We start from the raw sequence: 72,089 nt of genomic DNA on the forward strand, positions 1-72,089 counted from the left end.
CTTTACCTTATCCCACTGGGAGGGGAGGGAGCAAGTGGCTGTTTGATGCTCTCCTGGGTTCAGCAGTAGCAGTCATTTTTCTCTTTCTTAGTAACTGGTGCAATGGTGTGGTTTTGGCTTTCAGCCTGGGAACAGCGCTGATAACACCAATGGTCTTAGTTGTTGCTTAGTAACGTTTACTCCTACCAAGGGTTTTCTGAGTCTTATGCTGTGCAAGGGAGAAGGGGAAGCCAGGAGGAAGCAGAGACAGGACACCTGACCCAAACTAGCCAAAGGGGTATTCCATGCCGCAGCACGTCATGCCCAGTATATAAACTGGGGGCAGTTACCCAGAAGGGCTAGATCACTGCTTGGGTTGTGCTGGGTATCAGTCAGCAGGTGGTGAGAGGTTGTATTCTCTTCCCTTGTTATTTCCCTTATCATTATTATTATTATTAGTGGTAACTGTAGTGGTTTGTGTTATACCTTAGTTACTGGACTGTTCCTATCTCAACCCCTGGGAGTTATATTCTTTCAATTCTCCTCCCCATCCGTCTGGGAGAGGAAGGAAGAAGAATGGGGGTAGGGGGGAGTGAGCAAGCATCTGCGTGATTCTGCATTACTGTCAGGGCTTAAACCACAACAGATACTTAAATGCCAGCTATGTGAAAACTTAGTTGCTACTTAGTTGTCACCTGAGTTTAAAACATGTGTCATGGTTTAAAACCAGTCAGGCAGGCCGTTCACTCACTCCCCCCCCCCCTCTTTTTGCCCTCCCCCTGCTCCTGGAGGGATGGGAAGGAGAATCAAAAGAGTGCAGCTCCCACAGGTTGAGATAAGAACAGTTTAGTAACTAAAAGATAACACAAATCACTACTGCTACCACCAATAATAATAATGATAAAGGAAATAACAAGAGAATAGAATACAACACTTCAGCACCAGATGACCGGTAACTCGCCCCACTCCATCCAACCAAGCACCGACCAATACCTCGTTCAACCCCGCAGTCCCTAGCCCATCCGGGTAACTCTCAGTTACATCCTGGGCATGATGTGCTGTGGTATGGAATACCTCTTTGGCTAGCTTGGGTCAGGTGTCCTGTCTCTGCTTCCTCCTGGCCTCCCCTCCTCCCGGGCAGAGCATGAGACTTGGAAAGTCCTTGGCCAGACTAAAACATTTGAGCGGTAACTAAAACATCGGTGCTCTCAGCACCATTCCCAGGCTGAAAGTCAAAACCACAGCACAGCACCAGCTACTAAGAAGGAGAAAAAATGACTGCTGCGGCTGAACCCAGGACACCATTACAGCTCCTTATGGTGTAATATAGCCTTTCATGCAAAATAAGTCTCATTCTGATGCCTTAACTGTTTTACAATGACTATAAAAGCCTTATATATCATATGACCAAGTTTACTTTTAGCAGGAATTATGGATTTAACTCTGCACTCAGTTTCATTGAAGTAAATCAGAAAAAATATAATTCAAGTTACATCAACTTCACTAGTTAGCTAAAACTGTGCATTCTGGCTTAGTTGAAAAAGAAGCTTCTGTTTTACTAATCTGACAGATAATAAAAGGCACAGTAAGTGAATGGCCAATCGAGCTATCACCTTGTACATGAAAAATTCCCACAAAGTTAATTAGTATTAGCATGAAAGGCAGGTTCTAAATGTGAATTTTGGCTGCAAGAAACAATGGAGGGATTTTCAGAGAGCTTTACTAATCTACTGTTTCCATAAATATAAAGTACATTATTGTTGTTAGTAATGTATTAGTGGTGGTAAACTTAACATTTGCTCAATTCTTTCTTCCTCCATTCTTTAGCTTTCTCACTACATTAAATAGCATTTGAATATCTCTCTTTTAGCAGTTTCTTTTGCAAATAGCATGAGACAATGTAGAATTTTCTTGGCAGTCTAATCAATGAGAGGCAGAGTATTTTACCAGCACAAAGAAAACATATTTTAAATTGAGAATTATTGTTAACCTCTTCATCCTTACTGTTGAACTGTGCAGGCCCTTATCATATTAGAACTGCACAGCCTAGAAGAAGGGTAATTGCATCATCAGTCTCTCTTGGTCTCTGCCTCAGCCCTTTTAACACACTCATCCTTTCCATTACTTCATGATTTCATTTAATATTCTCCTGGGTTAGAAGCATATCAGCAGCAAGAACATCCTGAAGTAACAGTTGCTGTATGCTTTATTCCAGAATGCCTTTCCTGTAGATTAAAATGCAATTAACATTTTTTTCATAAAGAGTGTCCTTTTGAACATTTATGTCCAAATAGATGAATACTGAATTTTTATTTTAGAGTTCGAATTTGAAATACAAACAGGTAACATAATCCTGTCTTTAATAAAATTACAAAGCATGACTTTCGATATAAAATAATCCTTTAGGTACCAAGTGCCCTTGCATTCCCTTCAGAGTTAAAGTTATTTAAAGGCCTTAACATAGTGGCAGTTGCATGCCTGTGTATATCTTTTTTATTTTCTTCTCTTGCATTTTTTTGAGTGGACAGATAATGTACTTGCTGAAGATGAGAAATGCTGATTTTTGCTTGAAATTTACATTGGCAACAGGTGGGATCCCTGCTTTTCATGATTTCAAAGGACAGAGTATATGGAAATGTAGAGAACCTTATTATTAATTGATGCAAATCTTCCTTTTTAAAATATATTATATATTTTCAGGTGTCTATACCTGTAATAATAAAAAATAGATACCAAAATAAAACAGATGAAATTGATTAGGAAAAAAAAAAAAAAGAGCTGACAGAGATAGCAAGTGATCTGCTATTTTTATCTCAAATATCTCTTGCTCCCTAATGGTGCATATGTGTCTCTGTATAGACAGACACAGATATTATATAAATTCTATAAGTTCTGTGTCTGTAGGTACAAAGTCTTACACCGGCAGAGCCCCCTTGATAATTACAGGCAAGAAAATTAACATCCAGAACTTACCGATAAAAATAATACTTCCATTAAAGTCCCCTCAAAGGTCAAGATTCTGTCACTGGTATTCATAAAAAGTGTTTGAATAGTCTTATTTCAATAATAGCACTGCTTACAGAGCTGAATATTGTCTGCAAGAGAGGAAGAAAAAATCTAACTTAAAGACCTTTAAAAATGTTTGCTGTTGGGATAGTACAGTTCTCTAATGACATTTGTCTGAACTTGGTATTTAGATGAGGTTCTGCCCAAACAATGCCTTAGGAACCAGTTTGGGTTCCTGTTTTGCTTGCAATGCTATATATTTCCTTCACTACTCTGATGCTGTCCTTCTATGTTATAACTTGCAGTAGCAGCATTATTTCTTCAGAGAGTGACAGAGGGAGCAGGATGGAGGTAGGAACCAGACACTGCTGCAACAATCTTAAGGGAACATGTTACTTCAGGGAGGAATCCCCGAAGACCTAATGCTTCTGTAGTCAGCCTGACTTTTTTTCTTTAGCTTCACAATTTGTCTTTTGGGAGAAAGAGGATGTATGTAGCAGGAGGTAGCAAGATAATACTCTAAAGAGACATGCCACCAAAACCAAATACAAGCAAAGTATGTTGTGAGTTGAGACTGGTGGCAACTGATACCAATGATTTCCAGATCCATTTACTGACAAGCTGAATTTCTTTAAAGAGGAATCATAGAATCATAGAATAGTTAGGGTTAGAAAGGACCTTAAGATCATCTAGTTCCAATCTCCCTGCCATGGACAGGGACACCTCACACTAAACCATGTCACTCAAGGATCTGTTCAACCTGGACTTGAACACCACCAGGGATGGAACATTCACAAGTTCCTTGGGCAACTCATTCCAGTGCTTTACCACCCTCACAGTAAAGAACTTCTTTCTTATATCTAATCTAAACTTTCCCTCTTTTAAGTTTTAACCTGTTACCCCTTGTCCTATCACTACAGTCCCTAATGAAGAGTCCTTCCCCATCATCCTTATAGGCTTCCTTCAGATACTGGATTGTTCATTGCAGTGGGAAGAAAAGATGCATACAAGAAAACTTCATATACACAAAATAGTAAAATAGTAATTTTTGTATTCAGTTAATGCACAGTATCATTGGAACTACTTTATGTTCACTTGAAAACAGCAATGAATACAAAAGATCGAGAATTTTTAAAACACATTTCCACTGCTTTCCTTAGTCATATCTTTCATTTTACTCTGATATAGGACTTTTAACTTCATTTCTTATTAATTGTGTAATTTTAAAACATCTTGAAGATTAAACAAAGGTCTCTCCCAATACTTAAACTTATATGATGTTTTGATCATATAAATTTGAGATTAAACTAGACCATTTTAGTTTAATACTAAATCAAATCAACTTAGATTTTACAAAACTTCCTTCCAACTATTTTCCTGAGGAACATAGTAAATCAATTAATTTTGTATTGAAGAGCTATAAGGGTAAATAATGCAAGAACCTTTATTAACCAGAAGTTCATATTGTCATTTCAGATGATAACTTCCCCTGTTTAAGTTTTAACCCGTTACCCCTTGTCCTGGCACTACAGTCTCTAATGAGGAGCCCCTCTCCAGCATCCCTATAGGCCCCCTCAGATACTGGAAGGCTGCTGTGAGGTCTCCACGCAGCCTTCTCTTCTCCAGGCTGAACAGCTCCAACTTCCTCAGCCTGTCCTCATACGGTAGGTGCTCCAGTCCCCTGATCACCCTCCTGGTCCTTCTCTGGACTTGTTCCAACAGTTCCATGTCCTTTTTATGTTGAGGACACCAGAACTGCACACAATACTCGAGGTGAGGTCTCACAAGAGCAGAGTAGAAGGGCAGGATCACCTCCTTTGACCTGCTGGTCACGCTCCTTTTAATGCAGCCCAGGATACAGTTGGCTTTCTGGGCTGCAAGCACACACTGCTGTCTCATGTTCATTTTCTCATCAACCAGCACCCCCAAGTCCTTCTCCGCAGGGCTGCTTTGAATCTCTTGTCTGCCCAACCTGTAGCTGTGCCTGGGATTGCTCCGACCCAGGTGGAGGACCTTGCACTTGTCATGGTTAAACCTCATGAGGTTGTCATCAGCCCACCTCACAAGCGTGTCAAGGTCCCTCTGGACGGCATTCCTTCCCTCCAGTGTATCGACCGAACCACACAGCTTGGTGTCATCGGCAAAACTGCTGAGGACACACTCAATGCCACTGTCCATGTCAGCGACGAAGATGTTGAATAAGACCGGTCCCAACACCGATCCCTGAGGGACACCACTCATTACTGGTCTCCAGCTGGACATTGAGCCATTGACCACAACTTCTTGTGTGCTGCCATCCAGCCAGTTCTTTATCCACCAAGTGGTCCATCCATCAAATTGATGTCTCTCCAATTTAGAGACAAGGATGTCATGTGGGACAGTGTCGAATGCTTTGCACAAGTCCAGGTAGATGACATCAACTGCTCTACCCCTGTCCATCAGTTCTGTAGCCCCATCAGAGAAGGCCACCAAATTGGGCAGGCAGGATTTCCCCTTAGTGAAGCCATGCTGGCTGTCACCAAGCACCTTGTTGATTTTCATGTGCCTTAGCATGCCTTCCAGGAGAATCTGCTCCAAGATTTTGCCAGGCACAGAGGTGAGACTGAGTGGTCTGTAATTCCCCGGGTCATCCATTTTCCACTTCCAGAAAATGGGGGTTATATTTCCCTTTTTCCAGTCATCGGGAACTTCACCTGACTGCCATGACTTTTCAAATATGATTGCCAGCAGCTTCGCAACTTCATTTGCCAGCTCCTTCAGGACCTGCGGATGGATCTCATCAGGACCCGTGGACTTGTGCACGTTCAGATTTTTAAGATGGTCTCGAACCAGATCCTCTCCTACAGTGGGCCTAGGGTCTTCATTCTCACAGTCCGTGCATCTGCCTTCCAAGACCTGGGTGGTGCAGTCAGAGCCTTTGGCAATGAAGACTGAAGCAAAGAAGTCATTCAGAACCTCAGCCTTCTCCAAATCCTGTGTAGCCAGTTTTCCTGCGAGCTTCCTGAGGGGGCCTACATTCTCCCTAGTCTGTTTTTTATTTGCTATGTACCTGTAGAATCCCTTCCTGTTATCTTTAATACCTCTAGCTAAGTTTAATTCTAACTGAGCCTTAGCTTTCCTAACCTGGTTCCTAGCTTCTTGGACAACATCCCTGTACTCTTCCCATGCCACCTGTCCTTGCTTCCACTTACTATAAGCCTCTTTTTTCAATTGAATTTTCCTCAGGAGCTCCTTATCCATCCAAGGAGGTCTCCTGGCCCTCCTGCTGCACTTCCTTCTGGTTGGGATGCAACACTCCTGAGCTTTTATCAGGTGATCCTGAAATATCAACCAACAGTCTTGGGCTCCTCTGCCCTCTAGGGCTGTATCCCATGGAACCTTCCTAAGCAGGTTCCTGAAGAGGCCAAAGTCTGTTCTTTTGAAGTCCAGGGCAGTTAGCTTGCTGCATGCTCTTCTCACTGTCCTGAGGATCTCAAATTTGACCATCTCATGATCGCTGCATCCAAGGCTGCCCTGGAGTGTCACATTTCCAACGAGCCCTTCCCTGTTGGTGAGCACGAGGTCAAGCACGGCACCTCTCCTTGTCAGCTCCTCTATAACTTGTAGAAGGAAGTTGTCTTCTACACAGTCAAGGAACCTCCTGGATTGCTTGTGCCGGGCCGTACCGTCCTTCCAACAGATGTCAGGGTGGTTGAAGTCCCCCATGAAAACAAGGGCCTGCGAGCGTGAGGCTTTTCCTATCTGTCCATAGATTGCTTCATCCACAGGTTCTCCTTGATCAGGTGGTCTGTAACAGATCCCCACAGTAATGTCTCCCATAGCTATATTCCCTTTAAACCTGCCCCACAGACTCTCTGTTAACTGCTCACCTGTCCCCAGACAGAGTTCCGTACTCTCCAGCCTATCCCTAACATAAAGGGCAACTCCCCCTCCCCGCCTGCCAGGCCTGTCCTTCCTAAAGAGCCTGTAACCTTCCGTTCCAACACTCCAGTCATAGGAGCCATCCCACCATGTTTCTGTGATGCCTACTATATCATACCCCCGTAGATGTGCACACATCTCTAATTCCTCTTGTTTGTTCCCCATGCTACGGGCATTTGTATAGAGGCATCTGAGCTGAGCTCCAACTGAAGGTGGCTCATCGGCTGGAGCAGCTGGGATATCTCTGCATTGCTCTGAGCATTTATTATAGGTTCTGGCAACTGACTGGGTGTGTTGGAATGGAATGATGTCCCCCTCCCCCAACACATCTAGTTTAAAGCCTCCTTGACCAGTCTGGCAAGCCTCCTACCAAAACTGCTCTTTCCCTTCTTTAGCAGCAGCTCCACCAGCCCCCACTAGACCTGGCCTACAAGCTTGGGTCCCATGTTCAAGACACCCAAACCCCTGACTATGACGCCACCCTTTTAACCAGTTATTAACCTGGCTAATCCTCCTAGCTTTTTTTAGGTCCTCCCCTGTACCCTGGAGAATTGATGAAAAGACCACCTGAGCTCCAGAGCCCCTAACCACCTCCCCCAGGGCTCTGTAGTCCTTCTTTATGTTCCCCAGGCTACTTCTATCTATATCCCTAGCACCCACATGTATCACCAAGAGTGGGTAATAATCCGCGGGACTTACTAGAGCAGGCAGCCTCTCTGCCACACCCCTGATCTGTGCCCCCGGTAAGCAACACACCTCCCTTGAGACAGGGTCTGGCCGGCAGACAAGTGCTTCTGTCCCTTTCAGTGTAGAGTCCCTGCTCCTAGGACCTGCTGCTTTTTCCTAGCAGCACCAGTAGAGATCTTCTTTACCAGGGCATCAGCTGGCTGTTTCTGGCGCTTCCTCATTAGCCCCCTGCAGGACAGCAAAGCGGCTCTGCGTGGAGACAACAGATTAGGGGGAAGCCCCTTGCTTTTGGTTGTCCTTTTCCTTCTTTTTTGTTGTTGTTTTTTTTTTGTCACTAATTCCCAGTTTCCCAAGTTAACGGCCTCCTTCTTTCCTTCATGAGGTAGAGGTGAAGGTCGAGGCTTCTGCACAGTTTGGGCCTGGAGCAAGCATCCCTGCTTCCTCTCAGCTTCCCTGACATCTTGCAGTCTATTAACAGCATCCCGCAGCTCAGCCCCTGCTGCAGGAGCACCTCCACCAGGGAGCTCCGAGTGCAGCCCTGCCCATTGTGCACCATTCCCTCACAAGACCAGTGCAGGCGCCCTCTACACTCAGAGCTCTGCACTGCAGCCTCCCCTCTCATCGGCTCTGTCTGGGTGCCTACGCTGGCCACCGCCGGGGCAGCCAGAGCAGAGCTCCCGGACCGGGCCCTGATCATACGACGAGTGCTCACCATCCCGCTCGCCCGCCCACGCAAACTGCCTCACTGCGCTCCCTGGCGCAGGTTTTTACCCACTGAGGGCTGGTGCCGCTGCTTCAGGCTCCGCCCCCTGTGAGTCAGCTGCTGGCGTCAGCTGAGCTGCCGGCTCCTGGGCAGGTCCTGTCGAGGACTTGAGGCTCCCTCGGTGGATCTTGTTGCTCTGAGTTGAGGCTCCTGGACGCTGATCTCCCCCCAGCTCCGGTGTTGAAGGCGTCCTCTCTCGAGGTACTCACCTCAGCAATTGACATTAATCTAAATTATTGTTATTTTGACAACTATTGATTCTCAGAGACTTTAACAAATACCTGCCACACTTGTAAAAGTGTAGGATCCTATTTCTCATTTCTTATGCAAGAAAATACTATTTAGCACAGTTTATAGGAAAATAGTGAAAAACTAAGGGAATATTAAAACCTCACTGAGAAGTTAAGCTTTTTTTCAGCAATCTGTTGGTTTGCCAAAGGCATAGGGCTACCAGTAGAAATCTGTACCTTGAAATAAATTGCTCGTATTCAGACATTTAAACATTAGATAACCAGCTTCAGAATATGGGGGTAAGATCTCTTCAGTCAAGTAATAAATGCATTTCAGGACTTGAGGTGCAGATAAGCAGATCTAGGTGAATCACATTTAGCTGAAATTACAATGTAAATGGGGATTAAAAAAATAAAAAAAAAAAAAAAAAATCATTTTTGCCCAGCAGAAAGTACATCTAAGGAACAAATTTCAAGGCATTAGACCTGAGCTAACAGTTCAGATAGGCAGAAAAGTCCTAATGATATCACTGGGACTAACAAAATACACATTTTATAAGTACATAGTTGAGCACATCTTATGTGGGAAAATCTGTGTCGATCACGGTGGAATAGCACCAAGACCGCCAGTATGTTGTACTGAAATGTGCCATTGGGACTCTGAGTTAAGATGAGGATACTGCAACAAAAGTAGTGTCCTACATATGTGCTTTCAGATTTATGTTTACTCTTTCTTCTTGAAGACTTTAGGCTATGTCATACTAGTTAAGTAAGGGCACGTAGAAAACACAAAAAGGAAGCAAAAGCAGGTGTTGATCATTTTGTGATGCTCACACAGATGGGAAGAACTGTTCTGATGTACTGTTAAGCACTGAATTATCACTGTGTGAAATATCCTCAAGCCTCTATTTCTGCAGAACCGGTTTTGAGAAATTCATGAAGTAGACAATATAACTTCATTCTTGCTATATTGCTCAGATATGTTGAAATTTCTATTACATATTTCTAGGTTTGAAATCCTCACCTAGTACTGTGTTTGATCTTGAGACTATGATGCAAGAAGGATATGTATTTTTATTCTTTAATAATGATATCTTCTCTCTGAGCAAATTTAATCTGTTGCCCCATCCAAACAAACATCCCCCCAAAACATAAAGGCTTTGTGTTAATTGAATTCTTTTAATAGAGGCATAGGACCAATTTTTGCATTGAAGAATTATTAGAGTTCATACAATTATAGAGTTTATACATTATATATCATAATGACAGTTTCATGAGATTTACTTTAAAAAAGAGCATGAGATTCACTTTAAGTGAGATAGCATGAGATTTACTTTAAATATCTTTAGCTTCAGGAAGAATTGGGGCTGGGTTGAGCAAATAAGCATCATGTGAAATTATAATGAAAATGTGCAACTTCTAAATAATTTTACTTTCCTCTTCTGTAATTTCTGTTTTAAAAAAGCTTTACAAAGGAAATATAAACTGGAAAAAAAATTAATGTGAATATCTGAGAAAAAAACAAAAATATGAAACTTTTTGAATTGGATTTATGTTATCTTTGAATTTCTACAAAGAACTCCTAGAAGATCCTTTTTACTTCAGACATCTAAAACTAGACTAAACAAAGTATAGATATGTTACCATACAAATCTATGCAGTAGTGACACCAGTCTAAACCACCTGCTGTCTTCCACTTACATTTAGAAATTAATAGAACTAAGGAGGGTTCTATGGTAAATTGCTCACTGCTCAGTTGTCTCCAAGGCTGACATTGGAGCTGCAAATTTATTTCAGGTCTTGTGCAGTATTTAGATAGATAGACAGACAGATAGATTTCTAAAATTCACTATAATTTTTTACAAAACCAACAAAGACTTTAGCAGTACAAGACTGGGTCCTAATTTTTTTAATCCAGTACCACCAGCAAAAAAAAAAAACACTTTTACCTATCTTCATAGTCTTCATATGCACAAATGCTGACATGCATTTATTTTTTTCCCTATTTTTTTCATTTATGTTTTTTCAGAACATAGATTCTGAGAGTGGGTTTAATTAATGAAATAGTATATATGTTTCTCTTTGTGCTATAAGCATTTTGAGATACATATGCTAGCCTTTTGCTTGCCTTTAAACCAACATTGCTGTACATAAGTTGAATTTCTTCTTACATTAATCAAATCTGTTCACATTGCATAGAAATATTACACCATGGAGGACGAAAACAATTTTAAATAGGCTGTTGATATCTAGCACAATAATTTTTAAAACTTCTGTTCCGTTCACATACAGAGTTTTGATTTTGGACAACCTAGAAATATTTAAAATATAGGTAGAAAAATTATTTTTATATATCAGAATGTATTTTGGGAATAAATATTTCCATCCTCAGGTTTTATATAGGATGGAAAGAAAAAAGGAAACCAAAAGAGGCAAACCATTTTGGAATCACTTTATCTGAAAGCACAGCAAGAAGTTCTGATAAGGGCGTAATTTCTGTTTTGACTGTAAAAATGATTAACAGAGTTGTTTCCTTATAAGAAAATCCTGTAATAACCTGAATGATGGAAAGGAGGGAATCTCTGCTATGGATGGGGATCCTCATGATATGCTGTACGTTGGTTGGAATACTGTTCAATGCTACAGTTGCTGGGATTCACAGCATCTGAAGGGACATAAGACAGTCTGCTTTTCTGTTCTTACAGCATTAACTCTAATAAATAACATTTCAAATGACACCTTACAGTCTGAGTGTATTTCTTACTAAAATCACAATGGACCAGCAACTCCTGGTGCAAAACACTTCTTCATAAGTGCTGTGTGGCTGCTGTTAGGCCTGTCTGTTTTCCAGGCTGAAAAAATCCAGGTCCCTTAGACTCTCCTTACAGGATAGGTGCTCCAGCTCCTGACTAGCTTAGGGCTCTCTACTGAACTCACTCCAGTTTATCAGTATCTTTACAGTACTTGATTTCAAAAACTGGATGCAGTTTTCTAAATGTGGTCTCACAGGTGCCAGGCACAGAACCTAGGACACTTCAGTGAAGGCTGACACCGAAAAAGCATGGAGTACTTCAGCCATGTCTTCGTCCACTGTGGCTTAAGTCACTCATCCAATACAGAAACTAGCTTAAAAATTTACTTGCTTATCCTTTTACTACCAACATAATAGCAGAGGCTGATTTTGCTCTTAACATTCTCTGCATACTTTAAATTACTGCACATTATATAAGGCAATAAACACGCCAATAATATTAAATATTGCAGGATTTGATTCTAAGTATTTCAAGACTAGTTTAACAAAAGATTAATGTAATAAATTAAATAAACTTAATTTTAATTAATTTAATAAACTGGTTTGCACAATCACCACCACTGGAGGCAGTAAGAATTTTAAGTCATTAAAAAGAGAAATAGTTCCATCACTAATGAGAAAAAAAATACACTAGTTTATCCTCTTCTTAGCGTTCTATTACAGGAAGATAGTGTTTTAAGCAAAGAATACAAGAGTAATAAAACATTTTCTCCTAATAAGATTAATCTCACCAACCTTTACCCTGTAATTTCAGCCACCAAGACTAAGATAGTCATCTCGTGTAGTGCGAGAAATAAGATGCTTTTAGAGGAAATGTCAAACACAGAAGAGGAACTGCTATTCCTGCTCTTTCCCATAATGACACAAGGAGTCTGAACAATTTACACTCAAAAATAAAGTTTTAGATAGTCAAAGTTAAGTGAGGTGTATCTACTGTCAGTGTATTATCCAACCTTGTAAAATTCAAACATGTAGCTCTTTTATTCATAGGTAAGTAGTTTCCTGTGTTTCAGTCTCTTGCCTTTCACGTTGTTTGAAATCCTGAGATTACTCCCTGCAATATCAATATGACACAAGATGGAAAGCTGCAGGAAAGTAAAAAATTCCTTTCTGATTCTTCTTCAACAGGAAATATTAAAACTCATTTTAACTCAAAACTCAACAAATATTCTGACCTTCTGTTTCCTTCTTTTTGTTTGAAAATAAACAAAACTAATTTCATAGAAGCTTGAAAGTGCTATAAAAAGAAAAGTGGCTTAGTGGGAATATTAGCTTTACCAGGACTTTGTTTTGCTTTGTGTTTACAAAATAAAAATATTTCCAGGAATAAAATATTCAACATTATTTATATTTTTTAAATTTAAAACATTTCTGGGTTTATATTTCACTTTGATTTTTTTCCTCTTTTTATTGTTTCCTTTTTCAATGCCTTTCAAGTGGTCCAAGAGTTACAGAAGTGTATCAGCTGATAAGGAATGTAAGTCCATTACTCTATGTACATCTATGTCTTCTGGCAACAAGGTGACAAATGGACAGGCATTTAGCCTCTGAAAGTTCAATAAGCTGGTATTGTCCTGACATTGCCAACTGTTTACCACAAAAATCCTCTTCATCTATCACCCAGACCCAGCCTTTGCCTGATTCCAATTCTACTGATGTTGAAACCTGAAGTCCTTTGTGAGTCATTTATCACACTTATGAAAATGTTCCATTGTGCATTAGAATAGCAATTCACTATTACTTCAGAATGCTGTCCAAGAGCTATTCTATGCAGGAAATTCTAATGCTTTATTGAAAAAATGGTTTGGTCTTAATAAATGATTCTTTGCAAAAGGCACATGCTTTCAATTATGAAAAATTATGCTGGCATTTCAAAAAGCTGACATCAGTGCCCAGTATCATGCAAATCCCCATGCTTGTTACTTCATTTAAATCTGGCTAAATACATCACACCTAATATTTTAAGAAGTATGCATCAATGGGATTATATAGAAAACTCTTAAGTAAGGAATGATTCTCTGCTAACTGAACTATAAATAGGAGTCTAGTGCTTTGGAACATAAGATAAATGATACTATCCAAAGAGATATTCATTCCTCATTAAAAACTGACATGTTCAGAAACCTTTTCATGGTTATTTTCCTAAAAAGCTTAATCTTGTTCTTCCTAAAACAAAATATTTACTGGGAGCAAAGTATGCCTATGAAAGAAATTCCGAATCATGTCTTAAGTGACTGATGCACATTACAAATGTATTTATTAAAGTAACTATCTACATTTGACAAAAGATCTAATATCTAGATGGTTGTGTTACCTAACACAACTGACCTTCATATATGTGAAGCATATATAAAGTGTGTATATTCAGCACAATTAATCTATTATTTGTATATTTAACTGCATGATAACAGTTGCATCTTGCAGACTTTAAGTTCCCTCGTATTACTGATGCTGTTTGTGAGAAATGTTCAATAGAAGTGGTGATGCTTTTAAGTATTATTCTTGTATATATAATACCTTTATTTAGAAAGGTACTTCAGCAGACAGGGTGTTAGCCCCGGCTTTCAAACTCTGAACCTAATTTTAGTTCTGCCAGTCTTTCACTGCATCCATGACTGAGTCACTTAAATATAGATCTTCAAGACCACTACATAACTTTCATGTTCTCACAGCAATTTGACTTTTGTGTCTTATTCTTCTCATTTTTAAAATGAGATTAGTAGTGCTTCTCTATCTCAAGAGTGTTTCAAGAGTAAATATTGTAAATGTTTTGAGGGTCTCAAACACTGTATGTAAGGAGTATAAAAAACACTTAACAACAGAGTAACTTACATAAAATTGCAATCACTTTATCTCCTTCAAAAACATCTGGGAAAAAAAAAAGTTCATCACTGTCCTCATTCATTATCAGTACTTTATATGCCACTGCAATGTGTTCACTGGGAAGAGTTCCAATAAACTTCTTTTGGATGAATTTTCATACACAAATGACATTTTGAAGTCTGAAAAACAGAAATTACATCCTTGATAAAGAAAACCTATATCTTTAATGTAGAAATAAATACATTCAAAAAATATAAATATTATGACTATATCTTACAATCAGTATGTACTATATATGGATACATAAATATACCTATTATAAATATATAGATATATTGATTTCATGGGTGGTTTACCTTTTAATATTGTTTTATTAATGGCAAATATGATTTTGTTCAATCAGAAATACATATCTGTGAAATGAAAACATGTCATTTACTACATTGCAAAGGCAGAATAAGAGAAAATACTGTTACTTCTTAGATGCCTGTCATTATGCCCTGGCACGTGTTTAAAAATAATGATGTGTTAGGTGAGGGGAGTTAAAATGCTGACTAAGTAATACTATTCATTTTATAAATAACATTACATTTAAATTGCATGAATGAGAAGTGAAGAAATTATAAGACTCTAAACTTTAGCCCTTGCCTCATAATGTGGCTGTCTTTTTGAAATTTTAAGAAAACATATAATTTTTTTAATTTACCTAAAAAAATAACTGAGGTTGTCTATAGATTAAACATCTGATCCAGCTCCCACTGTAGGAAGTGGGAAGACTTGCTGTCCTCAACTTGCCTCTGACCAGGATTCAGACACTGACACTGTACACATATGAACTGTGCCACAGGATTTGCACCAGAATGAACCAGGTAGGATAGTTTACAAGGACAGAGGAAAGCACTTGCTTCAAGTACAAAGTGCCTTGAGTACTGGGCTTTTCTGCAAATGTCGTAGATGAGGATATAATAAGTTTGAGTAATAAAAATCCAATAGATGCATCCCAACATGAGTATCTAAACAAATATGCACATATTTGGTATTGTCTCTATGAGCTGAGTAAGAATGCTACTGTAAATATAAATGTAAACATTTTCCCAGAGAGTCACTGGACAGCAAGAAAATTTCTGCTGCCATACATGTACTTTAACTCCAATGTAACTTATGAGGAGTTCTGAAAACACAGCTTGAGCACAGAGCAAAGCTTTGTACATAGTATAAACTCAAACATTTGCCTTAACTTTGCACAAGTATGGTGTCAAATGGAAATCTTAGTAAAACTGCTTTTGAAAACATTAAAAAGGATTAATTTTGCATCTCTTTTTAAAAGTTTGTGACCTACTCCTGATTTTCAATGCGGTTTGGAGTATTAATGTGAAAATAGATGTGATTTTTATACTGAACACATTTTCAGAGAATTGTAGAATCATAGAATGGTTTGGGTTGGAAAGGACCTGAAAGATTATCTAGTACCAACCCCCCTTCCATGAACAGGGACACCTTCCACTAAGCCAGGTTGCTCAAAGCCCCATCCTATCTGTCCTGAATTTCCAGGGTGGGGCATCCACACTTCTCTGGGCAACACGTTCCAATATCTCACCACCTTCATTTCATCCTAATTTCTTCCTAATATCTAGTCTAAATCTACCCTCTTTCAGTTTAAACCTACTGCCCCTACCTTCTATCACTACATGCCCTTTTAAAAAGTTTCACTCGAGATTTTTTGTAGGTGCCCTTTAGATATTGCCTTTCTTTGTAAAACAAATAAATAATAATGGATATAAACAACAATGCCATGATCTTTACTATTATTTATCATCCTCATCAGTACCATTTATCTATAATAAACATCTGAACTTTTGGAAGATAAAGCACTAAAGAGGTTAGGAAAATAAACCTTTTTTCCTATGCCTTATGCTTTCACTTCTTGCAGAACTCATTTTAGACAATGAATCTATCTTTTCCTTGCATTTTCTGATTTGTTAGAAGCACCACTTTACAGTTTGTTTCAAAGATATATCTGTCTGCTTTCCCCTCCTTATATAGTTTAAGGGCTCATTAAAATAAGATTTGTCTGTGGGCTTTCTTACAAGTATCACAATATAGGACCTCATTTAAATTGAAATATACAGTTTCTTCATAGACTCTCTTCCAAAGCTTGATACCATATAATGAATGATTTTTTTTAAAGGGTAATCTTACCATTTTTAGCATCTAATAGGCCTACATTTTGAAAAAGGAAGAAACTGAAATAACTTGGTTCACAGCACACAAGTATGACATGATCCAATAAAAATCCCTGTCTTTCGTTCTGCCTCCTATAGTATCGTTATTTTTTGTATTAAAAAGGTTAGCAAAAATAGTCTCTCTCTTAGAGACAGTTTAAAGTAAATGTGATTAAAGGATGTTCTGATGAGCAGCTCCCCCTTCCTGCCTTGACTGGGGGAGAAGACCTATTATTCAGTTTCATCTGTATTTTCATATGCTTCCCCCTTTATTTGAATATCCTTTCAAGTGTCAAATGATATCACAAGCATTCTTTACATTGCAAGGTATAGCTGCTGATCTCTTATGCCCCAAATCAATTTTTACTGGCAAAATCATGAGCATATAGTACAACATGAATCCAAACTCATAACACCTTGCACCATCTCAAGCTAAATCATGTTCTTTTCTTTTCCACCAGTTGAGCAACTTGCATTTTTATTTTTCTCTGATTCCTTGAAAAACATTGTAAAACTCCTACCTTTAAAATGAAAATTGTCATTAAAAAATCTCACTTCAGAAATCTCGATAATTCTTCTCTAAGATGTTGCTTGAGCCTCCTTTTTGATCATCAGTTCATCTCTAAAGAACACAGATAAAGATCACTCCACAGTCTTTCCCTGACATACATACATATATATATATATATATATCCTTTCTAAAAAGCAGTAGGCAAATTTTGCATAAGCAAGAGAAAGTTTTGAAATACTTTTGGAGATTCTTCTACTGTGTTCTAAAACCAGCTAATCAAGCAACTTAAATCCCAAGTAATACAGGATCTGTTTCAGTATTATCACTCATTCTTGCTGTCCACAACTGGGGAAGTAAACTGGTCTGCTTTTCTTCTTTGTATCTCCCTGAGAGATGTTTAGCAGATTATCTATCTGAAACAGGGAATTTCTACCTCAGCACAGGAGAAAAAAAAAAACAAACAACATATGGATTGCTGAAGCAAATGAATTTGTGTGAGGGAAAGAAAATCTGTTAGCTCATAAATTTAGAAAGTGGGGACTATGAATTAATAAACTTAGGGGGTAAGATTATATCCTGGGAGCAAAGAGATTTATGAATGCCTGCAATGGAAGAATTTGTGAAAATGGATGAAATACATTAAAAATTATGATGGATGAGGGGTGTGGTAGAGGCAGAACAATAAGGAATAGCTCAATTTCCTAGTATCATATTTAAAGATAAAATGACAGATTTTAGCAAATGTCTAAAGAAAGATGAGATGGATAAATATTACATATATCTATAAACATGCATATGCATACAGAAAATATTATTGTGGCCAAAAGAGAACATATCACATATGCATGGAAATTACAATTATCAGGTTAATTAAAACTGTAAGAGTCTAAACAGAACACCTCACACTTATCTGCAGTCCAGCTAAGGTAGTTCTTCCACTCAGCACCCAGATTAATGCAGAGGAGCTGCATTCTACCTCTCTCTATCTTTCCAGGACTAGGATCCATTGTGATTGTGTTTATATCTTCTCATGTCATAACCTTTCTCCTTTGCGCTGGTTCCCAGCTACAGTTCAGAAATTGCACAACTGCACTGCCTCCTGAGCCAGAACAATATAAAGACATTTTGTTTGTTGCTTACTGATTACACTGTGGGTCATTTATTTATCATAGGAGACATTCGCAATGTTTCAACTCAAGCAGCTGAAGTAGTGGGCAGCTTGCCACCAGTCAACTGTTTAATCAAATTACAACCAGTTCACGCTGAGGCAATCCAAAGCAGTTCTGAGACCCCACAATGTTTAATACAAAGTATGGGTCCTTTTGCTTGTAATGGCCAAAGATGCTGTTATTTGGGATACATTACACATAATCTCGTATGATGTGCATATTTGCATAGAAAGGACATAAACTGAGAGTTCAAATGGATTGACAGCTCCTTAAAGTATTTCATTTAGGGTATGTGAAATGGCTTGTATGATGATACTGAAGTGAGACTGAGACTGCAAGACAGGGTAAGTAAACACAATCAGATTTTAGCACGGCTTGAGTTCAGAGCTTTTCCACCCTGCCTGTGTTCTTTTGTATTTACTATTATTTTTCTTTACTCAAAGTTTTGGAATTTCAATGCTAACTTTACAGTTTCTTTGGCATATTAGAGTGTATTATATTTCCTTATGGCAACACAGTTTTATGCAGAGCTTGTAAGTAGAGTATATAGAGTTGTGTTAAATTGTAAGAACATTTTTTGTAACAATAAGATAATAAGATCTTAGTGCAACATCTTTTTTCAAGATTTTTACAAATTAAGTTACATTTTGAGTAGATTTTATGAACTTCATTTCACTTTTGATAGTGAAAAAATTAAGAATATTATTATAGCTTTGTTATCTAAGAAAAACATTGTGGACAAAGAATTTGACAGTTTTAAAATGCCCTGCTTGCTTCTGCAATTCTGGCAATGTCATTTAAGAGGACAAGGGAGAAAGGGGAAAGGACTTGTATGATTTAAGAAATATACAGTGGTGGAGAACACAGAGTTTCTGAATGTACAATGTCCATATCACATACAGAACTACTACAAAAAATAGACGCATCAGCATATTGCAATAGAAAAGCCTTCCTATATTATCTTCCTATATCACATATATGTGATTGTGCAACTTTCAAGGCCAAACTGAATCTTTAAACTCAGTTCTGTCTGCTCATGTCTATGTAGACAAATTCAAGGTGTCACCGAAAGTCTGCCAGATAAAGGACTATCAGCTTTGGGTAACAGTGCAAGTGCTTCAAAGAGAGACTTAGCAATTTGTACTGGATGTAACTTACACCTCTCTAGTAGTTTTGAGCAATCTAGAAGAATGTTTAAAGAGAGATTTTCCTTTTTTTTTTTTTTTTTTTGGAGAGGGTATTGGTCCTAAAGCCTCCCAGCAGTCATGGAAGTAGCGTGAAATCATTCCAGCAATACTTCTTACCTGTCTAGGTATTTATCTGCCTTAATTATAACAGTATTCTCAACTAGTCAATCAGATTTCTTTTCCTCCACTATTGAATCATAGAATCATAGAATGGTTAGGTTTGGAAAAGACCTAAAGATCATCAATTTCCAACTCCTTGCCATGGGCAGGGACACCTCACACTAGACTACGTTGCCCAAGGCTCTGTCAACCTGGCCTTGAACACTGCCAGGAATAAGGCATTTACCACTTCTTTGGGGTACCTGTTCTAGTGCCTCACAACCCTCACAGTAAAGAACCTCTTCCTTATATCTAATCTGAACTTTCCCTGTGTAAGTTTAAAACCATTACCCCTTGTCCTATCACTACGGTCCCTGATGAAGAGCCCTTCTCCAATGCCCTTGTAGGCTCCCTTCAGACATTGAAGCAACGTGATTGCATAGAATCAAGACCTGCTAACCAAGGAAGGGAAGAGAGAGCAAGATGAAGGCAGAACAAGAATGCAGTATTCTGCTTGAGATGCTGAACCTAAGGGGAGTTTTCTAATTACAGCCTTCAAATAATGCTCCTGTATCTGTATTAAACATTTTTTAATAAAAAGATCTGTACCTATGACCTAGATATGGTGTCTCAAACATCTCCTTGTCTGGCCATTGCCTGTGTGTGCTCTTCTTTTCCAAAAATTTGCATTTTTTTTTTTATTCTCCACAGCACAATTTTAACACGGAGAGAAAATATCTCTCAATTTCAGAACTGTCTGTAACACTGAGTTTGGAATAAGCTCCAGGAAGTTGGAAGCTGTGGATTTGAATTCCCTTTGAAACAGGAAGGAACTGAAACTCAATAAAAGGAAAATACTATTGATGGCATTATATAGAACAGGGGGACTCTTTTCTTGGTTATTCTGTAAGAAGGTAGTAAATGTTGTGATTTTATTTTGGAAGAAGTCCAAAATAGCTGGTGAAGTCAGATGTGTTTTCAGAAGAAGTGGGAAATCAAGCCCTGGAGGAAGCTTCTGTGAACAAGTGCTTGCCTCAGACCTGTGTGCTCCGATCAGCTTAACCTGAGACAAATTATCACTCTTCAAACTTGAGTGCTAGTCAGGTTGCACAGAGTAGCATAACTACATCTGTTAGAAGAGTATATGGACCTCTTGGAGCAGATCCAGAGAAGTGCTACAAAAATTATCAGAGGGGTGGAACACCTCTCCTGTAAGGAAAAGCTGAGAGAATGGGAGTACCTCAGTTTGGAGAGGAAGCTCCAGGAAGATCATATTGTGGCTTTGCAGTACTTAAAAGGTGCTTATAAGAAAGATGAGGGCAGACTTTTTAGTAGGGCCTATAGTAACAGGACAAGCGGTAATGGTTTTAAACTAAAATAAGATAAAATCAGACTACATATAATAAGAAATTTTTTTATGATGAGGGTGGGTGAGGCACTGGAACAGGTTGCCCAGAGAGGTGGTAAATGCCCAATTCTTTGAAACATTTAAGGTCAGGTTGGACAGGGCTCTGAGCAACCTGATCTAGTTGAAGATATTCTTGCTCATTGCAGGGGGGTTGGACTAGCTGACCTTAAAGGTCCCCTCAAACCAAACCATTCAATGATTCTATAATTTCTCAAGGGAGCTCTGAACATAAGATGAAACCGAATACAAGCACATAGATGAATAGTGTTTTTTAAGGTTACCATTTTGAGAACAGAAATATAAATTCTGCCTGTATCGCTCAGATATCAGATTACTTTTATGGATTTGATTCTATTAGTCACTTAAATTGCTAGATTTCATTGTTAACTTTTGGTTTAATGGCCATCCACGAAACTATGTCAAGTACACCACAGAACCATCAGGAAGGATTGGCTTAAAATAGGCTTTGAAAATCTAATCAAACTAAAACATAAAAAATTAAGCATTATAACACAGGAAAAAATAGAAGTCACTGCTTTCAACATGCAGCAGTCTAGCTTTGCAGGAGAGATGGTGAATGCAGAAAAAGCATGAAAATCTGGAAACTCCTCTCAATGTGGTTTGAAACATGAATTTACTAATTGTCCATCTCTAACTACTTGGGTTAAATGTCATTAATCATCATAGTCATTCATGCATTTGACAAATAAATGGAATTAGATTTAGTGCAAATACTTTCTATTCCTGCAAAACGTATGAGGTAGACAAAACTGTATAGCAATCCAGACACCTTGTTATGATAGGACAAGGAATAATGGGTTCAAACTAAAACAGGGGAAGTGCAGGTTAGACAAAAGGAAGAAGTTCTTGAAGGTGGTGAGGCACTGGAACAGGTTGCTCAAAGAAGTGGTAAACGTTCCATTCTTGCAGTGTTCAGGGCCAGGCTAGACAGAGCTTTGGGCAACATGGTCTAATGTGAGGTGTCCTTAACTGTTCTATGATTCCCATATGTGTCTCAAGAGAAAAAAAAAAAAAAAAAGAAGCCTACTTCAGCTTGATGAGATGGAAGCCTTAGGCAGAATTTTGTTCTCTGCAGGAAATTACACAGAGGTTAACGTTTCCTAAGAGCATATAAAACAATATTTGATTATGATGCATGTGAGCTATTTTAAATTACTCGGGCTGAACTTTAGCGTGGTGGTAAGGCGTGATCATTTTTTACTAATGCTTCTTTCCCCACTTAACAATAATTATATTTGTACTGCAGATTAAAGACCAAAAGACATGGGCATTGGCATGAAGAAGCTGCAGCTAGAGCTGTGCGAGAAACAAAGGTGAATTTTTTCTTGTAGTCAAGAAACAAAAAAACAAACCCCATAATTTTCAGAATTCATGATTGAGTTCTGTGAGGTTTCTTCATTAAAAAAAGAAACCTTAAAATTACACAACATCAGACAAAAATATAGCTACTGTCCTAGAATTCTTTTCTAAGGACATATCTGTGCTCATCACCTTAACATCTTGTTACCATAGATCTTTCTCCTGAAGCTTTAAGGACTTATGGCCAAAATAGCTAGGAAACATCAATCTTTTCCTTTTCCCTTTCAATCCTCCCTCTTCTCCTTTACTATCCATTGCTTTCACTCTCACAAAACCCCACCACAAATGCTCTGTAAAGTTATTCTGACAGTATTGTATTTTTGTTTTGTATTTACCTTAAAAAAAATAAATTGCAACATATTTTGTCCATCCATAACTTTTTTTCCATCACTCATTCTTTTATCTGACTCCTTTGGGATGAAACCTAAAATTGACATTTTGAAAGCCCTAATAAAACTGACTTAGGTATCTCTGAGCTCAAAAATTAAACCAGCTCTAGAAACAGAAACCCAAATCCTTCACAAGCTTTAATAAACAGTAGTAAATCCTGTATATTTTTGAATTCCTAATAAAACATCCATGTATTTTCCTGGCATTTCATAGGTTGGAAAGTCATAAAATTGTTGCAAAATTGTTCACTATTTTATGTTAAATTGTGTACAATGTTTATCTCTTAATATCTCTTACAATTTTTATCTCTTACTCTCACAAGCAATAACTGCTGATTAAAAATCTTTTCTATTTCATGTATGTAAAAGCTTGATTAAGTTCCTAGATGGCAAATTAAATATTTATGCAAAGTAAGCAAGACTTGAATTCAGTTGAATCTGTTATTAATGGTTGTTAATAGAGGTGTTTTTGAGTATACAAACACTTCTTAAACTTGTTGAGTGGTTAAATTATTTTTAGTTCATGATTTTGCCTCTGATTTTTATCATCTGGTCTTAGAAAATGTAACTTTCCCTATGAAATTCTCCTTACCTGTTTCATGATTGTCTGAGTTATTAATAAAAGAATACCATTATCCTATGTAAACTATATTAGAACTATATATATTACACCAGCTGCAGTCATGGCAAATCTAAATTTCCCTTCCTTACTTCTTCCCTTCCTTCCTCCCTTCCTCTCTCTCCCTACAGGAATATTTGTCAATGTGCTCATCTGGTAATTAGGCCACACTACATGCTTAGATCAGATTATAATTTCCCCAACTACTCCATCAAAGATACACTTTTATGAAAAATGAATGAAGAACCTTTGCCTTCCTTTTTCAAGGAAAGAAACTAATAAAGAATCTTTCATCATGGAGGTCATTCATTAATATCTAAATGTACTTCCTGCATCTCCTCTCTTACTATTGAGTATAGAATTAAATATTTATAATTAAAATTTTAACATGGTGGAGGTTCCTCCATTTCATCACAAAAAAAAAGTCCAAAACCTAACAATTTAATTTTTCTGAGCCATTATTATTCAACTAACATGAAAATAGTATCAGCTACACATTTTAGAAGACAACATAAGATAATAAGTAGAGTCTGGGAAAGAAATCTGCTATAGCAAGAATTATCCCAGTGAAAGAATTCAGAATCTCAGTGCTGTGAAATACACATCGTACAGCTTTTTTTTTGTTATTAAATTATGCATCAATTTATTTAAAGACATCACTTTCATTAATTTATTTAAAGACAATATTAATCCCTGAAATTGTTTTAACCATAAATTTTGGGTTGCAGATTAATTCTGCGGTAACTTCAAACCTGCAAAAAATACATATTGCATAATATGGATCAAATTAGTATGGTCTTAGTCATTAAAAACTAAGACCAGCATGGAAAAGACCAGTAAATACCTTATGAAAGAGTAACTGTCTACTATGGGTACAGGTTATGAATTGAACTAGCTGTGCTTTGTGGTTTTTCTGTGCCAGTTGTCAACATTAACAGTAATATAGCTTTGGTGCTAAGTTCTTCCCACAGTGAAAAATAAGCAACACAGACAATACCTCTTTCTTTCTGTACTGTTGTTACTAGAATAATTATGTTTAGGTGCCAGAGATAATTTTACAGTAAATGTTTTTGGTTTTGGTTGTTTTTTTTTAAGAAGGCAATATCATTACTATTTGACTTCATGTGCCATAACAAGTATATGTTTCATGATACTACTCTATGCTACTGTAGTTTATATTTACAGAAAAATTATAAGACTAACAATAAATATCATCCAATTTAAAACAAATATAAGCTGTTACATGGTCTTAGAAGTCACCTAATTAATTAGTTTTCTAAGTTAATAATATCCATGTATAAGTACAATTTAAATTCTAGTCATATAAACTGTCCAGGGAAGAAAAAGCTTATGTAAGACTGTCACCAAATAACAAAAAAGCCCCAAACTGAACTGTAAATCCAGACAACTAATCTGTTTCTACTGTTCTACAATTAAACTGAGTTTTAAAGCCATGCAAATAATTTGTACATAAATGATCGAGATAGTGCTTGTAGGAGCAATTCAGGTGCTTCAGATGTTTAGTGGCAGAAATTAAGAGTTGCCTAAATAATATCAGTGGAAATATACTAATGGTACCACATCAAATAATGGTCTGGCTTTCTCCTTTGTAAAAATATTTTTCCCTCTCATCTTGCATTTCTATTATTTAATAAAATTGGTTGGCTATTACAGAAATTCCTACTCTTATGAACAAGGAAAGTAAGAATCTCTGATGCATTTAATTTTTTTTTTTTTTTGAGAACAATGTATTCACCATTGCAAAAACTCAGCACACCAAATGTCTGAGTTACAACATCACATACAATATTTCGACAGTCTGTTAAATGCCATTGAAGCATGAAGAACACTAAATTGAATGGTAAAGCTAGTTTCAAAAGCCATTCAGTTGCTGCTTGGTATTCACATTTTATTGTCTGCTCTGGAGTCCAAATATTACTTGTCTACCTACCCTCCATGCTTGAAAGATGAAGAAAGATATATTATAAAAAAGCTATTCATAAGAAATACAAAAATATGAATTTACCACTCCCCTAAAGTATTGCCATCTTTTCCTGTCAATATTTTTCACTACTTAATAAGGACTGAAAAAAGACCAGGTTATTAATATTTTAAGGGTTGTAAGCTGCAGACAGTTTGCTACCCTTTCATCACATCACTTAATTTACTGTTTCAAATTATAAAACAATTTTAGAAAATTCATGTTGGTTCAAAGACTTAGTGTTAAGAAAATAAATATACAAAGTGTCAATCTTTTCCAAACATCAGAGTACTTAAATGCCTGATAATATAGTTAAGCACAAAATAAGTGTATTTTAAAAAGACAATTTTTAAAAATTCCTGAGTTAAATGCGTCACTAATTTATTATTCCAAAGTATGTGAATTACTTATAAGTGACATTTTTTGCTCTTTGAAATAAAATGCCTATATTTTTGGGAAAGGGGAAAAATGGAAAGAAAATATACTTACATAATCCAGGAAAAAAGCCCCAACAAAATAATACCTCAGATTATGGAAATCATTCTTTAAATATTCACAAGATAATAATGTCCTAGAACCCAGACTGATTCATCACAAATCAATTATTATTTTCAGGTTTATTATCATATCCTAGCGTCTGTAGGCATAACCATAGCTAAGTTGCACTATATCTTACGCACATAAGCAAATATTTGAAAACTTACTCTGAAAATCCAGTTAGAATAATTCAGCTACAGAAGCTGATGTCACAGGATCAAAGTAAAAAAGGATTTTCTTTTTCTTTTCCTTTCCTTTCTTCCATTATAGCTTTTCACCATGCTCTACACACAGACAGAAAAAAAAAAAAATCCATTTGTCTTGCATAAAGAGGGTACCAAACTCAAGTATCTTGTTTCAGAAAGAAACTGGACAAAGTAAAAACTCTTCTGCTATTATTTTTCACATATGGCAAGTAATAGACTGTGTATAGAGAGCAAATTTCATTATGAAACTAAAAGATATGTTTGTAAGCATCTTTTCCTTTTATGATTCACATACCTTCAATCATATGTGACAAAATTACCAGCTACTGCTCTAAATTTGGACAACTTCCAGTTACTATTTATCCTTACAAAACTATTTAAGGTACAGTTGAGAATGCTCTTAGCACTGTGTTAACCAGCATAGTTCATCTCCAAGTGTAGTAAAAAACTTCAGAAAAGTAAGCATCACAACAGCTGCCAGAAATTCTGCATATGTATATAGTTTATATATCCAGTACAAATCTTGCATCCATTCACCCCTCACCATCCATTTTGCAGAGATTTCTGGGTGAGATAATGGCATAATATCACAAAGATAACAAACATGTTTTTTCATGCCTTGCACTGAGAATAATCAATGATAGCCGTACTAAGTCTATAAACACTCCTTTGGTTGAAATCTTAGTCCTTTTGTTGAAATCTTCTAACATAACCTATGTGTTTGCATTATAGATTGAAACATTATGCTAGATGCTGTCCTGTGTAAGATGTGGGTTTACTAGGCAAGGTTTTGGTGGATAGCAGCTGCAGGTGGGGACACCAGCAGCTGCCCCCAAGTCAAAGAACCAGTATCATCTGGATCTGAGATGGACCAGCTGCTAGCCAAAGCTGAGCAAATCAGTGACTGTAGTAGCACCTCTGTGGAATACCCCTCTAGCTAGTTTGGGTCAGTTGTCGCTGCTTCCTCCTGGCTTCCCCTCCTCCCTGGCAGAGCATGAGACTCACAAAGTCCTTGGTCAGAGTAAACATTACTTAGCAACACCTAAAAACATTGGTGTTATCAGCATTGTTCCCAGGCTGAAAGTCAAAAAACACAGCACTGCACCAACTACTAAGAAGGAGAAAAAGTGACCGCAACTTCTGAACCCAGAACAGCTCTCAGTGCTAAACCTGTAACAGGCTATGCTGCTAAGCAAACATAGAGCTATACTTCATGCTACATGATACTCTGTTCTTTGCATCACCAGCCTTTATCCTCATGCATCTGGCCTCTTCCCTTATCTTGAAATGGTGACTTAAATTCTAATATAATCACATGTAGATATTATGCACATATATAGGGATTAACAGGAAAATACGAATTTGTAGTGATGAGCTACTCTGACTGCATATGATCTGCAATCAAAAATGATGTGGTGTTTTTTTTTTTCACTCCCTGTTATATCATAGATTCACAGAATAGTTGTAGTTCACAGAATAGTTGAGGGTGAAAGGGACTTCTGGAGGTTTCCTTTCACCTGGTCTAACCTTCCTTGTTCAAGCAGGGCCACCTAGAGCAGGCTGCCCAGAAATGTGTTCAGAAAGCTTTTTAATATCTCCAAGGAACAAGACTTCATAACCTCTCTGGGCAACCTTTGCCAGGGCACAGTCACCCTCCCAATGAAAGACTGTTTTCTGATGTTGACGGAACCTCCTGGGCTCTTTTTCATTGCACCTTCTCTTCTGGTATTTACATAGATTGGTAAGAATGCACTGAGCCTTCCAAGCCTAACAGTGCCAGCTCTTTCTGACTTTCTTCACTGGAGATATGCTCCAGTCCCTTAATCATCTTCAAGGTCTCTTGCTGTATTGTGTTCAGTATCAACATGTCTTTCTTGAACAGGGGAGCCCAGAACTAGGTGCCACTCCAGGGCTGGACAGAGAGGAAGGGTCTCTTCCCTTGACCTACTTGGCAACACTTTTCTTAGTGTAGCCTAGGAAAACCTTAGCATTTTTGTTGCAAGTGTGCATTGTTGTCTTATGGTCAATTTGGCGTCCATCATAATCCCATACTTTATATGAGGTAAATGTTAATTTCTGGTGTTCAGATTACTGTATATGCTAATTATTCTATATTTTACCAAATAAGCATAACATAACTTAGAAAACACAGAAATAAGTCCAAGTTAAATGATGGAGTTTAAAGCTATTTCATGTTAGTTTCCATCATCCAACAGATAGAATTTCAGAAAGCAAATGAAATACAGAAGGTTTGATAGCAAAAGTGAGGAGTAGAGTGATAGTGGATTCTAAGGTAATCTTGAGAGTGAAAAGAGTAGCTGTTGAAATGCCAGCTAAAATAATGAAGTAGTTGATGAGTTTAGGGAAAAATAGGAGGGAAGTAAAGAGAGACAGAGGATAAGGTACTGGAAAAGTATGAAGCATGCAGCAGCAGAGAATGCAGCTATTGACATGGAAGCTGAGTGAGGGGTGGCAAAGAAAAATGGATGAGGGGAAAACAAGGAATAGAGGAAAGTGGGAGCATTTCTTAGTAATAGATTTTTTTTTGTCTGTATTATTTCTTCCTGTCTAGCCATTTCTATCTTTACATGACATTTTATGAAATTGCATACCTTCTTTCCTTTTCCCTATTGACTATTCTCCAGCTATTTCTGCTCCCTCTTCTATTCTGTTTCTGTCAAAGAGCTCAAATGAGATGCCTACATTCAAGAACTAAAAAGAGTATAAATACACTGTATGAAAAATAACATTTAAAAGGTCTAGTACACTGTATGTGGACTATCTAAAATGTATTATAAAGTGGAATTTCCATAATTATTTGTTTTAATATTCAGAAGGTCAAACGTATAGGCATGGTGCTGATCATTATAGTTAAGCGTGCATAACAGTTACAAATCAAAATTTTGCAAGCACTTTATGAACAGTTCTAGAAATAAAACAACTGGGCTTAGGAAATTAAATTTGGTTTTGGAGTAGAAGACATTTGAGGATTTTGCCAAAAATTGACTGATTCAATAGTTATGACCCCTTGCCACAATACACTATGCTTGTCCATTTCATTTTGCATGAGAATTTTCTATTAAATTGCAACGTGTTCCCATGAAAAAAGATCTGAAGCAAATTTATAGTCTGATACAAAACCTGCAATAACAAAACCAAATATACAATAAAAGGTTTAAAAATCACTTCATATACCATAATCCATAAATACCATCACAATCTACCCTGCAGTCTTAAAGTCTGACAGATATGAAAATATTTGCTGGCTGCACTGCAATTAATAATTAATACAACACATATGCTGAGATGTACTTTTCTGAGAAAAAATGTAAATAAAAGTTATAATTATTACAGCATAGACATTACTATCTGTTATATATTACTATACATTCATTTCAAATATCCTCACTGGTCAGTTACATTGTCCTAAAAACACGTTATAAAACATGATAGACAACTTCATAAAAATAATGACAAAACTTGATATCCTGTGAAGTTATTTTCTTTCATAAAGTCTGAGAAATCATTATTGCAAGAATAGTTAAAACATGTGAGTGGCACAGGAATATTCGTGTTAACTGAATGTTTAACTCGCCATTTTAAGCACTCTAAGTTTAAATGAAATAAACTGAGGAACCCATCTAGTACTTTATAATATGCAATACTTAGAGTTGTAAGCAATTTCAAATTATCCAAGCCTTCTTAAAATGTCTAAAATCAAGGTTAAGAGGAAGACCAAGGTAAACTTTGTGTCAGGACTGAAATAACAACTGCAGATAAAAATGCAACATTGATATCAACTTGCAATGGAGAAAATAACCTATTTCTTGAAAAAAGACTGAACTTTACAAAGAAAGATGTTTAGAAGCACCAGACAGGGTACTTTGAGTGCCCTTTCTAAATCTAAAGTACACTAATAGTCTACTGACTTCAACAGCAAAAGGCATTAAAGCTCCATTAGATGCATTCCAGTGGACACATTGAAAACAAAAAATAATTTTTTAAGTCATTGGTATGTTTAAGTCACAACTGGTGCATACCACAAAAAAGTGTATGAGAGGACATAGTTATGCTGAATTTTCTGTGTGCAAATCCAGTTTTATCCTTTACCACTTTATAAGCAGCCTAGAAAAGAATTTCTTCTCATATTGCAGAAATGGCAGTTGAGACACTAACTTTTCGACTTTTATTTTCACCTTTGTCCCAGGCATGTCTTTAAAAATCCTATCTTTCTATGCTCAAGCTGTTTTGTGCAGCTAGGCTAATACTTTCAGTGAGCTCTTGCATACAAAGCATAAGCAAAGTGTCCTGGGTTCAGCAGTAGCAGTCATTTTTCTCCTTCTTAGTAACTGGTGCAGTGCTGTGGTTTTGACTTTCAGCCTGGGAATAGCACTGATAACACTGATGTTTTTAGTTGCTGCTCAGTAATGTTTAGTCTGACCAATGACTTTCTGAGTCTCATGCTCTGCCAGGGAGGAGGGGAAGCCGGAACAAAACAATGACAAGACACATGACCGAAACTAACCAAAGAGGTATTCCATACCACAGCACGTCATGCCCAGTATATAAACTAGGGGCAGTTACCTGGAAGGCCTAGATCACTGCTTGGGTCAGGCTGGGTATCGGTCAGCAGGTGGTGAGAGGTTGTATCATCTCCCCTTGTTATTTCCCTTATCATTATTATTATTGTTGGTAGCAGTAGTGGTTTTGTCTTATACCTTAGTTACTGGACTGTTCTTATCTCAGCCCGTGGGAGTTACATTCTTTCGATTCTTCACCCTGTCCCTCTGGGAGTGGGGGGAGGACTGGGGGGAAGTGAGCGAACGGCTGCATGGTTTCAGGGTTGCTGGTTGGGCTTAAACCAGAAAACAAAGTCACCTGGTCACTGATTCTACAGTTGAACAAATAAGATGATTAATTTATCACTAGGAAAACTCAGTCTTATTCCTTGCCAAAATAAACTGTGCTGATACGTAGAATTATTTTAGGTTTTTTTCCTGTTTTTCATTTTGTTGTCAGTTTTGTTCGTTTGCCTGTTAATTTTGTCTGGTTGGGGGCTTTAGAACTGAAAGGCTCTTTCAAAACTTATGGGATTATGTATCAGGCATTACTCAATATTACCTACAAATATTGCTAGAGACTGAAATCTTTTTTCTCCCTGACCTTTCATCTTCAAATGCATTTGAAGTGTATACCCACATATCACCTAACTTGTACTTTCTTTCTAACTACAAATAAATTCAGTCTTTATTGAATAAATATTATTTTGTTGTTTTTTTGTTTTTTTGGGTTTTTTGTAACATTCAACTGCAAGTAGTTATTACTACTATCACTGCACATTCCTAGATAACATTTGTGGAAAAAATAAAAAAATAAAAAATCCTGGAGATGGCAAAAGAAATGGAAAGCTTCCAGAAGAAAATAGAAATCAGTTCTTTAAAACCTAGGCTTTCCTAAAAGATGACTGAATTTCTTTGTCACATGCAAAGTCCACTGTACTGATCTTCTGAACTCTTTTGAGTCCCTGTGGAACTCTTAGTGTGGAAATGCACATACTGTGTCCGGAAAAATATTGTCATCTCCTAACAGTTCTTCTAGGCTGCATAAACAACCTTCAAAGTTTATAATACATAAATATTACTTGAAATGCTGGACAGCTCAATAATAGCTCTACAAATAATTGGGATCCAGAAATTACTCCTCAGTTGTCTTTGACCTACCACCTCACACTGAAATACTAAGATTAAATTAGCGGTCAATGACTAACAATTACTGTCACAGATGCTGAAATCACTGGGTTTTGAGAGGACTGTAAGTGGGTTTATTATGTTGTAGTAGTGGGTAAACAGCATATTTTTGTTGCTTATGCATTTAGGAAAGTATAAGGAAAATGAAAAAATAATTAGAATGAGTTCCTTATTTTCTAGATAATGAGAACAATAACAAAGCAGAAATAGCAACAATAGAAATGCATTAATAATTTAAAAAAGCAAACCAACAACAAAAAAACTTTCTATGTGATATTTGATTCTAAATACCTCTTTCACTAATTTAACAGATATTCATAAGTACTGGAAAAGCAAAAATAAATGGAAAATTGGGGTAATAGACATGAATTTAAAAAGCTCATAATATCTCAGTCTTATGACAAACTGAAAAAAGCATGTGATGTGCAGAAAGAATAAACATTTGCCAGAGTTAATTAAGTCACTGCAGCAGCAAAACACAGAATGACATGATTTCTTTTTCCTTTTATGTGTTTTGGGCAGTTATTATTAACTGTTTTCAAAAATGCATGTCTCTTCTATTTTGCTATCACACCAAGTGGTACTTCTGTAGATGTTTAACATAATTCTGATGAAATCCTCGTGGTATGTAACAACACAATAACTTCAACCCATCATTTCTTCTTTGTTCATCCTCAGGTGTACCTGTTTACAAAATTATTTCCTTTCTTTTCTTTTTCCCAGTGGCTCACTTTTCCTTAAAGACTAAGAAAATTCCAAGTAATATACAAAAGAATTTATTTATTAGTCATTGGTATTTAAAAGGCTCTCAACTATTTTTTTTTATTTATTTATTTATTCACAGTTGCAAATGTGGTTCTCTGTAGGTTCGTGTGAAATATTCAATTAAACCTTTTTCTTATGTCTGTACACAGACAGACATAATTGCCATTATTTATCCCCAGTGACCCATCCGGTGGCTTGTACCATATTTACACCTATTATAATTCAAAGATTTCCACTGGTACTGCAGATAATCTTTACATACGTAGTATCTTTCTCATTTCTAAAACGAATGTTTTACTTTTCCTGTACAAACATACCCAACTATGTGAGGTGTAGGCTTTTAGGGTTTAGTGCTGTTTTATGATCAGAGTAATGTTATGTTACAGGATTTTTGGTAATCCTAGATCGTCTTTATACATATTAATATGTGTTTTGCCTAGAGTGCAAACTGTAAAATAAATAAAAAAAAACATGCACAAAAAAATATAAGAATATAGTATGATGGATCCTTGAATACAGGCAAATAAGGAACTGACAACCATATTATCATCAAGATAGGTGGTTAATTAGCATCTAAAGAGTTAGCCCAACCTAGTCATCTGTCAGAAGATAGAGAAATACAAATCCACACTGAGAAGACAGATAAATATGTGAACAGAAACACAATAAAGTCTGAAGAATAAAAGCAGCAGAAGAAATAAAATACTGGTTTGTAAAGCTGCAAAACACATTTAAATGTTTAGCAAGAAAAACCAATAACCTTCTCAGAGACAGTTTCTGTATATACAACTTTGAGATTGTAAAATATTATGGTGATCAGGTTAGGATATCTCAAGAGGAATACTGTAAAAAAAAAAAAAAGAGGAGGTTGTTTAAAAGTGGACAAACTGGAAAGTTGCTGAAAGCCTTGAGAGATTACGGAAAAGTGATTACTTTGGTATTCATCTTCTTCTCACTTCCTAATCAATCTTGAATTAAATTTATTTGAAACAGGCAAATAGGCAAATTTTCATTTCTGAAGTGAAGGTGAAGATATGATATATGGTACTGCAGGATATTCATCAAAATAATATATATATAAAAAGTAGAAATCTTGTCATATAAGATGTGTTACTTTTAAAGTTGCACTTTAAAAACAAATACAGAAATGGCATATAGATCAATGGTAAATGTGCACAGAAAGAACTACAGTAACTGACAGAATTATATGGATAGGTTGTTAAGTTACTGTTTCCTGTCTGTATATCTATACAGACTCAAGACCTGTAAAGAGACCTCACCATCCTAGTGAATTTTTTGTATCTATACTATTAAATTTAAAAGGTTGGTTTCTGCTTTCACAGCTTAATGTTATTTTCCTTTAAAAGAGAATACAGTTATGGGACATCTATGGCTCTATATAATGACCCTAAAGTCCTAACTTTATTTCTTAAATATTTCATTAATTTCAAAAAAGATTTTTTTATTTTTTTTAGTAGTTTGACTTCGCATTCTCATTTAATACTGCTAACTGCATCCATGTTTAATTCCTTGGAATAGCAACATCAGAAACATAGTGACTTTTAATTAGACATAACACCTTGCTTCCTATATCTTTCGTTAAAAAAAAATACATACTGGTGAAAAAGAAGTTTATAGTTTTTTTATCTATAAGGGGGAAATACAATTCTTTTGAAAACCAGATAATGAGCAGGTCATTAGAGCAATATTCAGACATGCCAATTATGAAGTAAACAAATGGTTAGGTAACTTTTAAGAAAGGATAGTCTTAAACTTCTTATTAGTTTGTCAGAGATTTAATGATATTTATTTTTTCCCATGTTTAGTTTATCCCAAAGCCATCCTGAAGTGCAAGAAAAGAAACTTGCTCTTGGTCATGTATCTGTATGCAGCCAATACTATTTAGTCTTTTTTGTATAAGAATTAAAGGCTATTTATCCTGTTGCATCATGGGGGCATATATCTGCCTTCAAGACCACAGTTTTCGCAATGAAGTTCAAAATTTAGGTTAGTCACTAAGAAGCTACCTACCAAAAACATATCCAGATGGTCCTTCACTCTAACTGGCCATGACTTCTATGTCTTTCCATGATTGCCCACAAGACAAAACTGAGGAAACTAGTACATTACTCATTTTACTACACAGTTATTCGCAGTTATTTTAACTGTTATGATACAGTTTAGATATTATCAAAGCATAAGAAATTGAAAGAAAATATGGTGGTTTATGCTATCCATTTACTTTGCAGATTGCCTAAACTGTTGTATTTTACTTTCTTGGGTTTGACAAATAACGAGCTCTGTTACAGAAACTGCCTGTGAATTTGTATAGGTGGAGATGTTTTGGCTTAGGGTAGCCTTCAACCAAGCAGATATGAAGTGCTTGATGCACCACCACCCCTGACCCTCCCACTTCCTGGCCTCCAAAAAACCCACACTCTATGTCTTTTATTTGAATTATGTGTATATGTTTCTCCACTGACCTATCTTGTCTACAATCTTGAGAGTGTGCAAATATTTGTGAGCTGCCATTTGTGATGTTTTAATCTTCTTTATGCAGGCAATCTAAGAAAGCAGAACCCTCCTAAAACATTCTTTCTCAATTTTGCAAACTTGTATTACCAATAAAGGAAAAGAGGTCCTGTTGCAAATCTGATAGTTGGATGACATTTCAGGTGGGTTTTTTTTGTTTTGTTTGGATTTGGGAGTTTTTTTTTGTTTTGGTTTTGTTGTTTTTTTTTTTTTTGGTTGGTTGGTTTTTGTTTGAGGGGAGAGGTTGTTCTGCTTTTTTCTTGAATCTTTAGATTATATATGATGAGGTCAAATGGTTTGAATGCCTGTTCGTGGCTGGAATGCATTATGTGTACTCTGGGAGCACATTTTCCAGTTTAGTTTCATTCAAGAGGAATGCAATTCGTGATCAGACTGTGTGGTTGTAAGTACAGTACAGTACTGTAGTAGTACTCATCAAAGTACAGTAGTAGTACTCATCAAAGTACAGTAAGTAGAGACAATTAGAAGGACTGTTTCAAAAACACATTTCTGATCCTGAACTAAAACAGTAACATAGAAAAACTGAATCCTCTGGGCCCCAGTTCAACATCATAGATACTTTAAAATCTGTTTTGAAGTGGTAGCAAAATTCCTGGAAACTGTTACAAAGGTGTACAGACAGTTTGAATTCAATCTCAGTTTTCTGGATGTAAGGAGTTGTGAGGTACCAGGCACCTGTCTTATTAAGAAGCTTGTATGAAGACACATCAAAAACTAGAATCCTTAATCTAAATACTGAATGATGTGAAAAAATACTAGTGCCTAATGTCACAAATGCCACAGCAAGCAAGGCATGAACACCGTTTAAGCTTGTAGTAATAGGTTTTGAAATTTTTCATTAATGAATTAGTAGGAAGCCATGAAAGGGGGTTGAAAAAAAGACAAGGAAGACTACGGGAAGACTTTTAACTGGATAAAATAATAATCAGTTCTAATATCCAAAGTTCTCCATTTCAAATTTAATTTTTAAATCACAAACATTTGCATTGCATTTTAAATTAATTTTGTAACAACACAGATTTTATCTGCTGCCATTTTAATTTGACAGTATTCCATAAGAATTTTCCTCCATTTGCCCAATACTCCATCAAGTTAAACTGGATATAATTTATTTTAAAACTAGAAAATCATATCCTAAGGCAATGCACTGCAGGAACCTTTCATGTTTAAATGAGGGCTATTGAGGGAACAAGACATTCTACAAAATTAATGTTAGTGAATAAGAATTCCCATTATAAGAATACATTAAACTGATGCATTACAATAGCTCTTTGATATTCTATATCATTTATCAACAACATTAAGAATGTGAAAGTTTTATTCAGGATGACTGGATTATTAAATCTGTTTGTTAACATATTGCACAAAATACTAAAGAAAATAATTATACTTTAAAAAATGGTATTTCATTAGAACAGAGTAAATCTTAAGTTTCTTCTGAGTGTTAAATTAGCCTGTTAGATGGTTAACTGAGATTAGCCAATGTTAATAAAGACTGACTTTTGTCATTGTTTAAACCCAGACAGCAACTAAGTCCCACATAGGTGTTTGCTCACTTTTATTTTCCCTCTGCCCAGGGTAGGATGGGGAGGAGAACTGGAAGAATGTAAAACCCCACAGGTTGATATAGGAACAGTTTAATAACTAAAACTAATATATAGTGATACTAGAAAGAATACCAACAATACTGATAATAATAACAGGGAACAACAAAACGAGAACTGAAAACGCAGAACATACAAGCAATGCACAATAAATTGCTCACCCCATGTTGACAGATACCCAGCCCAACCCAAGCAGCAAGCTTGGCCTTCTGTGTAATTCCCCCCAGTTTATTTACCGGGCATGATGTGCTGTGGCATGGAATACCATATGCTCAGATTCCCTCTCTCCACTAAAATTTCCTTGATAAAAAATTTCAAATAAACATCTATTCATAAATCACTGTGTTTTTAAGACTGCAGACTAGCATCCTTGATACAGTTTTTGAGATTCCAAACAAATCATCAGGTATTTAACAGAAACCATCATTCAAAAGCCAATTAGTGATGTCTAAAAATTCAGTGTTATCCACGCTTCTAATTTTGTCCCTGGAATGCATTGCTTTGTTAAGTGTTTTAAAACATGACACTATTAATTGAACTGAACTGAAAATTAAAATATCTTGGTACTGTTACATTATTTTTAATAGATACAAAGAAACAGTTTCTTTGGTTGGTTCCCCCACTCTCACAACAGAAGAGTGAAGTAACTTCCATTACTACATTTCCATCAGGACTTTACAAACAGAAAGTAACTTTTAATCATTACAATTTTTCCAAAAGTGACAAGTAATTCAGTGCCTACCTTGGCAACTTCACTGGGTGCTCTTATTAATTTGAAGTGCATTCTTTCTTGGCAAAGGAAATGTTGACAATGATTTCTACCATTTTTAACAAAGACCCCTCTTTATGGACCCTAAACCTGGGAATTTGCTAGTACAAACTGGTATCAAGCACAGAATGTGCAAATGTGCAATATGTGAAGCATTCGAGGATGTCCTGGGTTCAGCAGAAGCAGTCATGTTTTTCCTTTGTGTTAACTGGTGCAGTGCTGTGTTTTGACTTCCAGCTTGAGAACAGTGTTGGTGAAGCCGATGTTTTCGGTTGTTGCTAAGTGATGTTTACCCTGACCAAGGACTCTGTGAGGCTCATGCTCTGCCGGGGAGGAGGGGAAGCTGTGAGGAAGCAGAGACGGGGCACCTGACCCGGGCTAGCCGGGGAGGTATTCCATACCACAGCACGTCATGCCCGGGGTGAGGGGTAACTGGGAGTTACCCGGAAGGACAGGGACTTCCAGGTGGAACTCGCTTTCTTGGCCGGTGGTATCGTATTCTCTTCCCTTGTTATTTTCCCTTATCATTGTTTTAGCTGATAGTAGCGGGGGTGATTTGTTGCTGGACTGTTCTTGTCTCAACCCGTAGGAGTTGCACTCTTTCGATCCTCCTCCCCGTTCCTCCGGGAGCAGGGAAGGGGAGAGCCCCGGTGCGGGGGGAGAGACGGACACGGACCTCGATTGTGGTCAGCTCGGCACCACTCTCTGGGAGTGAGTGAACAAGTTACCTGACTGGGTTTAAACCACGACAGTTCTTTTTGGCGCCCAACGTGGGGCTCGAGGGGTTGAGATAAGAACAGATCTGACTGGATTGATAGTCACTCGTCACAATGCTGATTTATTCGCTCTCAAGGTTGTTCCTCTTGATCTCACAGTTTCAGTATATCATATCTGACTTCCATCCAGTATTTGCTGTATTAGTGTTTTTCAAGTGTGGGGCTTGGGCTAAGGTTTTTATCTCATTGTACTTTATGGTAATGACTTGTAATACAATAGAATCATTGATCATGAAACTGATCTGGCTTATGTTCCCAGTGTGGTCACCACCTTTATACTTTGGGAGGTATATGATGGAGGTGCTTAGCAATTACACATCTTTTTTCTCCTTCTCAGGTGCTCAACCTGGGAAGGAGACATCCTTTTACCCTCCTAGTCGTCCCCCCAGACCATTTACATTTGAGAGTTTTGAATTTTTTAAATGGCATTTTAATGCTGTTGAGACTTGTTTGCTGATGGTGATGGGAATCACCATGCTAACACGCATACAGAGTGTGTTTTGCCCACGACTGAATTCAAGAGTTAAGCAGAGTCAGGTTTGGGCCTTGTCTGGGGTCAAACGACAATGTAGGAGGACCAAGAGATTTTCCCTGAGGCTGGACAGCCATGAGTGGCAGGGTGAAGGGGATAGTATGGGCAAGTATCTAGGTCAGTGGGCCCCTCCAGTACTTTGGAATTTCACTACCAAACAACTGCAAAATCCAGACGAATTAGTAAAACACTTAAATGAGGTGAGTGGTCATTCTGGCCATACCAGAGATGGACAAATCACGGCAACGTGCTTGGGCTTGGCCCATGCTTACAGGGCCTTGTTCAACACTATCCAGCACCTTCAAAAGGAAAAGAATGTCGGCGGATCTGAGGGCAAAGCGACAGTCGCTACTCAAACTTTGGCTGCAATGAACAGCACAGCTACCCCAGCGGCAAGTACAGCAGCTGCTCAAACTTCAACTGCAACAGACAGCGCGGTTACCCCAGCTCCAAGCACAGTAGCTACACCACCCCCAGCAACAAGTACAGTTGCTACTCAAACCACAGTGATAATCACTGCAGCCAAACCAGAGGACCAATTCGTACCAATATCGGTTGCCCCTGTACGCAAGAGAACAAGCAAAAAGGAGGCAAAAAGGGTGAAGCGAGATGAAGAACCAATGAATTCACCACCCAGTCCAGAATCTGATCAGGAGTCATCATCACATGACGAAGAAGAAGAAGAAGAGGTAACTTCTCGACCTCGGACCTCAACCGAGCTGCGGAATATGCGAAAAGATTTTACCCGTCAACCAGGGGAGCCCATCATCACCTGGTTACTCCGATGCTGGGACAATGGGGCCGATGGTCACGAACTAGAAGGTACAGAAGCCAAGCAGCTGGGATCACTTGCTAGAGAAGGGGGAATTGACAAAGCAATTGCAAGAGAGAAAAAGTCCCTCAGCCTTTGGAGGAGGCTCTTGGCAGCTGTGAAAGAAAGGTTTCCGTACAAGGACGATGTTACGAGTCGTTCGGCCAAGTGGACTACTATAGACAAAGGCATCCAGTCTCTGAGGGAATCAGCCATCGTAGAGATGCTCTATCACATCAAGCCGAATAACGGGGATACACCTATAGATCCAGATGAAGTTGAATGTACACGACCCATGTGGCGAAAACTCACATGGAATGCACCGTCATCATATGCCCATTCATTGGCAACAGTGACCTGGAATGACATAGTACCACTAACAGTGGATGAAATGGTTCATAAACTCCGAGAGTTCGAAGACAATCTCACCCCTTCCATCATCTCAGCTGTGAAAAAACTGTCCCAGGACCTCGAACAATTGAGGGACAATCTATCTGATTTATCGAGCTCCTCACGTGTACCAACACATGTCTCAGCTATTAACAAAAGGCGTCCTCTTGTTCAAGAGAGGAGATACAGAAGGTATACGCCACGGGGTACCCTATGGTTTTACCTGCTGGATCACGGAGAAGACATGACAAAGTGGGATGGAAAACCTACTTCAGCTTTGGAGGAACGGGTGAGTGAACTGAAGAGGGGAGCAAGGGCCAAGACTGATCGTCCCATGAGAGCTACGGCTTCAGTCTCTGGTGATCAGTTTCCCAGATGGAGTGGAAGAGCTGATTTTACTCCAGCTCCTGTGATAATGAAAAATAATTCCTTTCACCACGACTTAAGTGTCCAATGCTGTGATGACCATTAGAGGGGCCCTGCCTCCAGCCAGGTGGAGGTAGGGGACAATCGGATTTACTGGACTGTGTGGATCAGATGGCCTGGCACATCAGTCCCACAGAAGTATAAGGCTCTAGTAGATACCGATGCACAGTGTACCCTGATGCCATCAAGCTGTCAAGGGCTTGGACCCATCTATATTTCTGGAGTGACAGGAGGATCCCAAGAGTTGACTGTGCTGGAGGCTGAAATCAGCCTGACTGGGAGGGAATGGCAAAAGCACCCTATTGTGACTGGTCCAGAGGCTCCATGCATTCTCGGCATAGACTACCTCAAGAGAGGGTACTTCAAAGACCCAAAAGGGTACCGGTGGGCTTTTGGTATTGCTGCTTTGGAGACTGAGGAAATTGAGCAGCTGTCCACCTTGCCTGGTCTCTCAGAAGATCCCTCTGCTGTGGGGTTGCTGAAAGTTGAAGAACAACAAGTGCCAATTGCGACCACAACAGTGCACCGGCGGCAATATCGCACCAACTGAGACTCCCTGATTCCCATCCATCAGCTGATCCGTCAACTGGAGAGTCAGGGGGTGATCAGCAGGACCCGCTCACCCTTCAATAGCCCCATATGGCCAGTGCGAAAGTCTAATGGAGAATGGAGACTAACAGTAGACTATCGTGGCCTGAATGAAGTCACACCACCATTGAGTGCTGCCGTACCGGACATGCTAGAACTTCAGTATGAACTAGAGTCAAAGGCAGCCAAGTGGTATGCCATGATTGATATTGCCAATGCATTTTTCTCAATTCCTTTGGCAGCAGAGTGCAGGCCACAGTTTGCTTTTACTTGGAGGGGTGTCCAGTTCACTTGGAACCGACTGCCCCAGGGGTGGAAACACAGCCCTACCATTTGCCATGGACTGATCCAGACTCCACTGGAACAGGGGCAAGCTCCAGAACACCTGCAATACATTGATGACATTATTGTGTGGGGCGACACAGCGGAAGAAGTCTTTGAGAAAGGGAGGAAAATAATCAAAATCCTGCTGAAAGCCGGTTTTGCCATAAAACGGAGTAAGGTCAAGGGACCTGCACAGGAGATTCAATTTTTGGGAATAAAATGGCAAGATGGACGTAGACAGATCCCACACAGATGTGATCAACAAGATAACAGCAATGTCTCCACCAACTAATAAGAAAGAAACGCAAGCTTTCTTGGGTGCAGTGGGGTTCTGGAGAATGCACATCCCAAATTACAGTTTGATTGTAAGCCCTCTCTATCATGTGACCCAGAAGAAGAATGATTTTAAATGGGGCCCTGAGCAGCAACAAGCCTTTGACCAAATTAAAGGCGAGATAGTTCATGCAGTAGCCCTTGGACCAGTCCGGACCGGACCAGATGTAAAAAATGTGTTGTACACTGCAGCTGGGGAGAACGGTCCTACCTGGAGCCTCTGGCAGAAAGCTCCAGGGGAGACTCGAGGTCGACCCCTCGGCTTTTGGAGTCGGGGATATAAAGGATCTGAGGCCAGCTATACCCCAACTGAGAAAGAGATACTGGCAGCCTATGAAGGGGTTCGAGCTGCTTCGGAAGTGATTGGCACTGAAGCACAGCTCCTTCTGGCACCCCGGCTGCCCGTGCTGGGCTGGATGTTCAAAGGCAGGGTCTCCTCTACACATCATGCAACCAATGCTACATGGAGTAAATGGGCTGCACTAATTACACAACGAACTCGAATAGGAAATCCCAGTCGTCCAGGCATTCTAGAAGTCATCATGGACTGGCCAGAGGGCAAAGATTTCGGAATGTCACCAGAGGAGGAGGTGATGCACGCTGAAGAGGCCCCACCATATAATAAACTGTCAGCAAGTGAAAAGCAGTATGCCTTGTTTACTGATGGCTCTTGCCGTATTGTGGGAAAGCATCGGAGATGGAAGGCAGCTGTATGGAGTCCTGGACGACAAGTTGCAGAAACTGCTGACAGAGAGGGTGAATCGAGTCAGTTTGCCGAGGTGAAAGCCATCCAGCTGGCCCTGGACATTGCTGAACGAGAAAAGTGGCCAGTACTTTATCTCTGTACTGACTCATGGATGGTGGCAAATGCCCTGTGGGGGTGGTTGAAGCAATGGAAGCAGAGCAACTGGCAACGCAGAGGTAAACCCATCTGGGCTGCTGCACTGTGGAAAGATATTGCTGCCAGGGTGCAGAACCTGGTGGTGAAGGTACGTCATGTAGATGCCCATGTACCCAAGAGTCGGGCCACTGAGGAACACCAGAACAACCAACAAGTGGATAAAGCGGCTAAGATCGAAGTGGCTCAGATGGACTTAGATTGGCAACATAAAGGTGAATTATTTTTGGCCCGGTGGGCCCATGACGCTTCAGGCCATCAGGGCAGAGATGCAACATATAGATGGGCCCGTGACCGAGGGGTGGACTTAACAATGGACGCTATTGCCCAGGTTATTCATGAGTGTGAAACATGTGCTGCAATTAAACAAGCCAAGCGGTTAACGCCTCTTTGGTATGGAGGACGATGGTTGAAGTATAAATATGGGGAGGCCTGGCAGATTGACTATATCACACTGCCACCAACCCGCCAAGGCAAGCGCCATGGGCTTACCATGGTGGAAGCAACCACCGGGTGGCTGGAAACATACGCTGTGCCCCATGCCACTGCCCGGAACACCATCCTGGGCCTTGAGAAACAGATTTTGTGGCTACACGGCACCCCAGAGAGAATTGAGTCAGACAATGGGACTCATTTCCGGAATAACCTTATAGATATTTGGGCCAAAGAGCATGGCATTGAGTGGGTATATCACATCCCCTACCATGCACCAGCCTCTGGGAAAATCGAACGGTACAATGGGCTGTTAAAAACTACACTGAGAGCAATGGGTGGGGGAACTTTCAAGCATTGGGATACACACTTACCAAAGGCCACCTGGTTGGTCAACACCAGAGGATCTGCCAACAGGGCCGGCCCAGCCCACTCAGAACTTTTACATATTGTAGAGGGGGACAAAGTTCCTGTGGTGCATATGAAGAATTTGCTGGGGAAGACAATCTGGGTCATTCCTGCTTCAGGTAAAGGCAAACCCACTCGTGGGATTGCTTTTGCTCAGGGACCTGGATATACTTGGTGGGTAATGCGGGAAGATGGGGAAGTCTGATGTATACCTCAAGGGGATTTGATTTTAGGGGAAAACAGCCAGTGAACTCAATTGTATGCTGTTGCCTGCTGTGTAATGCTTTTATAGCCCATCAACTAGATGTCTTCAGGTCACCAGCGACTGGCCCTGACTTCCCTCCAGTCATCATCCCATCAGAGAATGAGCTTTGAACATCATGGACCGAATGGACTCGGCAGCATTATAGGGATTGGTCCATGCACTAAGAAAATGATTTTTCCTCTTGGTCTGTATGTATATGGATGTATATATGTGGGAGAGCGATGGTGTATTGAAAATGTGGGATCTGAGCACGACGTGAATGGTATGGAATAAGGGGTGGATAATGTCCTGGGTTCAGCAGTAGCAGTCATGTTTTTCCTTTGTGTTAACTGGTGCAGTGCTGTGTTTTGACTTCCAGCTTGAGAACAGTGTTGGTGAAGCCGATGTTTTCGGTTGTTGCTAAGTGATGTTTACCCTGACCAAGGACTCTGTGAGGCTCATGCTCTGCCAGGGAGGAGGGGAAGCTGTGAGGAAGCAGAGACGGGGCGCCTGACCCGGGCTAGCCGGGGAGGTATTCCATACCACAGCACGTCATGCCCGGGGTGAGGGGTAACTGGGAGTTACCCGGAAGGACAGGGACTTCCGGGTGGAACTCGCCTTCTTGGCCGGTGGTATCGTATTCTCTTCCCTTGTTATTTTCCCTTATCATTGTTGTAGTTGATAGTAGCGGTGGTGATTTGTCTTGTACATTGGTTGCTGGACTGTTCTTGTCTCAACCCGTAGGAGTTGCACTCTTTCGATCCTCCTCCCCGTTCCTCCAGGAGCAGGGAAGGGGAGAGCCCCGGTGCGGGGGGAGAGACGGACACGGACCTCGATTGTTGTCAGCTCGGCACCACTCACTGGGAGTGAGTGAACAAGTTACCTGACTGGGTTTAAACCACGACAGAGGATCAGTCTCAGGTGGCCTGAGCTGAAGGCACTTCAAGTCAACCATCCAGGATGTGCCAGCTTTTTCACACTGCAAAATAACTGTTCAGTAATGAAACAAAAGGATATTTTATATCAACAATCCTCTTTCTACCTGATTTGTACAAACAATCAAGGTAATTAAGTGCACTTTTAGGTGTCTAAATAGTGCCAGGTGTGCCTGCAAATAATTGTATGTTTAAAAATAAAACATTCACTTCAAAAAAATAAAGATCATGTAGTTACATTGCATAGCTTATATAAAGACTGTAATCATGATTTCTGTACAATAACAAGGAAGAATGAATGTAGATTTCTGCAAAGTACACAGCCATGTAGTTAGGAAAATTCATCATATAAGGTGTCTGAGCAAATCCAGGGGGAATTAATGATCAGCTCTATTCAAGAACATCTAAAAAACAATGCCATCTGCTGTTAAGCAGAATTCTAGCCAAAAGCTGGCAGCAAAATAGGTTTGACGACCTGGACGTAAAAACTACTTAAGCTCAGTGCCAATTATGATCTCCTTGCCAGTCCAAAAGCATATCTTTCCAGGAGTGGCTTTTACCCTCTGCTGGCATCTGAAATGCTATGCAGTCTTTACACTTATGCAAAGCACCAAACAGAAATAACAGAATAATCTGGACAACCATGCCAAAGACCAAAACACAGTTCATTATGTTTAGAACTAGTAATAACTGGCACTGAATAAGGCAAAAAAAATAAAAGAAATAGTGGTCATTCCTCTAGCTGGGAAATTCAGAATTGTCATGGTTTAAACCCTGTCAGCAAGTCAGCCATGCAGTCTACTCCCCCCCACCACCTCTTTCTTCCCCTCCCACCCCCCCACCCCCGCCCCTCCCTGGGCTCCCAGAGGGATGAGGAGGAGAATCGAAAGTATGTAACTCCCACAGGTGGAGATAAGAACAGTCCAGTAACTAAGGTATAACACAAATCACTACTGCTACCACCAAGAATAACAATAATGATAAGGGAAATAACATGGGAAGAGAATACAATACCACCCGCCGAAACAAGTCTGACTGAGCAGACAGTGCCTTTCTGGGTTACATCCCGGGCATGACGTGCTGCGGTATGGAATACCTCTTTGGCTAGTTTGGGTCAGGTGTCCTGTCTCTGCTTTCTCCTGGCTTCCCCTCCTCCCTGGCAGAGCATGAGACCCACAAAGTCCTTGGTCAGACTAAACATCAGTGTTATCAGCGCTGTTGCCAGGCTGAAAGTCAAAACCACATAGCTGCACCAGCTACTAAGAAGGAGAAAAAAAATGGCTGGACAAGAATATAGTTTGTTTAAATTATTCCAATATTTTTTTTAAATTCAGAATTCTGTATTTAAAAAGGTCTTAGTTGAATCTTGATTTCCTTACAGAAATGGAATTTTGTCTCAGCTATCTGTGCCTTAGCAAATGCATTTTCCTAGATTAGTGGCAAAGGAACAGATGAAACTAAGACTGGTTTCTTTCACAGTAATGTCTTCACTATTAAAAGCCTATAATGTACTCAGTGCAGTTTTCAGGTACTGTTTAATGGATTTCGGATGGTTATAATCATGTTAATTAGTTCCCACATCCCCCTTTTTTTTTTTAACAGCTTGATAGGCAAAGCTAAGGCAAACACATGGCCTTAATTTCTCTGAAATTAATTTCTCTGTCTTAAAGTTTCTGTGGCTGGCCAAAAATTATAGCCATGTGTAGTGGTTTAAACCCAGTCAGGTAACTCGTTCACTCACTCCCCTCCTTCTTTCCCTCCCCCTACTCCTGGAGGGACGGAGAGGAGAATCAAAAAGAATGCAACTCCCACGGGTTGAGATAAGAACAGTCCAGTAACTAGGGTATAACACAGATCACTACTGCTACCACCAATAATAATAATGATAAAGGAAATAACAAGGGAAGAGAATACAACACCTCAGCACCAGTCGACACATAACTCGCCCCCCCCCCAGCCCGACCAAGCACCAACCCATACCTCCTCCACCTCCTCCAACCCTGCAGTCCACCAGCCCTTCCGGGTAACTCCCAGTTACATCCTGGGCATGACGTGCTATGGTATGGAATACCTCTTTGGCTAGCTTGAGTCAGGTGTCCTGTCTCTGCTTCCTCCCAGCTTCCCCTCCTCCCTGGCAGAGCATGAGGCACACAAAGTCCTTGGCCAAACCAAACATCATTGTTATCAGCTCTGTTCCCGAGCCTAAAGTCTAAACACTGCACTGCACCAGCTACCAAGAAGGAGAAAAATGACTGCTACTGCTGAACCCAGGACACCATGGCATCTCTTCCTTCAAATGCAAGAATTATATTTCAGTAAGTGGCACTGAATAATGGCTATGTCATGTACAGTCAAATACAAAATTTTTATGCTCAAATGCAAAATACAGAATTTCACAATACAAAGGGAATTTAAAGACAAAGAATAGGATTTCAGGGAGATAACAATGATCACCTTCCAATTTAACAAATCTTTGTGTTAATCTAAGAAGCCACTTCTAATGTTTAAAATTCTTGGATATAACAACATAGAGGATTATTTTTACAGGTGTCATACAACAATTCTCAAGCAATAGTTTCCCACCTCTAAAACAATAAAACACTTATATAGGACTTATTTTCCTGATTGGTTTAAAACTGTGTATTATTGAATGTGTTATGATGTAAAATACACAGAATCAGTGTATGCAAAATTTGATCATGTAACCTGTATTAGCCACAGGCATTGCCAGGTGGATTCTTGATGCTCTGTTATTTTTCTTCCATCGTTACTAAAATTTAAAATAATTCTGTAGTGAGAAATCTAAAAATATGTTGCCCATTCAAAGGGTAGAAGATATTGCCTTTGAATTTTGAGGGTACAGAATATCTGTGTCTTAAGAATGAACACTTCCTTTAAATAGACATAAATAAATTCATCACCCATTATCAATAAATATGAAAAAATTATTTTCTTTTAACATTTGAATAGAAAGAAATAGTAACTGTATTCATACCATATTCCAAATGACTCTAAACAATGTCAATTGTTCCCCTGCTCTTTCACTTTCTCTGGTTCTAGACTTTGTAAGTATATCATCATTAGCTCTTTTGGAAAGGAAGTAGGAAAGAATAAGGGAAAGGCAGTGTGGCTTTTCTTAACTAAATTATGAAAGTTTAGAATAAACATCTCTATAATCATAGAATAGATAGGGTTGGGAAGCACCTTAAGATCATCTAGTTCCAGCCCTACTGCTATAATCTACATATATAATTGTAAACATCTGCTGATCTTCATTTGCTAATTCCTAACTAAAAATCGTTCAGGCAAAAAAATATGCAAAGCTTCAAAAAGAAGTCAGAAATAAAAAACAAAGGAGAATACAAAATCTGAACTGAGTTGTGACCTTTGATTAGACTTACAGACCTGAACTGAACTGCAAATATAATATCAGTTTATTAAAATTTTACTGTGGGTGCTTCAATATCACTGAATCAGAAAACTAAGAATATTTAGCCGCAAGAGGACACAAGACTGACATATTAAAAAGATTATGTGTACAATTATTTATATTCCACAGATGATTTATTTAGTTAGGTCTCAGTGAATACGATTTTTGAGTTACTTCTGTCAAACACAGCATTTAGAGAAGCTAATAACAATATCCAGTTAATGATTTTACTCAGAAGATAATGCTTCCTTGTTTCCTATGATATTAACTAGTACTAGGGGAAAAAAAATGATTAAAACTAAAATAAAAAAGGAATTGATAAATAATTCTTAATTCAGAATGAACACAAATTTTCCAAGCAAAAATCAAAATAAAACATCAGAATAGCATATAGAGTTGATAGAACTTACTGACATTTTGTGCCTATATATTTATATAACACATTGCTTCAATATTTCATGTTAGTTCATGATGAACATCATCCAGTTCCTACTAAATCACTGATTTATTATTTTAATGAGAATTTAAACTTAATGCCTGAAAGTAAAATGCAAATGTCATTGACATGTTTCCCCCCAAATCAGGACTTTTGGTGTTGCTTAACATTATCAGTTGTAAAGCAAAAACTTTAAAATTCAACCATGTTTTATAGTTTTCTGGGGAAAAAAAAACAAACCAAAAGAAAACAAAGCCAAACAAATAAACACCCCCCTACACCAAAAAAAACCCAAACAAATCAAAAAACCCAACCAAAAAAAAAAATAAATTAAAATTTTCTGTTAAAACTGCTTAGACATTACATGACTCAGCTTTACTTTATGGATTGGATTTTCCAATCATGCCTCCTTCTACGTGCTAAAATCATAGAACATTGGATGCAATATATCTCTGCCAAAAAAAGAACCATGAAACAAAACAGAGGTATTTAATCCATGTTAATTTAAAGAAAGGTTAAGATGTGAAATGTACTAACGAATAGTGTCTGACTTGGCCAAATTTCCTGTCCCTCAGACAGCATATTTCTGCATGTATTTTTTTTTCAGTTCTATTCAAAAATGTCTCAGTGATATTTCCTAGACACTTTAAGGATCTCAGCCTCTAAGATGTGAATATCATGCTGCTTCATTTATTGTATAAGTGAAAAAAATGAAATGGTACAGAATTACAGAAATTATTCAATATTTGGAAACCCCTCCATTCATCAGAAACTAAACAACTACAATTTATTATTTTCTTTGAAAGAAATTAATTTATTAAATTCTGTATCTGCTGTCATGGGAAGCTGAATTCTGATGGAGTAGGGGTTTTGCTGCTGAAGTACTTGAAAAAGTAGGGAGAAATCTAGGACACCAAAAAAAAAAAACAAAACATCACACAAAAAAAAACCAAACCAAACCAACAAACAAAACACCAAAACACCAATATCTTCAGTGGAAACAATTACTTATAGGAATACCTTTAAGGATGTGATAGAAGCTCTGTCAAACAAACAAACAAAAAAACCCACAACCCACAACAAACTGGAAATATATTCACTGTTTGAATCCAGTAACTGAAAACAGACAAAAGAGCAATTTGACCTTCCAAACCAAAGGCTCTCCTGGGTAACTGAAAGAGGCACATCATATATTCTTTGAGAAAACATGTGAGAAATAATTCAAAAAATTTCCTCTCTGATGCTTAGAATAATTTTAAAATATTCAATATTAATGCCACAGCTAAGCTGTGAGAAGCTAGCTAGTATTGAAAGAAATAACTAAAAAGTTAGAAATTACATACAACCTTCGTCAGAGTGGTTGCCCACCTCACAGTTCCAAGCTAATCTCCACTTGCTCTATTTCCTAAATGGCACTGTTCAAAATGCCTCATAAAAGATAATACAGATTGAGTTTCTCTCCAATATATAATAGATGTAATTATCTCTTTCTTGGATAAGATTTTTCTTTTTAATTATAGCTCAACAGTGTTTATTCCCTAATTTTGTTCCCCTACCTTTGTTTGGATGTAATCTTCAGCTGCATTTATTCAAATGAAGACTGATTATTTCATGAATCAATAAATAATTTTAAAGCTGTAGTCTTGCAATTCAGACTGGCTTGTTATGATGCTCAGAATAAAAGCATTTTTGATTGTTCTTTTGTTTTCATTACAAACCTATTTTTTTCTACTAATAACTAGTATGAATTTCTTAAACTATCATTGATTTCCTAGAAGTTATGAAATTCATGTTTATTTCAATACAAGCTATCTGGATTAAACACCTGGTGTAAAAAAAAAAACAGGAGTTGAAAGAGAATATATTGAGGGATTTTTATAAATAGTATTGGTTTCTACTATTGATGAAGGAAAGCACAAATCTGTACTTTATAAAATACCATGGTAAATGGTCAGTCATTAGTAAATTTTCTGAGCAATACAATCAAAGTTTAGTGAGGAGGAAAAAAGGTATGATATAAATGCCATGCTTGCAAGACATTATTAAGAAAAGGAACAATGACTCACTCCAGTTTATTGTAAGAAACTGACTTGCAGTTTATTAAATTCAAGAGATTGTAGATTTATGCTTTAAGTATGGAAGTTCTGAAATTCTATATCAATATAATTTTTTAGTCAAAAATAACTACACTAATAAAGTCTTCCCAGTTTCTTCATATGTAGGACAAAATTAAAATTTAAAACCTTCAGTATACATACATTTGTGTAAATAAAGTTGTTGCTTATGAGTTCTGCTTCTTTAAACCAGGTGCCAGTAGGGCAAAGATAAAACCTCTCTCTAAAGCTGACAAGGTGCAGTTAATCAAAGATGTCGAAAAGAGAGGCAGGTGTGATGGACTGATATACAGACAAAAACATACCTTAGAAAAAGGAAAAATCCAGGGTCTTCAAAATTTTATATAAAATCATATCTTACATTCATTGCGTTTGTTTCAGTTTAAAAATTTCACCAGTTTTACAGGTGGAAATGCTAGTTCTGTTGCAAAATCTCATGTAATGTGAACTGCTATAAGGAGAAACTTGCACCATACCATAGATATGCAATCAACATTTCTTCAGCCTAGAACTGCAGATAATCTACACTTCACTGAGACTCAACCTCTCAGATACGCACTTGGAATATTTGCTTGATATGCCATTCTCATGCATTAGGGTTTTGTGGGAGGACACACAAGTGCATTCAACAGAATGAAATTTAAAACTCTATTGGAAAAAGTAGATTAATTATTAGTGCCAGTTTTGACCTTGCCTGGGAACAAGCTGCAGATAAGTTCTGTTTAAAGGAGAAATCTTCATCCATTTTCTCCCCATTATTTAAAAAAAAATTTCTTGTCTGAAACAATGCTCTTTGCTTGTCAAAATCACAAAGATGTCACTGAAAAATTTATTTTGGAGAATACTACAGAAAATAACTGCCTTACAAGAATTAGATAACTGATAAAACTTATTTTAAAGGAAATTTTTATGCAATTAATCAAGAAAAGCTTGCTGTTAGAAGATATCAATGGACTAGAGAAACTGCTGTAAAATTCTGTATTTAATTTCAAGTAGTTAAACTTTATCTCAAACTTTTGTCTCAAAACGATTTCTTGACAAAACAAATAGCAAAACAATATCAAGAGCCTGAAAGAACCTCATTATATATCAGAGTAGTCCGTGTAATCTAAAGAAGCAGTTAGGTCTATGACTCTTATTTTTACATAAGGGTAAATTAAACAGAGAAATTAAAATAACAACCAATTAAAAAATTTTGTTCTGAGTTATCATTCTCATAGCTGCTGAGCACTTGCTGTTGCAGTGTAACTGCAGGTGCTTCTCACACCTGAAAAGTCTGATTAAGGAACTGACCGCAAAACACATTTAAAATCAGTATCTCTCAGTCCTGGTGGCTGTTATTAGAAAAGATTGCTGGAGCTTTTGACCACAAGTTAGTATCCATAATAGTATTCCAGGTGCTATTCTATTACTTTTAGGAACACTTCTTCCTTATCATCTTTAATTTTACATGGAATGGAAAAGTATATACAGCATATTTGTTCTAGTTCTGAAATAGCTATGGAAAAATCACAGAAGCAGAGAATCATACAATGGTTCAGGTTGGAAGGGACCCTAAGGATCATCTAGTTCCAAGCCCCCATCATAGGCAGGGACACCTTCTACAAGACCAGGTTGCTCAAAGCCCCATCCAACCCAGCCTTGAACACTTCCAGGAAACAACTTATGTGGGCTACCTGTTCCAGTGTCTCACACCTCTCACACTGAAGAATCTTTTCCTAAAATCTAATCTTAATCTACCCTCTTTTGGTTTAAAACCATTCCCCCTTCTCCTATCCCTACATGCCCTTCTAAAAAGTCCTTCTCCAGATTTCTTGCAGGCCCCCTTTAGGTACTGGAAGACTGCTCTATGCTCTAAGGTCTCCCCTAAGCCTTCTCTTCTTCAGGCTCAACAACCCCAGCTCTCTCAGCCTGTCTTCATAGGTGTCGTGGTTTAAGTGCAGTCAGTAACCCACGCAGCCTACTCACTCACTCCCCACCTTTCTTGCTCCCCTCTGCTCCTGGAGGGATGGGGAAGAGAATCAAAAGATTGTAACTCGCACAGGTTGAGATAAGAACAGTCCAGTAACTAAAATATAACACAAAACTACTACTGCTACCACCAATAATAATAATGATAAGGGAAGTAACAAGGGAAGAGAATACAACACCACCCATCGATACCCAGTCCGACCAAGCAGTGAACTAGCCCTTCTGGGTAACTCTCAGTTACATCCTGGGCATGACATGCTGTGCTATGGAATACCTCTTTGGCTAGTTTGAGTCAGGTGTCCTGTCTCTGCTTCCTCCCGGCTTCCCCTCCTCCCTGGCAGAGCATGACACTCACAAAGTCCTTGGTCAGACTAAACATCAGTATTATCAGCTCTGTTCCCAGTCAAAAACACAGCACTGCACCAGCTAGTAAGAAGGAGAAAAAATTACTGCTAAACCCAGGACAATCCGACTTACTTTCTTCTTCTCCCTACTGCCTACCACACTACACAGGAATATGGAAGATCCATTCATTACATTACAACACCATAGAGTATAACTGTCCTCATTCTACCAGCATCTGGTCCAGATTTAGATCCTTAGCCATGAGCATCCCTGCCTCAGATCTCTTTTGAATCACAACACAAATGTTTATCAATGGTACTGCTATTACTATATCACTTCCAATTACTTCTAAATACAACCCTGTCCCCATCCCTGTTCCCTACCTTAAGTACACAGCTCTCATCCAGATACCTAGACCAAGTAGTTCATGTGTCAGAGCCATGCCTGGAGTTTGGCAGGCTTGTCACAATAAGTAATTCTCACAGGTTCATTTTGGAGCTGATTTATCTGCATAAGGGAAGATAAGAAAATTTTGTATCTACTGTCCACTGGCACACTCCTTCATCCCAGTTTCACATGGGCTGTATCCTAAATTACCTTAGATATTTTCTCCATCCATAACTATTTTATTTCCAAAAGGGGAATGAAACTTTAGCATATGGCTTCAAGAAAATGCAGGCTGAATAAAGGGAAATTTCATTACTTTAAAGTTAAAATGAACCATTATGAGGATTTAGCCTATTTTGAAACACAGAAATTCAAATTTACACAATAATTCACTCATTAAGCTGATAACTTTATCATTCATCTTATTACACAGTGACAAATCAAACAAAAAATTATCCCATTTAGGGTGGTACAACACATACACACACACGCACACAAAAAGGCATTTAAACCAGCTCGTGATACCACTACCAGTCAGTGAACATACAAGTCAGAGTGTGGGAAAGGGTGTCAGTTTCTAGGCAGACTGACTAATATGTTTGATGGAAAACATTATGCTATTGTGTTTACTTAAATGGCAATAATCTAACAGGAAAGAAAATGATGGCATGGCAAGGGACTGGGAAGAGGGAAAAAAGTGGAGACATTATAGAAGAGGAAATAAGAAAACTGAGACTACTGGCATATGAGCATTGGATAGCAGGCTGCGCAAAATATTCAGGAGATTATCTAAACATTCTTCATTTTGGCAACTTCCACATTCATTCCTCCTGCCTGCAGTCCTGGATTGTATCTCCCTGTGTAGACCTCAATGTTTCATTGTAAAGGCTTAGATCCCTAAAGTATTTTATGGAAGAACCCTTTCCTGAGTGCAGTGTGCGTGTGTGCAGACCCTGCTGGATATCTTTACCCTGTCTCTGTTGGTACTACCCTCTGTGGTAGATGAACTTATACCACATCTCTGGCTGGTGGAATCTGAAAAGAAGTGAAAGAGGTGGGGGAAAGAGACATAGTCTGAACATCATGCTGCTTGTCTCTGCTTCTGCTTCTATGGAAGTCAAATCTGCCGATTTCATTGTTTGAGAGGTGATAAATACTGTGCCATTGCGAGGGTGCAATTACTCTTACTAATCATAACAACATCAATAAGTAGTAGGTTTATTTTACCAGACTATTTTTCATAAAACGATTTATAAATTATTAAGCAACTATTCCACTTTCCTCTAATTTTTGTATTTCCTTCACACATACCAATTATACTACCTTGTAAGGAAATAATGCTTGAGAATCAGAGTCATTCATCATTTTGTTTTCCAAGTTTTCTGTTTTTTTTTAATGATATCTCAGAATTCATGAAAATGTGCTTAAAGGGTCAAACAGTTCTTAACATACTTTTTCAAAAAGCACAGATATTACTTATACGACTTGGATGAAATGCTCCCCAAATGATCTTGAAATAAAGGACTTTTAATTGCAAGTTTGACATGCTCCATAGCTTAATCTGAAACATTTAGCACTTCTTTTTTTTTTTTATAATCTTCTGTAAAATGATAGATAATTTTGTGTTTCAAATCTAGCAACAGATTTATAACACTGATACGATTTCTTTAACTTCCAGAGTGTGAGTAAAACACATTTTAGGCTCTAAACCCACCTGGACATCAATTTTCCACATCTGTCTTTGGCCAGTCTTATCACCTGTTTTTCTTCTGTACATGTCAATTTAGATTTATAATATTTGTGCATCCCTTCCCTATTTTATAAGAACTTCTTTTTTTTAATTTATTTTTTCTCTTTCATAAACAGTTCTTTTTAGGCACCCATAATTTCTCTATAAAATAACTGAGAAGCAACATAGGAGGCTCTTTAGGCTTTGGGAAGTTCTTTTCAGATCTGTACACAGAATGTACATTCCATTCAATCTAAATAGCGGAGATGAACTAAAATTGACAGTCCAACACAGGTATTTTTTTTCTCTAAAAATTGTAATTAATTAGAAGAGTGAATTAAGGGTAGTTAAAGAAAATAAAAGATATGCACATTTAATTCTAGGTCAGCATGAACTTGTCTTTGTCCTAGCTATATAATATTGAATTCTGATACTGCCCATATGATCTGAATTTTTACCTTCTTGTAATGGCATAAAACTCTTTTCTTATTTAGAGTAATAATAAGTGTCCTGTCTGTTTCCTCCCGGCTTCCCCTCCTCCCTGGCAGAGCATGGCACTCACAAAGTCCTTGGTCAGACTAAACATCTGAGCAGTAACTAAAACCATCGGTGTTATCAGCGATGTTCCCAGGCTCAAAGTCAAAAACACAGCGCTGCACCAGCTACTAAGGAGGAGAAAAATGACTGCTACTGCTGAACCCAGGACACAGTATAATAAAAATAGTAAAAGATAATCTGCTATTAAAAAATAAAGCTCTGAATCTCTTACTGAGAGAAGTATGTTCCTAGAATGCATTTGTAATGTTTAGTAGGTTCATAAGTTATATTTTGTACTCAGAACAACTTTCTTTTTGGCGTGGCAGTGGTGTTGTTTTTCTCAGTTAAATCTTTTTTACTGTTAAGGAGTATAAAATATCGAACTTTCCAGAACACCCATGACACAGAAGTTAAATGAATTATAACAATAAAAAGAAATTTCATTTCTCTTTGTCAGGAAATCTTCAGCAGACACCGATGCTCTGTTAAAACTCTTATAACTGCTTTTATTTCATTAGTATGTTAATTGAAGCTTCTTTTATAAGTTTCTGTTTTTCAGGTCTGTTTTACTTTTGAGCATGATTCCTACAAATTTTATTCAAGCATGAGGTGGAAACATCGCTGACAATTTTCTTCTGTGATTTCCTGCACTTTTTAACCAGTAGATTAGAATTCCACAGTTGCTCTAATGGAAACAAATGCAGTAGTTTACAAAATCTATTTCAAATATTTGTTCAGCACTGAAATCAGGTACAATGTTTCTGAAGGAAAGCAAAGACTAGAACTGTTCTTTTATTCTTTGTATTACTTTTTCAAAGGTAGACAATCAAAAGATGCATTTTTGCTTGAAATGAAATAGGAAAAACAATCAGCAACAATGCAATAGCACACATTTTTTTTAATTCCTTAATTAAGATTAAGGAATCATCAGTAAGCTTTGTGAGCTGAGTCAAAAGTAAGACTGGTCTCTAAAATAAGGAATCCCATTGGTAGCAGTCAGAGAATTATGATCTTGCTCCACAGTTGTGAGTTTTTTGGTTTGGCTTTGTTTTGTGTTGTTTTTTTTTCTTTTTTTGTTTTGTTTTGTTTGGTTGGGGTCTTTTTGTTTGGTTGGTTTGGGTTTGGTTTTTTTTTTTTTCAGTTTTAATTTTCCCACACCTTATCTTAAAAAGCACTTATGAATGTTTTGGAAATTAACAGGGTTAATCAAAGCTTATCAAAGAAAACAAAATTCCAGTGGTTTAGGTGATCCTGGACTGAGGACAAGACTGAGAGGGGAGTTACTTTCAAGGTCTTTTTCAGGTCTATTTCCTACCTGAAGTTGAGATACTATATAAATGTAGTTAACTATAGAAAAACAGCACAGCAAGAAATTGTATTTTTATATAGAACATTAAAGATATAAATACATATTTTTTAGGGAACTGAAAATATGGCTTTGTTGTCTAAAACACACAAAACACATAATGGACTGTCAGTTGCTTGGCAACAATATGTTTGCTGTTTTGTTGAATTTCATCTTTCATATTGATGTATTAATTTAAAAAAAAATCAGACTGTAAGACAATTTTAGATCATACTTGAATGCTTTAACTGTAAAAAAACCACACTGTTAATATTATTGGAAATTTGGCAAGAACTGTTATTAAATCAGAAGACAAAAAGGTGATACATAATATTATTTAGGTACCATTAGTACTGTTTCTATTTTTAATTGTTTATAAACTATTATATCCTTAAAAATGGAAGAGGAGTCTGTTGCCATTCTGTACTTGATTAGAAGCACTGCAGGAGGGAAAATACTGCAAAACTGAACAGTTATTCCTCTACATACATATTTGAAATCTGCAGTTTTGCCCAATGTATGAGATAGCCCCGAATCCAAGCTAATTGTATTTATTTTGCTTGTACTGTATGTTATGTATTTATGAGTTTTGCCATTGCTTTTAACAGGCCATAGGTGTATTGAGTTTGCAGGGCCTCAGGATGAAGACTTGCCAGGCTTGCTCTGTCTGAACTTGTCTTGATGTGCCCAGTGATTTTTTTTACTTGACTCCAGAGAGGCTGGGTAAGGGTTACTATTACACCAGGTAAAGGGATAGATATCATATACTGTGTGTATAATGATTTCAGCTGCATCAAAATAAAGCAAAGGTGATTCTGAAAGAATTTGCCTCCATACCACTACTTTGCCTCTATCATGTCTCTGCATGTTTCTTGCTGGGTAATAGCAGAGCATCCATTGCCTCTTTCTCTATAGTTTCTTTGTTTTGGATTTATTTTTTTTCCTCAAGTATTTAAAAAAGTTTGTTTGTTTTTTTTTTGTTTTGCATGAAAAAAGAAGAAAAAATATGTTGACAGCTATGTTTTCTCCTTTTCAACCGTGAAACTGAATTAGTCAGTTTAATACCTGTAATTCCAATAATTCTAGAATGTCTGGTTTGCTAGCACATGCTTATCATGAAAAAATGATATGCATAAAGGCAGAACATTAGTTAATTGAATCAGTAACTATTTTTTTTGTTAGGAAAATTGCACAATTTTTCAATATCTAGGCATTGTGTGAAATCTGGTTTTAGTAAGCACCAAAGGTCCATTATCTAGTCCAAAAATTTTTAAAGAGAAAACATATGAAGAAACCAACAACAAATACACATCACAGAGGTTCATGAGAAATAAATTTTAAAAAGCAGTTGTAGGTATAGGAAAATCTACTTCGATAAATATCTGTGGTATATAATAGGCAAAAATCAAAGATTGTGTTAAAACTTATTTTGGCTTCTCAAACGTGAACCGGGAATAAGGCTTTCTTGTCTGAATGTACTCTTTTTTTTCCTTTCATCTTTAGTGACAGGCAATCTGAAAAGCATGAAGGGTATAGAAGTCCAGTACATGTAACTGAGTTACATAACATTTAGGCATAACGGAAAAACAAAACAAAACAAAAAAACAAACCAAACCACCACCACCACAAAAAAAAAAAAACAGAAACAAAAAAAAAAGCCCCACAAAAATAAATGGGAAGATGGACTTAAACTTGACATAAAGATCATCAAGAGGTTTGGGAGCATTATGTTTTTCAACAGTATTTATTCATCCATCCATAACAAACTTACAGCTTGACTATTTGATACTGAAAGCTCCAGTGTCCCTATTCCTCTGTATCTAAATATTACACTTGTGTACTATAAATACATACAAAATGAATTGATACACTATGAACTGACATATAAGTAATTGTGTTTATTTTTCTTTGTGTTAGTAAAGAACATTGCACAGATTGTTTGTAAAGACTAATTAGTAAAATATGACAGTGTGACCTCTTGTGTAACAATTCATACTTGTGTGATTTTTTTTTGTTATTATGAAAGTTTTGATTCTAAATCAAGATTTCCTGAAGTTTTTTTCTGTTTTAAAATAACTTGTTCTCTTTAGCATGTAGTGTCTGATATAGCCCAGGCAAATGAGTTTTTAACCAGCAAAATCTTTCATACTCACAAGTTATATCTGAAGTGAAATAAATTATATCTGGATAGCTAGGGTTTGTTTGCTCATATGCTTGCTGGACTTAACCTGTTTTGGAATAAATGTTCTGTTTCATACAGGAAAAGTTGTTACAAATATTGTTTTTATTTTGCTGGCATTAATTATTTTGCCTCAGTAATTAATCACCTTTTTAAAAAACAAGTAAACTCTGAATAAGATTTCTTTAAATGTATAAACTTCATATAAGCACATCTGTTTGCTTCCAGATTAACTTTTTCAAGCTTGACACCTTGATCACTTTCCTTGATCCATTTCCTTTTAACTTCCTCTGTGAGAATATTTGACCAAATGTCATTTTCTGTTTAAACATAGGTGCATTACCAGATTCTTTGATCTGCCACAATGTGACAAATTTTTATTTACAGGGCTGACAGAAAAAAAAAATAAATATCAGAACATATGTTACTTGTGCCACAATTTTGTTTTAGAAAATTAAAGACATCTTGGAATATTAAGAGAGGAGCAGATCCAGTGTAAACAACTGAGTATCAGGATTTAGATGAATATCATGTTTCCAAAAAGACTGGATTATTGATATCACTCTGTGATACAGGAGTGATGCAGAAATGCTCTTGCAGTCTTATAAATATGCTAAGGCTTAGTTAATTATCTTAGCACCTGCAAATGCCATAGGGAGCTGCAAAAGGTTTTTAAGTGGAATGTGTCTTGGAAAAAAAGTCTGACCAAAAATATTTTTCATCAGAAGCCACGACAATGTGCACTGACATAAGAGACCTGCATTAAATGACTAGGGGCTTTAAGAGTAACTCAAATTTAGTGTAAGAGCCAGAAGACATTGCGAATTAAGACAAAGATCTGATGCAAGTACCAGCAAGGGGCTTCTTTCAGTAATGTGGCAGCATATTGAGAGTTTTTTTAAAAGTTTGCATTGCATGTTAGAAAAGCACTATACCTTGGTTTACAGTTTTATCATTTTTCCAACTGAAATCATGTTGCACATAGAGTACATCTCAGGGAAAACTTTAATAACACATAATTCAGAAACAAATGGTTCTTCACCTTACGGAGTCATTTATGTCAAGTACGAGTAAAGCTCTTTAGCATCTGTTTAATGCCAAGCACGTAAGCAGGCCACTTGGCAAAATATGTTTAGAATCTTTACTAGATTGTATAAAATTACTGTAAAATGTAACCTATATTGCTAGCTAAATAGGACATAGTCATATAAAAAACCAATACCTTCATTATTAAATGAGATAAAACTGTAGTCATATCACATTACCTGAGTATTTGTATGACCAGTTGGAGAAAAGACATCTCTGTCTGAGAACCATTTCAGTTGAATAAAATACCAATTTCCTACGCCAACTAGGTCAACTATGGGCCAAACTTTCCCAGTTAAAAAATGGTACTCCTCTGACCATATACACTTACATGAAGTTTAACCATTAGATTCATGATTTCTTGGTGTCAACAAAACTGCATGGGTTGGCACGAAAATTACAGATTTTTTCAACCGATTCTATTATGTGTTCAGAACACTTTATGGTTGGACTTCAGCCTCACAGTTACAAATGTGAAGTAGGCAGAAACAAAATTATACTCTTCAAAAGCTGAGATGTGGAAGGATTTAAAATTCTAGACTCCCACTTTTTTTTGTAAGCAGAGAGACCTGTAAGCATCTATATTCTGTGCTGTGCACATTTAGAACTGACATACTGCTGACTATTTGAATGTTTAAAGTATGCTGCTAGTCATGGAATTGTCAATATATGACACTTCTGCTTCAGTATCTTCTATCTGGATAAATATCCCATCTAGTAAAGCACTATATAATACATGGGCACTGGAACTCCATCATGGTTTGAAAACCAATTGAGAACAGAGAACTAGTGAGGCGGTCCTGATTTAGGGATGAAGGCTCACTTACGGGGCTTGAACTGAGAGGTAATGAAGAGTGTTCTTTACATAGGAAATTATTATTTTGGACTGAAGCAGGTAACCTTTCCTGTACTGTACTATATTGTGAGCTTCAATTTCTATTCCAAAGATTACACATCTAAAATTTAGGCATTATGCTATCAAAATTGTAGGCCTACCAGTGTCTTATATATTGCAATGAATTCTTACCTATGTGCAAGCCTAAGATTGTGGACTGGCTCTAGCAGGTAAAGACCTACTGAGACGGCAATAAAGACCATGCATAGATTGCCACAGCAGAATATGGACAGTGGAATTTTGTATAATACTTTGACTTCCAGATGTCTTGTTGACCATTTATTCAGTGCAGGATCTCCCTGTGATATTTTCTATATTTTCAGTAACTTTTTAATGATTTCTCTTCCATTCATTTGCCTATTCTTATCATAAACCTAGGTTGAATTCTAAATCTTGTTTCCTAAAAATCAGTGTCCTGGGTTCAGCAGTAGCAGTCATTTTTCTCCTTAGCAGCTGGTGCAGTGCTGTGTTTTTGACTCTCAGCCTGGGAACAGCGCTGATAACACTGATGCTTTCAGTTGTTGCTAAGTAATGTTTACTCTGACCGAGGACTTCTGGAGTCTCATGCTCTGCCAGGGAGGAGGGGAAGTCAGGAGGAAACAGACAGGACACCTGACCCAAACTAGCCAAAGGGGTATACTATAGCACAGCACGTTGCGCCCAGTATATAAACGGGGGGCAGTTACCCGGAAGGGTGAGATCACTGCTTGGGTTGGGCTGGGTATCGGTTGGCAGGTGGTAAGCCGTTGTATTCTCTTCCCTTGATATTTCCCTTACCATTATTATTATTGGTGATAGCAGTAGTGGTTTGTGTTATACTTTAGTTACTGGACTGTTCTTATCTCAACCCGTGGGAGTTGCATTCTTTTGATTCTCCTCCTCATCCCTCCGGGAGCAGGGGGAGGAAAAGGGGGCGGGGGGGTGAGCTGTGTGGTTCCGGGTTGCCAGCTGGGCTTAAACCATGACAATCAGCTATGTCTAATAAACGCTATCCCCTTTTTAGTTCCTAATTTTCAACTGGTTCTTTTCACTAACTTCTTAAAAATAGGTTCTGTTGTTTGCTTTAGCCTTAGCAATAAATAAGTGAACATAGTCTTAAATAAGATTTGTTCTGGTTCATAAACCAGATTGATGCACACATGACTCTGTTTCAGCTCTCCACAGTTTAGTTCCTATCCTCAAACTAGTATTCTAGCATGCTAAAATAGACTTTTGGTTCAGGGTAGGACACCTTGATAGCAGATTTTTCAGATCAGATTTAGTTCTCCTTTGCTCTGGGTAGAGGAATTTAAAACTTTTGCATGTCTCTTAAGAAGTTTATCGCAAAACTCAAAGAACTGAGAAAAAATGAAAGAAAAGATGAAGATCTCTAATAGCTTATAGCATAGATTTTTCATTATTCATGGAGGTCTGACCACTGCTGTAGCATGACCATTTATTCAGTCCATTCACACACACATACCTTACACCTCACTAACCATTCTATTTACCCCATCTGGGCACTTCTTGCCACCATGTATTCTAGCAACAAAAAAAGGTAACCATTCCAAGACATGGCCTTTGGTACTTTAGAATCTTGTCAGACTACTTTGACTGCTGTTTCTTATGAAATATGTCTCTTAGGAATCATTCTGATGACACTCTTTTCACTAGAGCTGTCAAGCTGCTATTGCTTAGTAAGATCAAAAGTGGCCATTATCATTATTTTCTTTTTTAAAAAACTGTTAGGTTCATATAATCTGCAATTTCTGTGTGATATCAGCTAGAAAAATATTAAAATTCATAAAGGATTGCTAAGTCATTTTTTGAATAAATTAAGGTCAACTGTGTTTCCATAAATTATGATGCATTATTTATTTTATACATTTGTGAAATTTACTTTGAATAATTTATTCCTCTCATAGTATTTTCCATATTTAGTATTTCATTAAGTATAAACCAATATGTACATTTATGCCGCAGAAAATATATAGACTCAGTCAGAGATCAATATGATCAGACAAAAGCTGTTTATTACAAAGCCTTAACCCCTTAAATACTGTTTCTTACATGTATTTACAGTGATTTGGCATATTATGATTGGATACATGCCTTGAAGACCCTTTGCAACTAGCATATAATTGATTAAGCACAGGTGTGGGAACTTGGCCTCGAAAGCTTGCCAACAGCCCACAGTTCTCATTACCTCAGTGAATTCCATCTTCTTCTTATCTTGCTTGCTTAAGCTTCCTTGGGCCTCTCACGGCCTTGCTGTATCTTTCAGGATTTTCAGTTTATGTACCAATTATCCATTCTCCTGTGAGAACACTGTCTCCACACATTTATATCTGAAATAGGAGCTGAGCTTTTTTACACAGGACTATTTTGAATGCTACCTGCATGCATAATAGCAAGGAATAAAGTTTCATTAAAATGTTGAACATGTGGCTAAATTAGAAATGCTCTTCTTATAAAGGGAAGTATCCTGAGGAAAATATTTTCAGTTTAAGTTCTACCTATACAAGGTTGGATCCTGGAGCTCATATTCACGACTATGTTCCAAGTGTCTCAGCCTTTCATGATAACTAAAAATCTTTCCACATATGTAAAAATGCTATCTTCTTCCTTTCTATCTTTAGTATGTTATTCTCTTTAATGTGTACTTATTTTCAGCGACCAAGACCCTGCTCTGTCATCTTTTTAGCATAAAGCCTAAATCCTCTTATTAGAAAAGGTAAAATTTATTTGCTTGGACACAAAGCATAATTCAAAGCATTGACAAATCATTTTCCTAAAAAGTGATTAGGCTGCCTGCAACAACTTCCAGGAATATAATAGAAAGGTATGAAAAGTATTAAAATAGCCACACTTATATCCCAGTGCTGTTATCTTTTTCCTAATGTTCACAAGAGCATATCCAGCTACACAGATCTGGAATTGTATCTAGGTACAACATGTATCCAGAGTATTCTAGAACATTTCCCTTTCAGTATTGTTATATTCAGGGAGTCATAGTGCAGTCATTCATGCTAACATGGGGGCTTTTCAAGCCACAGGTACAAGGTCTCATGGAGTGGGCATGGCTTGCCCAAGATCATTAACTCCCTGAATAAAAGCTCTTCTGTAATACTGAGGATATGGTGAAGCTGTTTAACAGAACAAGGAGTAAGGACCATCAAAAAGCTATAGGGGAAATTTCGCAGGATGGCTACGATGCAAATTATACAGACACTAATATAAATGATTAGTGCTTCTTTGAGCTTCTTTGACAGACTATAAGCTAACACAGAAATTTTAGATCATGATTTCAATAGTCTGATTGTTTATAGTTTTGATCTGGTACCCTTGGTACTCTTAAGCCAATAAGCCTGTTAGAGTCTCTTATTAAACTACAGCCAGAGCACATTTGTTCAAGAACTTTATCTCACCTAGAGTTAGCCTATTATACTTGCAATTTCTAGTTATTAGAATTTCCCATTGATAGCATAATCTCCAGTTTCCCTTGCTCAAAACAATTTGAAAGTCCTTTACTTTAAAACTTTATGACATATTAAATCTGGAACTTTGTTTTGTCTTTACTTCTATGACTGTTTCTTCTGCATCTTTTTTTTGTCTCTAAAAGCTGGGAGGAGGAGTAAGAGAAGAACAGAAAGACACAACAGTCTTCTAACACCTATAAAGCTCACAAATCAGAATATAATTAATACTAGCTTTCCTGGAACCTGAATACACACATACTAAAATGGTGTAACTAACAAATGTGTAAGTATTCTGTAACATTGTGATAGAATAATCAGACACAAATTTCCTAAACTATGTAATGTGATCACCAAAGGAGAGAAACAAAAATCTGTTTTCAGCTCAGCTCTTTCTGTTGAGGCAAAACAGTTGTCTCGTGCAATTTATTCTGCACTGCAAAAATAGCAAAGGTCAGAATCAGGATTAAAATACAGCAGTGTTTATATACTCTTTTTTTTTTTTTTTTGTATCCAAAGATATGGTTTGTTTTCCTTATGCCATATACTGACTCCAGCAAAGTTTTTCAGTCTTTCACAATATCTCCTTTAAAATAGTTTGCATTAGTGAACTGGTGGTGTCTGAAACTATATGGGATTCTACAAAAGTGCTAATTAAAACTAATCTTTCCATGAATAATTAATATTTACCCTGAATTTTACACAGTGCCAGGGAGATACAAAACCAGCATCTGTGGTTAAAACAAGTTATACCTTCTAACCTTTTAAATTATAAATTGTCATAGCTTGCTGTAAGACTGTGATAAAATTTATTTTGAAACAAAAAATATGAAATGCAAATCATTAGGCTTTAAAACTTATAAATAAGAATGCAGGTAATAAACAAGTTTAATTTAGTCCAAGAGTGTTTAAAAATATCTATAATAAAAATATTATATTTATTAAGAATTCTCCCAAAGTCGATGTGATTGAATATGTCTTTGTGTACAATAAGAAAAGAAGATCAATGAGAAATATCAGCTGCATCTCAGTAACATTGGCAACATTGACCAGTTTTCTGCTACCAGTATTAAGGTAACCCTTGATAGAGCTTTGTCTCCCGAATGTCTACCAAACACAGTTTTCATAAGCTAAAATAAAGTTATTTGATTTATCTTCAGCTGATGGTCACAGAATCATATAATCATAGAATAGTCTGGGTTGGAAGCAACTTCAAAGGTCATCTAGTCCAACCCCCCACAATGAGCAGGGACATCTTCAACTCAGGTTGCCCAGAATTACATCCAGCCTGACCTTGAATCTCTCTGGGGGGGCACATCCACCACCTCTGGGCAACCTGAACATATTGTTTTAAATAAATGTGATTGAGTTTCTTCATATACACAATATAAAGATACCTGATTTCTATATTATGTTATGATATTTTTATTTATTATATTATGATCTTTGTATTACATTATGAACCACAAGTTATTATTAGATATAACTGACAAATGGTAAAATGAATGTAAAATATTGCATTTCTACTTTCATATTAAGTAATAGCCCTATGATCTTTCCCATGCTGTGAGCAAATTTATAAAGAGAAGTCTCTCAGCTGAACATGAATGAGTTTATTGCTTTGAAGTCATCCAGATTTTCAAAGATTAGATAAGAGCAAGTTATGGAAATGAGTGGGTCATCACCCAGCTACAAAATCAATTATTTTTATGACTGTTATATTTCAGCTTCAGAATTAAACTTTATTTTCAGTTCCTTACTTTATAATAGATGTTGCGGTTGCTAAGAAAGAAAATTTTCTTCATTCACTTCCAGCTGATAGTGTATCTATCCACATTTCTTCAGCAGTTATGTAGGCTGTTTTTTACAAGTTGAAATGAAAGGGGACACAAAGTATATGATGTAAATAGAAGAAGATTGTTTTTCTATATATGTACACCTCAGGTAATAACTGCTATAATATATAAAAACTAATGCTGTAATAACTCCCTCTTAGAAGGCAATTTTGGACTAATAAAGTGATGCTTCTATATGTAAGCATTCCTGGAACCTGAATTTCTGAGAATTTCTGGTTCCCCAACTCTTCACAGTGTTATCTAGAGCACTTCTTTCTCTTCTTGTAATGCCACTTTTGAATGAAAACATCAGTAACATTATTTCAGTGCCAAAACTCTGACCATAACTGTAATCATTTTACTCTTTCTTGCATTAAAATAAATTATAAACAGCTATTTCTTGAGTCTCTTAAAAAGACAAAAGGTTAGGTTTTCAAAATGGTTAGCTGTCTTATACTTAGCAACTTTTGCAAGGCTGATTTTTAGTCAGTAAATGTATTCATATGACTTTTTTCTATATATAATTTATAAAATAGCACAATAACACAGCTCTAAATGAATCTTCAGTCTAAAATTGTCAAGTTGATGAACAGGAGTTCCGAAGACCCAACACTGATATCTTTGTGACTATCTATGTTTGTGCTTTTGTATGGCAGATATTGTAGAGACTGAAGATAAAAGATCAAAAGGTGTAGTTTGTCATAACTCCATCAACTTGATGTGCAAGGACCACTTGCACAATGCTATAAATATATTTAATATAAGAAAAAATTTACACTGTATAACAGTGCTGAAGTGATATAAGTACAAACTTCATTGTAATGCTGAGAGTCCTTGCTTGTAATAAGTTTTGGATGTCCATGACCTGCTGGTATTTCACTCAACAACCTTAACAAATTAAGGTAGGACCTAATTTTCCTACCATGTGCTTATTAATCTGTCTATTTAATAAGTTTTTCTATTCGTAGTTTTGCTTTCTATAAAGGATAAATTAGCCATTTGTTTTCTGTTGTGCATTTTTAATGTGCCGTCTTGATGTCTGGATTTTTGTAAGCACTATAAGTGTCATTGTTTGCATGAAGACTTAATCATTCTTTTATTTCTATTATAATGACAGCTATTTTTACCAAGCAATATTTTCTCACCAAGAATTCTACTTAGAAATAAAATAAAGTTTGAATTTTAGCAATCTACAGTTTGTGCTAAGATTAACTTTACATGAAAAAATATTGTTATATGGCATTGTAGCTTCTTGGTTTTAATAAAAATCACATGATTTTACACAGGTAGTAGCTTCCTTAAAAATACATGAACTGTGTTATCTATTTTTGTGGGGAAAAATGTGATAAATAGAAATGTTTCTATTTTAGGTGAAATTACTTATTATATATATATGACTTCTAATTTTCTGTCCATCTAGACATTAACTCACTCTCAACATAGACAAACCTTGCACCATGTATTGGACATTTTTAATAATTAAAAATTTCTGTGAAGAACCAACCCTAGCCTTTCCACCTTATTCCTTTATGCAAATTTTAATTCCCATATAGTCACTTGCTTTCAATATATTTGAGCTTTAATGTCTTTAATGGTGTAGAGATTCAAGTTGGTTTGAGGGTTTCTGTTTGATTGTTTACCAGAAACCTTGCTTCTTCCATTTATTAGATTTCAACATAACAGTGTTATTTCATGCTTTATATAGTCCCTTGATCATCCTTAAGAAAATTATTAAGAAAATAGTTTTAAGTATTATGAATAGTGGGACTCTAGTGCTAAAAATTCTTTACCTCTATCAGTACTGTTACAACAAAAAAAAAGAAGAAAAAACAAACCACCAAACATAAAACCAATAAAAAAACACACACCCCCAAAAAAAATCCCCAAACAAATGCAAAAAAAAAAAAAGACAAACTTCAATATAGAAATGTTACTATTTATGCCATGATTTAACTCTTTGTAACAATTCAATTACATACTTGAATTATTCTTTTTTCTTTGTGGCTGTCATTCGTTAACCTTTTGTGCTCATGTAGGCAATGTCTTAACTGTATGAAACCTTCTTAATGTTGTTATAAAACATTCATGTAATATATATCAATTACATACAGCTTAAAAAGGCAAATTTTCCATGTTGTTACAATATTATTTCTACATAGATTCATGATCCTATTACCAGGCACTAATTACACATTTATTTAAGAAATTAACTCTGAAAATGGCTTTCTTGTCAGACATACAAGACCTGAAAGTCATTTGGTTAATAAAGAACAGGAAGTGCTTACTAACCAGGGAAGGTATTGTTCTGGCAGTATCACTAATTACCCTGACAGGCTTCTAAATTAAGATTCTGCACCCAGAAGTTTTGCTGGCTTTCCTCTTTCTCCATCCTCAGAAAACCCCCTTAGTTTTTTCATGTTTTTGTTTCCTGGCAGTATGATTTATAATGGAATCATAGAAAGGTTTGGGGGAAGGGACCTTTAAAGTTCATTTAGTCCAAACTCCCTGACATGGAAGAGGACATTATTGTGCTATGTCATTGATCAAACACAGTGCATCTTGCTTCTCATGCAAATAAAGAGTCCCACTATTCAAATTTGGGTATTCTTCTTCTTTGATGTAGCACTACATATATCAACTATATTAAAAAATTGCTGCAAGAATTATGTTCCATGAAGACAGACCTAATGCCTTAAAGAATGTGTAGGACAGAATAAATATTACTATTCTCAAAACTGGATGAAAAGCAATTAAATTTTATGGTGTTAGCTTGTAGATGTAGCACAAATGAAATTGATGGACTAAGTATGAGCTTAAATACATAAAAGATCAAGATCTAACTCTGTTTTACCATCTGCCAACTTTTATTCAAGTTAAGTACTTGTTATTCAAGTGTCAAGGGTCAATTAGTCAACTGATATTCAAGTCAAATGTTGCTATTCTATTCTGCAAAAGTAGCAATAAATAAATAGAAAAAAAAAAGTGAATTCTTACAATTTATTGCCTTATGAACGGTTTTGGTTTGGTCTTATTTTGGTTTTGGGTTTTCTTTAATTAATAAAAAAAAAGGGCAGTGATGTGGAAAACAGAAATTTTGATACCCCAAGGGTACTAACATTTGGCTATATACAAAGCTATAATTGTATCATAAAACATCCTGTTACTTGAACATTATTAGATTTTTCTCTATAGTCTTAATCTCAGGCCAAGGATTTTTGTAGACTGCAGAAGATAGATATTCTTTTGTTTAAATTCTAGATTAGATCACCTATACTTTACACTAGTGCTATAAATTAAATAATTATAGGGCATATTTTGGTTAAGGCCACAATACTGGGTAAACAAATAGATGCAAGTGATTTATAGATGTCTACCTCCAGCAGGCTTGCTGAAAATGGAAATCCTGATTTTAATTTCTTGTCTATCATGTATTCTATCATGTGAAGGGAAAACAAGCTATTAACAGATCAAAAACTAGGATACATATATTGCATGTGAATAGAGAAATGCAAACAGTGATATTGGACAACCTGTGGTAGTTACTAATTCTACTACCCTTTATAAGCACTTAATATCTAGTAGTATTAATGTCTTAATCTGTAGGAAGGAATAATACAGATTAAGTAGAATCAATTAAGATTTTTGTTTGGGGTTTTGTTTGTCTATTTTTTAATGTGTATGTTAAAAGAAAACTTTTTTTTTTTTACTATTGCCCTGAATAGCATTTTTTTGTTGGCAAAGTATTAGAAAACTTTACCTACTTAATCAACAACTCTTCACAATGCATGTGTAAATTGCTGAGGCGAGTAGCTCGAGAGAGGACGCCTTCAACACTGGAGCAGGGGGAGATCAGCATCCAGGAGCCTCAACTCAGAGCGGCGAGAGCCACCGAGGGAGCCTTGAGTCCTTAACAGGACCTGCCCGGGAGCCGGCAGCTCAGCTGACGCCAGCAGGGACTCACAGGGGACAGAGCCTGAAGCAGTGGCACCAGCCCTCAGTGGGTAAAAACCTGCCCCAGGGAGCGTGAGCGATGGGGATTGTGACGAGGCAGTTTGCGCGGGATGGTGAGCGGGATGGTGAGCGGGATGGTGAGCGGGATGGTGAGCGGGATGGTGAGCGGGATGGTGAGCGGGATGGTGAGCACTCGCCTTATGAGCAGGGCCCGGTCCGGGAGCTCTGCTCTGGCTGCCCCGGCGGTAGCCAGCGTAGGCACCCAGACAGAGCCGGTGAGAGGGGAGGCTGCAGTGCAGAGCTCGGGGTATAGAGAGTGCCTGCACTGGTCTGGTGAGGGGAGGGTGCGCAATGGGCAGGGCTGCACTCGGTGCTCCCTGGTGGAGGGCCTCCTGCAGCAGGTGGCTGAGCTGCGGAATGCTGTTAATAGGCTGCGAGATGTCAGGGAAGCTGAGAGGAAGCAGGAATGCTTGCTCCCGGCCCAAACTGTGCAGGGGCCTCGACCTTCACCTCTACCTCGTGAAAGAAAGAAAGAGGCCGTTAACCTGGGAAGCTGGGAATTAGTGACAAAAAAAAAACAACAAAAAAAGGAGGAAAAGGACAATCAAAAGCAAGGGGCTTCCCCCTAAATCTGTTGTCTCCACGCAAAACCACTTTGCTCTCCTGCAGGTGACAGGTGAGCAGTCAACAGAGAGTTTGTGGGTCAGGGTTAAAGGGAATATAGCTATGGGAGACATTACTGTGGGGATCTGTTACAGACCGCCTGATCAAGGAGGACCTGTGGATGAAGCACTCTATAGACAGATAGGAAAAGCCTCACGCCCACAGGCCCTTGTTCTCATGGGGGACTTCAACCACCCTGACATCTGTTGGAGGGACACTACTGCCTGGCACAAGCAATCCAGGAGGTTCCTTGATTGTGTGGAAGGCAACTTCCTTCTGCAAGTAATAGAGGAGCCGACAAGGAGAGGTGCCATGCTTGACCTCGTGCTCACCAACAGAGAAGGGCTCGTTGGAAGCGTGACACTCCAGGGCATCCTTGGATGCAGTGATCATGAGATGGTCAAATTTGAGATCCTCAGGACAGTGAGAAGAGCATGCAGCAAGCTCACTGCCCTGGACTTCAAGAGAGCAGACTTTGGCCTCTTCAGGAACCTGCTTAGTAAGGATCCATGGGCTATAGTCCTAGAGGGCAGGGGGGCCTAAGTCTCTTGGTTGATATTCAAGGATCACCTGCTACAAGCTCAGGAGTGTTGCATCCCAACTAAACGAAAGTGCAGCAGGAGGGCCAGGAGACCTCCTTGGATGGATAAGGAGCTCCTGAGGAAAATTCGAATGAAAAAAGAGGCTTATAATAAGTGGAAGCAAGGACTGGTGTCCTGGGAAGAGTACAGGGATGTTGTCTGGGAAGCTAGGGACCAGGTTAGGAAAGCTAAGGCCCAGTTAGAATTAAACTTGGCTAGGGATATTAAGGATAACAGGAAGGGATTCTACAGGTACATAGCAAATAAAAATAGACTGGGGACAATGTAGCTGCCTCTGGAAGCTCTTGGGAGAACTACCTACACTGGGTTTGGAGAAGGCTGAGGTTCTGAATGACTTCTTTGCCTCGGTCTTCACTGGCAAAGGCTCTGACCAAACCACCCAAGTCTTAGAAGGCAGACACAAGGGACTGTGAGAATGAAGACCTTGGGCCCGCTGTAAGAGAGGATCTGGTTCTTTTAAGGTAAGGTGATGGCCACTTTGACATAGTACTAATGAGAATTATTCATTCTAAAAGACTTCCTTTCCAGATTTTGATTTAATGACTGGGTCCTCCGATTTATACTTTCTATGAAACAAAAGCCATGCAAAGTTTATGCAATTGCTTTGGTAAAGTAGCACTGTAGCAATGCTGAAATAATCCCTTTTAATATACAGAATGAAACAC

The 72,089-nt window shown here is 37.6% G+C and overlaps 1 long non-coding RNA gene across 1 annotated transcript; it reads right to left on the reverse strand.

Moving 5' to 3' along the window:
- Positions 1 to 809: 809 nt before the first annotated feature.
- LOC134172932 (uncharacterized) lies at positions 810 to 46,631 on the reverse strand. The gene is made up of 2 exons (XR_009968067.1): positions 46,476 to 46,631; positions 810 to 992 (listed from the first exon to the last, which is right to left on the reverse strand). It is a non-coding gene; the product is annotated as an uncharacterized LOC134172932 (long non-coding RNA).
- Positions 46,632 to 72,089: the final 25,458 nt, after the last annotated feature.

Source organism: Pezoporus occidentalis, unplaced genomic scaffold, assembly GCF_034315485.1.
Source record: "Pezoporus occidentalis ecotype Australia unplaced genomic scaffold, CSIRO_AGI_Poc_V1 ctg48, whole genome shotgun sequence".
Taxonomy (NCBI): domain Eukaryota; kingdom Metazoa; phylum Chordata; class Aves; order Psittaciformes; family Psittacidae; genus Pezoporus; species Pezoporus occidentalis.